This window comes from Apium graveolens, chromosome 10, assembly GCF_009905375.1.
Source record: "Apium graveolens cultivar Ventura chromosome 10, ASM990537v1, whole genome shotgun sequence".
Taxonomy (NCBI): domain Eukaryota; kingdom Viridiplantae; phylum Streptophyta; class Magnoliopsida; order Apiales; family Apiaceae; genus Apium; species Apium graveolens.
Window position 1 is genome coordinate 119,983,068 of NC_133656.1, and position 72,089 is coordinate 120,055,156.

At 36.5% G+C, this 72,089-nt stretch overlaps 3 protein-coding genes across 3 annotated transcripts; 2 read left to right on the plus strand and 1 right to left on the minus strand.

Annotated features, from left to right (window-relative positions):
- Window positions 1–25,045: 25,045 nt before the first annotated feature.
- LOC141692910 (xyloglucan endotransglucosylase/hydrolase protein 31-like) lies at window positions 25,046–27,150 on the plus strand. Its single transcript, XM_074497868.1, has 4 exons — window positions 25,046–25,316; window positions 25,524–25,624; window positions 25,771–25,991; window positions 26,487–27,150. Exons 1-4 carry the CDS (start codon window positions 25,112–25,114, stop codon window positions 26,845–26,847), a joined length of 888 nt encoding a protein of 295 aa, XP_074353969.1. The 5' UTR covers window positions 25,046–25,111; the 3' UTR covers window positions 26,848–27,150.
- A 4,151-nt stretch (window positions 27,151–31,301) lies between these two features.
- LOC141690897 (protein FAR1-RELATED SEQUENCE 5-like) lies at window positions 31,302–32,967 on the minus strand. The gene is made up of 2 exons (XM_074495655.1): window positions 32,757–32,967; window positions 31,302–32,587 (listed from the first exon to the last, which is right to left on the minus strand). Exons 1-2 carry the CDS (start codon window positions 32,965–32,967, stop codon window positions 31,302–31,304), a joined length of 1,497 nt encoding a protein of 498 aa, XP_074351756.1.
- Window positions 32,968–44,696: 11,729 nt separating this feature from the next.
- On the plus strand, window positions 44,697–59,424 carry LOC141690898 (uncharacterized). Its single transcript, XM_074495656.1, has 4 exons — window positions 44,697–45,434; window positions 58,271–58,533; window positions 58,689–58,886; window positions 59,076–59,424. Exons 1-4 carry the CDS (start codon window positions 44,697–44,699, stop codon window positions 59,422–59,424), a joined length of 1,548 nt encoding a protein of 515 aa, XP_074351757.1.
- The last annotated feature ends 12,665 nt before the right edge of the window (window positions 59,425–72,089 follow it).

Here is a 72,089-nt window from a genome sequence, read left to right on the forward strand (position 1 = left end):
TGGTACTTCAATAGAGTTCTTAACACAAAAATTCTTAACATCTTCTAAAAATTTATCCCATTTATCTTCTTATAATGACTGTAGTTCCATTTTCATAACTCAAACCATAGTCATAGAATTTATAATATTTTGAGTGTTTTGTTTTAAAGTTTAACTAATTAAATTTTGAATCATTTGATATAATACATAAAAATAAAATGTAAATATTTAATTTCATTAATTTCATTAATGTCAATAATATATAATTACCGTCTTTTATAAGTTATATTTAGAAAATTATAAAATTATAAATATATAATTAGTTTCTGTATCGTCCGGATTATAGGCTAGTACAATTGACACAAATTATACATTATAATTTAACTCCACCCCGTCTCAAGCTACAAAACTTAATTCTCACGTTGCCCCGTCACCCTATCCCTAATGTTTTCCTTTTAAAAATAATTAAAAGATTATCCTTTATTATATATTGTATAGAGTTAAAATAAGTGATTAATAAGTTAAACACAATATGCAATATTATATATTTCTATGTAGAATTATATAAAAATATTGTATAGCAATTGGTGATTGAATATTAGTAAAACAATTTAATTATTTTTTATTTATGGTTGTATTAAAAATATACTTATTCTATTAAGATATAATCTTAATTGCCTATTTTTTATTATATCAAATCAATATTTGAGATTGTTTTGAAAGTACAGGATCAAAATTTTGGATAATAAATCATTTACGCTTATTATATATTAAGATATAATTTGTGTAATTGAAATTGAATAATAACTTTAATAGTCAATCAAATTTTTTATTTATATTATTATGCACAATTTTAGTTCAAGTAATGATAACACTCTTTCCTTTGTTTGGGGGTATTTAACAAAAGAAAGGAAATTGATTGAACTCATTCCCTTTGTTATCGTTTGTTTTATTAAAAATTTCAATCTCTTTCTCTCTTTTTTTAGTTTAAGGTTTACCCAATATCCCTTTAATCTCATTTCTCACCCCCACCCATGTATTTCTTTTCCCTTTTCTTATACCTTTTCGTCTACAATTATAATTTAAATTTACGTATTAAAAAATTAAGTCAATTATATTTTAAAAACTAAAAATAATTTATAAATAAATTTCATATAATAAAAATAACTTTAATATATATATATATTAATTTATCTAAAAAATCTATGATATTGTTATGGATTAAAACTAGTATATATAATTGCTGTATTTATTACTGAGATTCGGGAGCTCAAGGCCTTTAATGGCTGCTCTCGTGTTTCGTAGCTTAACTCTGCCTTTACGAGATGCCTACGTATCTCTGTGAATTAGAGAATCAAGCCAAAAAACGTAGTTCTGATTTATGGGGTGAGACCCCTTATATAGATGTTGGGAGTCCTTGAATTGGACTTGGTATAGGAGACTTGGTGGGCAAGTCTCATAGTTAGAATGGACTTTGGAGTCCTAGATAGTAGGAAATTGATTCCTTATCCTTTTAGGTCCCCTTGAGGCTAATCTCCAAGGATTTATATTCTTATCGGGACTCTTTTCAACATCTGTTTTGTCCCTTATTAATTAATTTCGTAATTAATTAATAATCAGGGCTTTTGGGCCTTTTTTATTCCATCAGGCCTGATCTGGTCCATCAGGCTTAACCTTTCTGGTCTGAGTATCATATATCTTTTATTGGGTCTAGCAGCCCACAGCTTGTATAATTAATGCAGTATTTAATTATACAATCATAATTTATTTATCCCTATCATTTGCCCCCCAACTTTTGGGAAACATTGATTAGGTTTCGCAGAAGTTAAGTCTATCTCTTCCCTTACAGGGTTTCATTTTTCTGTAAAGTGTGGGGCGACCTACACATTTACAATGAATTTTCCTTTGATTCAGGAATTATCTTTAATTTCCAGGAATTTTTCCCTTACTTCTGGGATTTTTCCCTAATTTTCTGGATTTTTCCCTAATTTACTGGGATTTATCCTTAATTTTCTGGATTTATTCCTTATTTCTGAAAATATTAATATTTTTCAGAAAATATTTAAGGAATTTCCTTATTTTTCTGGATTTTTTCCCTTATTTCTGGGATTTATCCTTTAATTTTCTGGATTTATTCCTTATTTCTGAAAATATTAACATTTTTCAGAAAATATTTAAGGAATTTCCTTATTTTTCTGGATTTTTTCCCTTATTTCTGGGATTTATCCTTTAATTTTCTGGATTTATTCCTTATTTCTGAAAATATTAACATTTTTCAGAAAATATTTAAGGAATTTCCTTATTTTTCTGGATTTTTTCAGCAATTTTCTTACTTTTAGCCCATTTTCTGATTAATTAAATAATCAGAAAATTGGCTTTTATTGCATAATGCATCCTAGGCGTTGTTGACCCCCGCCTAGGAGACGACCTTCCAACAGCGCCTAGGAATATTGTCTCCTGGGCGTTGTTGGAGGCCCCATACTTCCTAGGCGTTGTTGACCCCCGCCTAGGAGACATCCTTCCAACAGCGCCTAGGAATATTGTCTCCTGGGCGTTGTTGGAGGTCCCATACTTCCTAGGCGTTGTTGACCCCCGCCTAGGAGACGACCTTCCAACAGCGCCTAGGAATATTGTCTCCTGGGCGTTGTTGGAGGCCCCATACTTCCTAGGCGTTGTTGACCCCCGCCTAGGAGACATCCTTCCAACAGCGCCTAGGAATATTGTCTCCTGGGCGTTGTTGGAGGTCCCATACTTCCTAGGCGTTGTTGACCCCCGCCTAGGAGACATCCTTCCAACAGCGCCTAGGAATATTGTCTCCTGGGCGTTGTTGGAGGTCCCATACTTCCTAGGCGTTGTTGACCCCCGCCTAGGAGACATCCTTCCAACAGCGCCTAGGAATATTGTCTCCTGGGCGTTGTTGGAGGCCCCATACTTCCTAGGCGTTGTTGACCCCCGCCTAGGAGACATCCTTCCAACAGCGCCTAGGAATATTGTCTCCTGGGCGTTGTTGGAGGTTGTTCGAGCTTTGATTCATTCAATGAACTTTGATTTTAAATCTTTTCAAAATTCAAATCTTATGGGCTTCCCGCCTTTTTCTTAGGCCCAGGCCCATTTGTGCATCCTTAAGCTCCTCTATATAAGAGGTGGAGTGTGAGTTCATTTCTCACACTTCACCTTCACAAAAATTTCTAAACTTCAACTCTGCAATTAGTCTCTTAAGAATCGCCACCTCCAAGCTATTTCCGGCTTTATACTCCACCGCTTTCTGGGCTGATTTTGAAGATTCCGTTTGAATCTTCATCTTCTTCACTTACTTTCAAGAGCTTCCTGGGTTTTTGTCTTCATTCATGGCGGATTCCGATTCATCTCACTCCCATGTCCCCCAAGCTGTCGCCCGTCCCTCTAGGGCCAGCCGAGGTAAAAAATCTCTTGTACATTCCTCAGTTATTTCTCTTAGGGATCTTTTAACCGAATTCGGGCAAGCCTTTCCTAACATGTTACACTTAGATGCATATAATTATCCTTCTAGATTTGGTCTAGATCAAGTAGGCACCATAGCCCGCCTTTTTGGCATTTCTCACCCTTATAGGGCCGAGGCTCCAGGCCCAAATGATAGGGCCTGCTACCCAAAACCTGGGGCCATTCGGGTCTATAAGGAAACCTTCTATGCTGGTTTTCGCCTACCTCCTCATCCTTTTGTTTTTCGCCTCTTGGCTGAGGCCCGAGTCTGTCCGACCCAACTCACACCCAACTCTTGGCGTTTTATTCACTGTTATATGGCCCAATCTCGTAAACACGGTTTTGAGCCAAATGTTTGTGTCTTTCGTTACTTATTTAAATTTGTAAATGCTTCTGAGGACCAAGGATGGGTCAAAATAGTTCATAGATCCTTGGCCCGTTCCTGCTTTATTTCTGGCACCAACCCCGACTCGTATCCAACATGGAAGAGTGAGTGGTTTTTTGTATTTCTGGATTCCGAGGAGGGTTGGGATCATTTTTTCAGGCCCAACTTCTCAAAAAGTATAGACGGGTCTTTAAGAGACCTAAAATTGGGGATAGATGAGGATGCGTCCATCAAGGCTATTACTGCTGATAACTTGCACCATTGCGCTCTCATCCTTTCAGAGGGTAATTTGCAAAGTTTAGGTCTAAGTGACCTCGGTCCCGAGGGTATTTCTTTCCCCTTTTTGTTCCATTTTCTCCTTTCTCTATTTGTCCTTTTTCTTACGTGTTCGTATTTGCCTGCAGCTAAGGCCGCTTTGGACACGATCTTCAAGAAGCGGGAGGCCCGTGCCGCCCAGGGCTCTGCTGTTGAGACCCACCGCGACAAGCGGGTTAGGATTGGTGACGGCCCTTCAGTCACGGTTCAGGAGGCCGTCCCTACCTTTTTATCCCAGAGGCCTCCTAGCCTTGATGAAGATACCTCTCCCTTCACCGTCACTTGGGGCCTTCAGAGGAGGGACACGGTAGTAGGGAGTTCCGAGGCTGCCGCCGTTTGGTCTCAGAGTGTGATCACGCCTCGTGACAGGGCTGAGATCGTAGAGTCTTCTGATGACCTACAGATTGAGCGTCTGGGTGCTCAGGCCGTGGCTTCTGTAAGCCTCTTCCTTTTTTAACTATTTTTTTTTTTTAATTACTTACTGTACTTTGATATGTTCATGCAGATGAATACCTATCTCCAGGCTGCCCTTCACAATTTGAAGGATGTGAGGACCAGCCTAACTATTGCTGAGAGGGACAGGGATAGGTACCTCAAGGCTTCTGAGGCCAACTTCACTCGTTTCCGTGAGGTAGAGAAGGAGCTGGCGGATGAGAAGGAGAAAGTTCGTAAGCTGGAGCTGGATGCTCAAAGGGCCCGAGCTGAGGTGATAGCTGAGTATAAGGCATCTCAGGACTTTCAGGATGTCCTAAATGCTGAGTACGATGCTAACTTCCCGGAGACCTTTTCTAGCTGTTGGGAGCAGATAGTAGAGGAGATTGGGAAGAAGATTCCGGAGGTGACTCTCACTGCCTATCCAGTCCCTGACATTCCTGGGAGAGAGCCTCTTCTTGATGACATCCCTCTTTCTCCTATTCTTGCTTCTTCTGCTGAGGCCGAAGCTGTTTCTCCTCGAGGTGCTGATCATGTTCCAGTTCCTTCTTCTGCTGCCAATGAAGGAAACATCGATGATGACTTCTTCAAGGATCTTTGAGTATTTTGTTTTTCTTGTTTGGCCCATTGTGGCTTTCTATGTATTGACTTAATCGCATTCAGAACTTATTACCCTTCGGGGCTTGTATTCTATATGTTGCTTTTCTGGCCTTTTTCTGTTTTATCTTTACAATCTTAATATGCATTTGAACCTTAAACATCCTTAGATAGAAATAATTTCAAACTCTTTAATATGAAGTCTGGTTTTCCAAAACCTTACATAGCATGGGTTCGACCCTAATCAACAATAACTAGACAATGTGAATTCTACTGGAATATAAAATCCTATGCAAGCAAAGCTTCAAGGTGCTTTTAAACCTACTTGTCAATGACAAGTGAGAATCATACTTCGACCATCTCACACGTAGTAAACCTTCAGGTTTTGTGCGTGCCAGGTTCTCGGGACTTCAAAACCATCCATAGTCTCCAGCTTGTAGGTTCCTCTACCCTGAACGCTCTTGACTCTATACGGCCCTTCCCAATTTGGGGCAAGCTTTCCTTTCTGTCCGACACCAGAAGCCTCTATTTTTCTCAAGACTAGGTCACCTTGTTTGAAAAACCTCTCTTTAACCCTTAGGTTGTAGTAGAATGAAGCCTTTTTCTGATATTCTACTATCTTTGCGTGTGCTTTATCTCGCACTTCATCGATTAAATCCAGGGCTAACTTCTGCCCTTCCTCATTTTCTTTTTCATCAAAAGCCTGAATCCTCGGAGAGGAATGTGATATTTCCACGGGAACTACCGCTTCTGCCCCATATGCCAACAAGAAGGGAGTTGCTCCTGTCGTGACTCTACAGGTAGTCCTATAGGCCCATAATATGGGAAGTATCTCGTCCACCCAATTATTTCTCGACTTCTCGATTCTTTTCTTTAATCCATCCAGGATTATCCGATTTGCTACCTCCGCTTGCCCATTGGCTTGCGGGTGAGCCACAGAGGTGAATCGTAACTCAATTTCATTTTCTTCACAATACTTCTTGAATTCCTCGTTGTTGAATTGTGTTCCATTGTCAGTGACGAGGATACGGGGAATTCCATATCGGCACATAATGTTTTCCCACAGGAATTGTGCAACCTGCTTAGTTGTGATTTTGTCCAAAGGTTTGGCTTCGATCCACTTGGTGAAATAATCAATGGCTACAATCAGAAACTTCCTTTGTGCTGTGGCCATAGGAAAAGGCCCTAGAATATCCATCCCCCACATAGCAAAGGGAATAGGTGAGTTGATAGAGGTCAGCATCTCGGGGGGTTGTCTGGCGACTGGTGCATGCTTCTGACAACGATCACACTTCTTTACATATTCTTTGGCATCAGCCATCATTTCTGGCCAATAAAAGCCTAAACGGGTTAACTTATGAGCCAAGGCCCTGCCCCCAAGTGCTGCCCGCAAACGCCTTCATGCACTTCCTCAAGAGCCAAGCGTGCCTCATCGGGCCTGAGACACCTCAAGTAAGGAACCACGAAAGATCTCTTATATAGAATCCCATCTATCAAAGAGTACCTTAGTGCTCGAACAGTTAACTTCCGTGCCTCAATTGCATCGCTTGGTAACCAACCGGTCTGAATGTGAGCCTTGATGGGATCAATCCATGACGTCCCCAAGTCTACGGGAGCCACAAGCTTAACATCTATGCTTCGTGTCTTCAAAACACGGAAGTACACACTTCCTGAACTTTCTTCAATCTCAGATGAAGCAAACTTTGATAGCGCATCTGCTTTAGCATTTTCTTCCCTTGGAATGTGTTCAACATGGCATTCATTAAATTGGGTCATCACAGCCCTTACTAGGCGAACATATTTAGCCATCGTACCATCCCTTGCTTCAAATTCTCCCTTTACCTGGGATATGATCAACTTTGAGTCTCCACGGACCTTTAGGTTTTTGACTCTAAGTGTCCCAGCTAGACCAAGGCCAGCAATCAGGGCTTCATACTCTGCCTCATTGTTTGTGGTTGGGAAGTCTAGCTTCATAGCATACTCAATTAGGAATCCATCAGGGCTTTGCAAAACCAACCCTGCTCCACTGGAATTTGTTTTTGATGCTCCATCAAAATAGAGAACCCAATATTCTTTCTCCTTGTCCTCCTTGTCGACTCCCTTGTCTTGAGGTATGGTATCTTCCTGCCCCCCGACTTCTTGGTTGGGTATGGTACATTCCACCACGAAGTCAGCTAGTGCCTGGGCTTTTATGGCCGTACGTGGCTTATACTTGAGATCGAACTCTCCCAACTCTATTGCCCACTTAATCAGTCTCCCACTCGCCTTGGGACTGTGAATGATGTTTCTCAGCGGCTGATTTGTTAGCACTTCAATCTGGTGAGCTTGAAAATAAGGACGCAGCTTTCTTGAAGCCATCACCAAGGCTAAAGCGAATTTCTCAATAGTTGAATAATTCAACTCTGCACCATGCAAGATTTTGCTGACATAGTATACGGGTTTCTGGACTTTCAGTTCCTCCTTAACCAAAACCGCGCTCAAAGCGCTTTCTGAAACAGCCAAGTACAAGAATAAAACTTCGCTCAGAACTGGCTTAGCCAACAACGGGGCCTGGCCCATATACTTCTTTAACTCTTCAAATGCCTTCTGATTTTCCTCATTCCATACAAAGTCTTTGATGTTCTTCAGTGACTTGAAAAATGACAAGCACTTGTCTCCTGACTTGGAGATGAATCGTCCTAACGCAGCAACCCTTCCTGTGAGCTTCTGAACATCCTTGACAGTTTTGGGGGGTTCCATGTCCAGGATCGCCTTTATTTTATCGGGGTTAGCCTCAATTCCCCTCTTTGAGACCATCAATCCCAAGAATTTTCCAGATCCTACTCCGAAAGCACACTTCGTCAGATTCAACATCATCTTGTGGTACCTCAGGACCTCAAAAGCTTCCCTTAAATGGGCTATATGATCAGTCTTTACTAGACTCTTGACTAACATGTCATCAACATAGACTTCCATAGTCTTACCAATAAGATCCTTAAAAATTCTATTCACCAACCTTTGATAGGTGGCTCCTGCATTCTTGAGACCAAACGCCATAACAAGATAACAATAAACACCAAAGTCAGTGATAAATGATACCTTTGGAATTTCATCCTTATGCATTTTGATCTGGTTGTATCCGCTAAACCCATCCATGAAACTCAGCATCTCATGTCCAGCGGTGGCATCAATCAAAGTATCAATTCTAGGCAGCGGAAAACAGTCTTTGGGGCATGCATCATTCAGATCGGTGAAGTCTATACACATCCTCCACTTTCCATTAGCCTTCTTCACCATTACAGGGTTTGCTAACCACTCCGGAAATTGAATCTCCTCAATGAAACCAGCCTCTAAGAGCTTTTCCACTTCCTGCTTTATAGCCTCTTGTCTTTCCGGGGCAAAATTTCTTTTCATTTGTTTCACTGTCTTCCGACTTGGATCCACGTTTAGCTTGTGAGTAATTAACTCCGGGTCTATGCCTGGCATATCAGCTGCTGACCATGCAAACACATCACTATTTTCTTGCAAAAATTTCACTAACTTCCCTCTAAGGGGCTCCTCTAATGTGGCTCCAATGAAAGTCATCCTCTCAGGATTCTTGGGATCTAAAGGAACCGAAACCAATTCTTCTGCTGGCCTTCCTCTATTCTCATCATTTTCTCGAACATCCATATCTTCAATAGGAAGAACCTGCCCCCCGACTCCATCTGCCCTCAAAGAGGCCACATAACAGCTTCTAGCCATTTTTTGATCTCCTCTCTCTTCTCCAATCCCGTTTCGGGTGGGAAACTTCATAACTGAATGGTATGAAGAGGGGACTGCCTTGAAGGCATGTATCCCTGTTCTCCCCATGATAGCATTATAAGTTGAATTAGCCTTTACCACCACGAAATCCAGCATCTGCGTTGCTTGCCTTGGCTCCGTACCTATGGTGGTTGGCAACTTGATTATCCCTTCCACAGGACATTCTACCCCAGCAAATCCATATATCGGCATGTCGGTTGGTGTTAACTGGGAGTCGTTATACCCCATCCTTAGAAAGGTGTCGTGGAGCAAGATATCCACAGAAGCACCATTATCCACAAGGACCCTCTTAACCGGGCTATTTCCTATTATTGGTGTTATGACCAGCGGGTCATCATGGGGAAACTTCACACCCTCTAGGTCGGAATCATCAAAAGCCAATGTTACTTCTGTCCTGGCCCTCTTCGGGGCTTCTCCAACAATATGCATAACCTCTCTAGTATATGCCTTTCTGGAATTTTTGGACAATCCAGCAGCAGTTGGACCTCCAAAGATCCTGTTTATCACAGGCCCTTGAGGTCTCGGCCCTCCATAAATGGTGTTTATAACTGGTCCTCTAGGTTGGGGATTCCGCCCCTGATCATCTTGGTCCCTCCTACGATCTTCAAAGTTCTTCCTTCCATTATTATTTCTGTCCCCTCCATCTCCAGTATACTTATTCAATCTTCCTTTTCGAATCAAAAACTCAATTTCATCTTTCAATTGCCTACACTCATCGGTGTCATGGCCAACATCTTTGTGAAACCTGCAATACTTGCCCCTATCTAGCTTGGCGGGATCAGCCTTCAAGGGCTTAGGCCAGCGAATATCTCTGTCTTTCTCAATCTCCATCAAAATCTGACTTCTGGGAGCATTCAGCTTAGCGTATTCAGTGAACTTTTGCCCAGGTCCTCCCTTCTTGGGGGTTGAATCAGGGTTTTGTTCGGTTCTAGGATATTTGTCCTTAGCGATATACTCCAAATCAGTTTTTCATTTCTTGCCTCCAGTGGGCTCATTACTTACTACGGTCTTCCTCATACTTTCTTCAACCTTGATATACTTCCCTGCCCTCTCTTGGAGCTGCAACATGCTCTCAGGGGGTCGTTTGGCCAAAGACATCTTAAAAAACTCATCCCTAGTTCCTTGTTGCAATGCTATCATGGCTACCTTATCATCAAGATCTGGGACTTTTAAAGCCTCCTTTGTAAAACGATTCAGGTAATCTCTTAAGGATTCCTTAGCTCCTTGCACAAGACTCATAAGAGATGCTGAACTTTTCTCATGGACTCTTCCACTGATGAATTGCTTAATAAAAGCCTGACTTAGTTCTCTGAATGATCCAATAGAATTTGGGGGTAGGCGACTGTACCATCGTTGAGCCATACCCGACAGGGTTTGAGGGAAGGCCCGACATTTTATAGCATCATTCACGGGTTGCAGCAGCAGTGCATTAGAGAATGTCCTAACATGATTAGCGGGGTCTCCCGTGCCATCATAGGCTTTGATAGTGGGCATCTTGAATTTTCTCGAGATATGGGCCTTCATTATCTCTTCTATGAAGGGTGGAGTTGGATCATCAGGATCTCCAAGGGGAAGAAGATTGCTTGGATCAGTTCTTGGGACAGCAGCCCTTCTTCGTACCGGACCATCCAGGTCTATGATAGGAGGAGGGTTTCTCCCCCTAGGAGGCATATGGGGTTTGGTGGCCTGGTGAGCTTCCAAATCACGCCTCAGCCTTTGGATTTCAGCCTCATGAGCCCTGATCCTTTCCTGCACTTCTTGGGGATTCGCCCCTGGGGTGCTTTGGGGGCATTGCCTTCCATCGGCCATCGGCTCTTTTCCAGGACGCCTCCTTCTCGGGGCCACTTCATCGTCCGAAGATTCGGAGTCTCTCTCAGTGTAAGGACCAGAAAATTCCCGATCTTCAGGGATAGGATCCAATCCTCGTATATAGGGGGGCGACTGCCCTCGTGCTATGCTTCGCCCAGCATATCCGCTTCCTCCAACCTCGGGGTAAAGGGGCATCCCATAAGGGGGGTTAGTGGTAACAATAGTTGAATATTCATACCCGACGGGTCGAGAATTCAGAGGTATATGTACTTGTTGAACTTGAGGATTCGTACCTTGAATAGTCGGGGGAGTCGTCCTTTGTGGCTGAGATTGAGTTGCCCCTATCTGGGCCTCCCCCTGAGTAGATGCATAAGTTGAATGTGGAGGAACCTCCACGGTTGATGAAATCACCTGGGTTGTCTCTGATGGTGTTCCTTCCTCCAGAGCACTAGTTGTTCTCCGTGTTCTCGCCATGGTTGTTGTTTTCCCACAGACGGCGCCAAATGTTATGGATTAAAACTAGTATATATAATTGCTGTATTTATTACTGAGATTCGGGAGCTCAAGGCCTTTAATGGCTGCTCTCGTGTTTCGTAGCTTAACTCTGCCTTTACGAGATGCCTACGTATCTCTGTGAATTAGAGAATCAAGCCAAAAAATGTAGTTCTGATTTATGGGGTGAGACCCCTTATATAGATGTTGGGAGTCCTTGAATTGGACTTGGTATAGGAGACTTGGTGGGCAAGTCTCATAGTTAGAATGGACTTTGGAGTCCTAGATAGTAGGAAATTGATTCCTTATCCTTTTAGGTCCCCTTGAGGCTAATCTCCAAGGATTTATATTCTTATCGGGACTCTTTTCAACATCTGTTTTGTCCCTTATTAATTAATTTCGTAATTAATTAATAATCAGGGCTTTTGGGCCTTTTTTATTCCATCAGGCCTGATCTGGTCCATCAGGCTTAACCTTTCTGGTCTGAGTATCATATATCTTTTATTGGGTCTAGCAGCCCACAGCTTGTATAATTAATGCAGTATTTAATTATACAATCATAATTTATTTATCCCTATCAGATATTATTAAATAATAACCTTATTAAAATTATTAAAATGTAAATAAAAAATATTTTTAAAACATGACTATATATATTTGAGATTTGATAAATTGAGAAAAGAAATAAATTCAAAAATAATAATGTAACTATCATTTCATTTTCGTTCCCGAATACTAATCAAACAGATAATACAATTCAGGGTCATTAATTTCCTTTCCACTCTTTTCTCATTCCTAAATCAATTTCGTTTCTCCTAAACAAATCAAACGCCAAACACCGCGTAAGAACTTCTTATATTTTAGTTGGCTATGGTTAGTCGAGTTTAAATAGTTAAGAATTACATTGATAAATATTCAAATAAAGTTGTAACATCCCACGTTCTTGCTAGGCAAGCATGAGATGCCACGGATTCTCCAAAATAAAAACTTGTATACGACTGATCTCACAAAATCTTATAGATAAAACTTGCAAAATCATACAAAAATAACTCGGATTCAAGAGTTTTAACTAACAAATAAAATATTAACATACATACTCCAGAAAATGCTACTAGAATATAACTTCCGGTGTTCTCCATAGAACCAATCCTAGTAATACATTATATAGTAATAACCTCTCTGTTATAATAAAAAATTACGGCCCAAATTTGGGTTAGTTATAATAAAAATAACCTCTATATTATAGTGTTCTATAATTTTTTCATGTCCATTGTTTAAAAATTTTCCTATGTATAAGAATAAAAATGCTTAAATTATATATATATATATATTTATATATAGATAGATATATATACAAATATATATATGAGTATGTATGATATATATATATATATGTATATAAGCCATTAGATCAATCTAATCTAATGGTCCCCTAAAAGTACCACATCCAACTAATCTGCCACACACAATCTCAGTTTTTCCCCTTCGTTTTTTATTTGATTTTTCCTGTAAAACGATAATTTTTTTTTAAAATCCGGCTTCAATGTATTTTTCTTCATCTGCCAACGATCAATTTGCATATCATGTGTGTTATATTTCGAAGTAATTTTAAAAATAAATTATTTGGTTCATATTTCTATTTCGAAATGGATTTTCAAACTTCTTACCCGATTGATTGCAACTTGCTGGCGACCAAGCAACAATCAACAAATAATTAGATAAATTCCATGTGAATTATACCATGGGTTAAGATAACAAATAATTAGGTAAGTCCTGACTTCACACTTGTCTAACCACAAAGGTAATAAAGATAAAAACTTCTAAATACATAAGAGCGCAACATATTAGTTTATTTTTGAAGTCTTGTCAAAGGAATCAATCTAATCAATTCAAGTAAATTAGTCAAATTTTTATAAAACTCAAAGCTAAACCATTAATCAGATAATCAGTTTTGGTCGATACAATTTAAAAGAAAAAACCAAGTAGGTAGATTTAACAATGCAGCAAAAACGACCAGCTGACAAACTAATAAAACAAGGAGCCTTAATTATTTATTTGGATATTTAATTAACTGTTGGGCTAGACTAGACATTATGGCTAATTATATCTTTCCTGAGATTTTCTATACCCGGGCTGGTGATACTTGGACCTTGCATGTAGAATGGGTTAGGAAATTTTCACCTGGGCTGGAGCCAACCCCAGCCCAGCTTTGAGTCCGCCACTGGATTTAACACTATTTGATTGAGTATATACCACAATGTGCTCAATATAGCATACTAAAAAGGTAAAATTATTATAAACCAAAGAACACGATTGATAAATAAAAAAATTCAATTTAAATAAATCAACAATATATTCGGTGAAAGAAAGGTTAATCAAACACCAACAAAGAACATAGAGACAGGGTTAGTAATTTTCCTTAATCAAACTCTTTCCTTGTCACGACTTCTAATGACGACATTTAGTTATTTGATACTTCGGGTTAAGCTACATTAACCTGCCCCGAGAGAAGGTACATGCAACTATACTTCCTTTTTCACTCGTGAGTTTTGTCCCCGGCTTGTCTTGTTTTTTCCTTTCCTCCATCCTTAAATCATCTACTCACTCATCTATATATATATATATATATATATATATATATATATAATAGACTTTAGGTATACTATAATATAGAAGATTAAATGAGTCGTCACTGAGAATATGTCATAAACTAGTTTGATACTATGTTCAAGGTTTGCGTTATGAAAACATCTGAGATATGGAAGTTGAAAAGAATTCCTGAAAGTAGGGTGGAATAGACTTTGCAAGCTTAATAGATTCCGGGACAACTTTTTGAGAAGGGGATAATGTAATAGTGCGATAAAATCTATAAGTTTTACGATTTTTTAAACATATAAAAAAATACTTATATAAATAAATTCAGTACTAATGTTATTAGTAATAATTAAATAGGAGAGAATTATTTAAATGAATCTTTTTAAGTTATTACATTTTGTTTTGTCTTAAAAATCCGTATTCCTTGGAGTCTTGGACACATGATATCAAAGTAAGAGTGTTTAAGTGTTGTATCGATTTACGATAATTGGTTTAATGGGTGTTTGTTTAATTGCGTATTAATATATTTAAGTGTTTAAAATTTCAAAAATATTTTTTTTGAAATTATAGCTCGATGTTTGAATAACTGATCGATATTGTGCTTAAAATCATGGAATAGTATTGTACGTTGAATACTGTATAACTTTCGGAGAATTTTTAGATTATATCTTGTATCATCATTTTATTTTTGAATTTGTGCATTAGTGACAAGTTAAATATACTCGTGGCATAATTATTGAGTTATAAAGCCGTGATGATTGTTTGCTTGTGTATAAAAAGGGTAGCGTGTAAATACGAACATTTCATGTCGAATTTTTATAAAAACATAATGTTAATAAATTGTCTAATAGTTAAAAGCAGAGTTCTAAAAGTCGGAAATCAATATTATTTGGTGGAGATACCTTTTAGTGATTAATCAGAGCATTAATCGGAAATAATTTAATTAACCAAATAATAATATAATTTTATTTAAATTTCATTAACATTTCATAAATTTTACAATAATAATATCACGTAACTTTAGTTCATATTTGGTATTTAAGTGTTTTACACATTTTTTATAGTTGATTTATGTATAATAATGAAAACTAACTATTTAATAGTTCGAAAGTTACTAACTACTATATATAAATAAGATATAACTTCGTAATCTGCTAAAATTAATTAAATAGAAAATCAACTACTTGAGATTGTGAAGGATGAATAAGAGTAATTTAATTGAAGAAACTTGTTCAACTATTAAAGATTAGGATTTAGGGGCATATGATAGTCAATATAAGTCAATATATTAATTATTATTTTGAATTTCAATTTTTCTTAAAAAACTTATTTTTTTTATTTATTTTCACCATTTGACCGAACTGACCGATTTTTGACCGGATCGACCGACTTTTTAAAAAAAATGCACTTTGACTCGATTTTTGATTAATCGAGACGGGATCTGTCCGAACTCCGATTAATCGGCCGATTTTTAGAACACTGGTTAAAAGACGTAAGAGTCTATGATTAATAATAATGATTGTTTAGAGAATGGTATGATATGTATAAAAATATGAGTATGTTATTGATACATGTTATGTGTAATCGAGGTGTACCTATATGGTTACTTGGTATATAGAAAATTAAAATCGATGGAGGTTTAAGTATAAAAAAGTAATGGATATGATTACGTGTAAATGTGACAATGTGATTGTAAAGTAAATATATATGCTTATAAGTATGTTAATTAACGTGAAAGGGTGGAAAGTTTAGACGTTCAAGGGAACACCGTTTTATTATGAGATTCATAATTAAGGTTTATTTTAATGTGTAAATTTGAAAAGCGAGGGCGCTCAAGGTAAAAAAGGAAAGGCAGTTCTGGGTGATAGTAACTCTATTCGGATCAAGAAGAAAAGCTTTTGAGGCAAGTAACTTTGTCCTCTCTTGTAAAGTGAATTGTGATATGAAATGTTAAAGGAAAGATAAAGATGATACAATATTGTTATCCCTGGAACTTGAATACCCTTATTGCTAGCATGTTCTTTATATACGTGCATGATTGTTTTAATACCATGTTAACATTAATAATACCTATGTGTTGTGCAAAATATGCATGTACTATAACAAGACTAAGTCAAATTGACAAACCTAAGTAAGTTGTATGATAATCTAAGTTTGCATTATGTATTGTAACACTTAAGTCTGTAAAAATGTTAATAGACTAGACTGAAGTTACTAAGGATGAACAATTTCTAAATGTCAAAGCTGGCGGATTCTCAAGATTTAGAATTGATTTATTGAGTGGTTATTCATTACATGACAAACTCAAAATTGTAGAAACTTTAAGAGGGACGCCAATCATAGAGGAACTGAAAATTCTTGTACACTCGAAGGACCTCATTAGAGAAGAAACAGGAGATGAGACATTTGTCTGATGTATGTATCTGTCAAACTCAAGAAATCACCTAATGTATAAATGTTGTATTCTATCAACTTTCATATAAAGTTTTATTGTTCATTGTAACTTGGGATTAGTCTTATTAACAGGCATGAATTTCTGATAAGAAATATTCTCACAAATTGAGGGAGATTGTTGTGCAAGAGATGCCTGTACTATAAGAAGACTGAGTCAAATTGACAGCCCTAAGTAAGTTGTATGATAATCTAAGTTTGAATTTTGTATTGTATCACTTAAGTCTGTAAAAGTGTAAATAGATTAGACTGGAGTATTTTTCTGTAAACAGTCTCAAGCCTAAGAATAAACTCTGGAAGAAGATCATGCCTCAGAGAAAGCGTGAAGAAGTTTGGAGTTGAATAAATCTGTTTTGTGAAAAATCATTCTAAGTCAAGAAGTCTACAAGTCACAGATTAAGTGTTATAGAGAAGTCATTCGAGAACTCCAGAATGACTTATTGAGAAGTCAAGAAAAGCTACTAGTGAACTCAGAGATATCGACAAGCCAAATTGAAGACATGAAGATTGGAGATATCGTCAAGTCATTTCTTCACTAGAGATCTCTGAGATATCGATAAGTCAAAATATCACTAGAGATCTCTGAGATATCGATAAATCAAAATATCACTATAGATCTCTGAGATATCGATAAGTCTATTTGTCACTAGTGAACTAAGAGATATCGATAAGCCAAAATGAAGACATGAAGATGAGAGATCTCGACAAGCCAAATTCTCTTATAGAGAACTCAAAGACTTCGATAAGTCAAACAACTAAAGAGTAATCAGAGATCTCGATAAGTCATTATACTTATCGAGATGTTGAGCTTTCTATATAACAAACTGGAGATCTTGAGGTAAAACTCAAAGTATAAAGTGCAGACCAGTTGAATATCCAAGATTATCAATCAACAAATAAATGAATCACTGATTTGAAAAGTCTACAAAAGCAGTTTGAGGAGTACAAGATCAAAGGCTAAGATTAACTAGCAAAATAAAGTCACGGTAAGGCAAGATTAACAAAGATACACTAAGCCAGAAATAGAAAGATTTGGTAAATTAAAAGTAGGATTTAGTACATGCTATGTAAAAACCAGTATTTACTGTTTTATAAAGAAAATACTAGATGTTTTGTTTTAGTTGTAACAAAATAGATATGAAAATCTTGTAACTCTCAAGAGAGAAGCTGAGTTCTTAACATACTAAGAACCCAACAATTTGTAGCAAACACTAGTTTGATTTTAATATAAAATTAAGTGAGTTTTGAAAGATAATTGTGTTCATGTGCATGTTTTAATTAATTTGATAAAACACATTATCTCAATAATATAGATTACTTTGTTCACCATTCTTAAAAGTTTAAAAAGCCACTAAAATTGTTTAAAACACATGCATTCACCCCCATGTGTTGTATTCATTACCCAACAAGTGGTATCAGAGTAAAATCTGAAAGCAAACAAATTAAAGATCTTGGAAGAATGAATACAAGCAGACGGGAGCAGAACAGCAACAGGACCAAGTCTGCAACAACCCTGAAATTTAGGAGGGAGGATAACTAGATAACCCATTCTACAACAACTATTGAGAATCATGGCAAGAAACATGATCTTATATTGGCTTATTTGAAGATATATAGCTAGAAAAATCACAAACATAAGGGGAATATACATCTACACAATACATAATACATATATTATCTTTTCCACCCAAAAAACTCTCTCGACACTCATCCAATACTACGTTTAAACGCAGGAATATTAGCAACTGAAAACTGACTTCATTTAGCTATAAATACATGTTAAAATGAGGAAAAACACACATTTTAAGTCTTAATTGATCTACAATGTACCCACCAATATACCATTTTATTCATTTCTATAACACCTCGGTCCCACATCGAGGAGATTGGGGACTTCCATATAGTTTATAAGATAGAGTACTACTACTACTTGCACAAATAAATCATGATCTTTTGGGGGCATGTAGTGGGCTAGTCGTTACCCAGGTTGCTTGCATTTGGGATTGTGAACTTTGGCTTATTTCAGACTCGAAATCGGGACTTAACTCGATTTTCGAAAAAGACTTGGGATTTTACCCGGGTTGTCATATATGATATCAAAGCCGGCTCTCGAAAGCTTGATTCGTCAAGTTACCTGAGGTGTGGACACGAAGGATGATGGTATTATCTCGCAATGGATAGAGATCCGGAGGCGGGGACATGAAGCCAGACAGTATTATCCCCCAATGGCTAGAGAGGTGCGATTTTGGTTCTATGGGCTGTCTGTTCGGGCCTGACGAGTTTATAACACCCCAGTCCCACATCGAGGAGATTTCAGACTTATGTTTAGTTTAAGATAAAGTAATATTACTACTAGCACCAACAAATCAAGATCTTTTGGGGGCCTATGGTGGGCTAGTCGTTAGCCAAGTTGCCTGCATTTAAGACAATAGACTTGGCTTATTTCAGACTCGAATCGGGATTTGACCCGATTTTCGAAAAAGACTTGTGATTTTACCCCGGTTATCACAATTTCTTTAGTATATAGGGACCCACTTCATCAAGAACATTTTCTAATAAACTCTAAGATATAAGCTTTACTATGCAATTTTGTACCAATTTTTATATCTTAATCCCGGTAATAGTCTCAAGAATATTATAGTGAAATTATTTCGGTTGGTTATCGTCTTATCCGTGATTTTTCACCTTTTATGGAATTTTTCGTGTCACCATTTGCTTGTCAATTCCTTTTATCTTTATTGTTCTTTATTTTATTGTCTCAATTACATATACACTAGATCGTTTAAACTTATCATTTAACCTGCAAATTTTGACAAATAAATTGAAAACTTATTAAAGAAAAATGAAAATTTAATTAAGAAAAACAAATAAAAAAGACACCGATAAAAATCGATAGCCCCACCAAGAAAATTTTTGAGACGGCTGTCGAGAGAGAATGTATTAGGATTTCACCCGATCCTGTACAAAAAATTGTCTCTCCTTTTTTTAATACCGTGGTACAAATTTTAATGTAATCAACGAATTCTGCATTTTTAATTTTCCTGGCGATGATTCGAACGGTTTTGTTTCAAAATATGAATGGCCACCTTTTTTTCAACATAACTAATTTATTTATGAAAAATGTTATGGGTACCAAATTAGTTCGCAAAAAAGTTACAAAATGTCACGTGTAAGGGTTTTATTGACTATATGAAAATAGAACCCCTGCATTTATATCAAAAACACCAATAAAATTATTTCATTCTACCACATCAGCCATGACACGTCATTTTGTAACAATTTTTTTTACCTCTAATATTACTCCACCACCTTACAATCTCTTAAACTTCATGATCCTCACTTTTAATATTATAAATATAAATACAAATGTAATGTATAGTTTAAAGTGAAAAAAGCTATGGTTGACAAAATAACCAAAATGATAACGTGAAATCGAAACAGATCTAGGATTGATTCGATGATGAAAAGCCTATACTATTTTCTTGATAACAACATTTTTGTCATGTAATTACCTGTTGCAATGAATGTCCAACAATATTATGAACAAGAATTTCTTATTTAAATGCGAGTGCCAATTTGAAATAATAGCTGATCATAATAAACATTTTGTCAATTAATGATGGTATGTGCATCTAATTTTTAATGTTTAAATCAATTAGTTTTGGTCATCCCATGAATAAACAAAGTAGTAGTTTCCAATAATAGAAATATTTAACGATAATTAAGAAAGTAATAGTTGAGTCTTATGTCATGAAAGAGTTTATTACAAATTAAGATAATCTTTTCCCTAAAAAAAAGACAATCTTACGTTAAGAAGACATTAGTTTCCAATAATTGAAGCATTAGTTTCTTTTAAAAGTTAGCTAATTAGTAGAGTAGAGTCTACAATCATGGAGAGGTTTAATTAAAATTAAGGCACCCATATATTAAACATAAATATATATTAATTACTTGATAATAGAATAATATATTAAATTTATCAAGCAGATATATAATGGCGACGTGATCTTAATCCAGTGATGAGGAAAGATTTTACCGCAAAAAGTTGATGTAAGTTCTTAAATTATTTGATTTTCATTCACTTTCGAAAATTTGAAACATTGCAAAACAAGAAACGATTTGCGAACTAGATGTAAAATTAACCTCTTTTGGATCGATATTAGTAATCTAGATATATAAGCATATTGTTCTGCTGGATTTTTCCTTTCCGTGAAAAGTTATATCAAATTGATAAAAAAAAATGTTTCAATACGAGCCTTTAAAATATATATCCGATATTCCTAAAATAATGTATTTATATAAACAGTTCCTGACACTTGTCAGGCAGAATCCTGGTCCAAAACTCTCATAATAAAAATTATTCGAATATTAATATAAGATTGTGAAAACTATATTTTTTAACAGCTTAAAATTTTATATGGACTGTTTTCTTAACATGCTTTTAGAGTTATGGTGGAAAATTCAGGTTCGGCTCTATGTCACCCCAATTTTCTCACAATTTATCATAACATAAATAACAAATGAACGATCCACTTTTCGACCCATAAATGGACTTTCGAGCGAGGGAAATAATAATATAAAATCCTGTAAATGACATTCTTTTATCACTCTGAAGTTTTAGAGCGACATGTTCCTTGACTACGTATTAAAACTCAATTTGACAGAGAACTGAACTCATGTTCGGTCTCTGCCACCACTAATATTTCTCACAATTGATCTTGGACACAAAAGAAAAAATTAATAATCCAAATATAGACGCCCATGATCAACTATTCGACCCACAAATGCGCTCTTGAGTGCGAGGAAATATTAAAACATTATTATAAAAACTCAGGATCTTCCTCGAACAAGTTTAGATTCTAGATGGACCGATTTCTTAACAAAAACTCTCATAAATTATGGGTTTTTTTGGCAAACCACTTATGAGCGGCTTATTAACTTATAAGCCCGTACTTATTTATGAATGTTTGTCGATCTAACTTATAAGTCAAATTTATAACTTATAAATTGACAAGTTAAATTTTAATAACGAAGTACTTTTATCTCAATTTATTTTGATTTTTCATTTTTTATTAACTTTTGTTTTAAAAAATATGTTTGTGAATATTTTTCTAATTTAAAATTCACGAGCTGAGATAATTATATTTAATATTTATTTATTTTAATTTATTTAAATAAAGAGATTTGACCTATAAGTAAAATTATTTTAACAATTATAAAATTTATAAGTATTTATGCATTTATTAATTATAATTCATTTATTTATTTTAAGTTAAAGGGGGTTATTTTAATATTTTCAAAACGAGTGCAGTTCTAACTTGAGACTTTTCACTGCTGCATGTCTGCAGTTCATATCAAATTATCAATCGGTCTTGTCGGCTTAATCAAAGTCCCTCATGCATTGATAAGGTAGGCCATAAGGTTACGACCGGCCAAAATATATAATAATAATCTATTTGGAGTTTTTGTCATGTATTTTGTTATAATAACTTGGAGCTCTATCTAGCCTGTGGTAGTATAGTAGTCTATGAAAGAGGCTCTATATTAATTTCTTGCAAATAAAATCATGGACTATATATGAATGCAATAGCTTACCATACAAATGATTTGAGTGGCATATATTTATTTAGTGGGCATTTCCGTACGATACAACTACTTTTATTTTCTTTATTCGTGAATTTTGTTAGTTTCAACTCAAGGTAGGGTAATGTGGAGATTATAAATTTTTATAGAAATCTTGATGCAATTAGGGAGGCCCATGAGACTCGATCCCTATTAATATAATTGCATAAAATTATATAGAATAAGAGTTTAGATAAAGATAAAATAAGTTGCAGTATTAGGGGTTAAAGATTGGTCACTAAAATAAAAAAAAAATCATATATTAGTTTTAGTCACCAATCATTTTAATCGATCAAGTAATAATAAATATCAAATATATAACAATAGTATCGATATATTGTTATGAATTTTGTGTAACTGATGTTTGGAGGAATTTGATAGCAACATATTTGAACTTTGTTTTGATTATCCTAAATCATAATTATGGGCGTGTTCCTTTGTGGTAGCCATTAACCCATGTACAAATATAGCTAGCTAGACGTTGCCGTGCAAGTTATATAATGCTTCCCATGCAGTACTCAAATTTCCAATTAAGAATTCGAATTCTATAATTGTTTAAGTTTATATCAGAAAAACTATTAAGTTAGATAGTTTTTTTGAGTAGACGAGCATAGGTCGTCCGATTAAATAATAGAAATTTATTCAACGAAGTATCATCATGCATTTGCAGCCAATAATCATGTATTGAAATTTCTCCATGGATGACTTTGGAGACATATTCAAGTTTTATTCACCAATGACTATATAAGTAAGTATTATACTTACCACGAGAACTTCTTTTTTCTATAAATATTTGCCGCATTTCAATGAATAAAGGATGCAGTTTGTTTGTAATTAGTCTCCTCATCTGATTTTATTATATGTAAAAGGTTCTAGATTTGAAAGTCTAATAAATCTGTTTGAGTCTACATTTCCATTTGAAACCACTTCATATATTTCATCATGAATTGAGAAAAGGTGTACTTCCAATAATCAATAAACAAATAAGGGTCTACTATGACATTGTTACAGAAGCATGGCACAATAAAAAAAAGTTGAAAATTTTATGTGTTTAAAGTATATTATAGTAATAGTTACTACTATACATGTGATGCGAACTCTTGCATATATCATAATGCATGCATGATGCTCCACAACTAGACTGTAGACTGTAGTAGCATATCAGTGAAATATATGTGTAATGATCACGAGGCTTCTGAGCCTGACATTCTGGTAGCTGATGATATGAAGAAGATGATGAGCATTAAAATTGACCAGTCCAAGAAAAGATCAGTTTTTAATATGCTGCTTATTTTGAATTTTTGCCAAGTTCAACTTAGAAACATAAATTCACAAGATCGATCAAAAGTAGAAAAAGTCATATCTAAAACATGCATATGTTGTATGTTATAATGCAATTGTCGACAAAAGGCCGGTTGTGACTTGTGACTCCTACATATTTCGGGGATCGGGTACAATAGCTTCAAACTGCGACCTACTCCAAATTTATGAGACTGAAAACATGAATTAGACGAGACTTTGTTCATTGTCGGAGCGTTGTTGAACAAGTTAAAGGTTAAATAAATCAACAAGAATGCTAAAATACAAATTGTTGGATATCCACACCCATATCGAAATTTTAAAAATTTATCACTTCAAGGTCGTAATAACTAGGATACCTTGACTTGAAGTTGTAATCAGATATATAATAAAATAAATAAAGTATATATATAACTACAACAACATAAGCCACTTCGGATGATAACTTTGCACACTTCATATTAATATCTTCGTAAAAGAGAAGGAGTAGTATGACCATTGAAAAATGTAAAATTGGCTCATTTCTGAGAGATTTAGCTTTTAAACATACTTTATTATGAGTGACCGCATGTCTAAATAGAACTATATATAGAAGTTTGACAAGTGTTAGGTTAAAAAACCTTTAGAAGTACAAGAAAATAGCTATTTTTTTACTATGTTGCCATGATCACAAATTAATAATTCAAGTTAAATTTTAATTGACTATACATTTTTATTATAATAATAGACAATTATATACACAAAAATCTACCTATATTAAAATAAATCAAACCTGTGATAAAGTAATTGTTTGAGCATGTTCATATGAACACACATAAATTAGCCAAAATCGATGCATAATATTGAAAAAATGAATTGATTATTCATAAAGCTATTGCACTGAGAACAGTGTTGCATGAGTAACTGATAATAGGCAATGTAATTAAAGGTCAATAATTGCATTATAATAAAAATATCAGCTTAATAATCTTCCAAGTGAACCGGGCCTTGCCATCTTTTTCTCTTTTTAGTGCCCTCATTCCTGATCAGCAAAACTAACCCTGCATCTTTAATGACAAGTCTATACTTGTATCAATTATAATTTTTTTTTTTTTTTTTGCCAAGTGTATCAATTATAATTAAGATAATGATAAAGATGACAAGCCGGATATAATGATATACTCTAATTTAAGTTGTTAAACTATTAGGTAGCTTGGCAAGGTGATCATTTACCGGGTTTTAAGCTATCACTTTTTTGTTTGAATAAACTCATTTCTGATCATATTTGTTGGTAAGATACGCGTTTTTTTTAATGTAAATTATGTGATTGATTTTAGCCCTATTTCGACCAACTCCCCTAAATTTATTACTCATAATTTTGCCCCTTTTTAGTGTGAATTCCAGATCTATGTAAACAGAAATATAAACTTAACGAATATGTTAGTAATACCAACATGGGACTTTTTTTGTTCATGTTTATATCAATATGGTAAGGCTTTAGCTTGAAAATGCTTGGTAATATGTATGAAGTATATTTTGAGAGTAGCTAGGTCATCACTGTTCAACTTTTGTCTCACATATTTCCCTCTGTATACGTAATCTCAACTGCATGTTACATATATTAACCACCAACAAGTTGTCTCATACAATAGTTTATGTCAATTGAACTTGCTTAATATTTTGTCAACGTCAAAAAAAAAAAACTTGCAAATATTTTGTCCATTTGCGTAACTTCCATTAACTTCCTCATCATATTGTATTTCCAATTGTAGGTCCATTTCCCATGCATTATTATCCCTATTTATACCACTTCTGTACTTCCATACTTTCCCACAATTAAAACATATCTTCTGGCTTTATTCGTAACACATTGTGTCTACTTAGTATTCCTTTTGCTCTTTCATCTTCTTCTACATGGCTCTACTAATTATTTGTTTTCTTCTTGTTATTTTCTTGTACCCATTTTCAAGTTTTGCTCAGGGTCCACCTTCACCTGGCTATTACCCCAGCTCTAGGGTTCCTTCTATAGGCTTTAATCAAGCCTTTAGGACTCTCTGGGGCTCTCAGCATCAAACACTCGACCAGAACTCTTTAACTATTTGGCTCGACAGAAGCTCAGGTCTCGTACAATATATCTAATCTACCTCTCTTTCTCTCTTCCACACACACACACATTGAATGCTGCATTTGCATGTGTCTACTTCCCCGTCAGAAGAACGTTCACTTCTGACCAAGGATGGGCTTAAAAATCTTTCAAAAAAGGCTACAATATCATTGTACATGTAAACTTAATAATTGTGCTAAATTTTTCTTATCTCTAATGTAGGAAGCGGTTTCAAATCCATTAATTCATACAAATCCGGTTACTTTGGTGCTGCTATGAAGCTCCAGCCAGGATATACAGCAGGAACTATAACATGTTTCTACGTGAGAACTGATTCGAGACTTATACTACTATTTCTGTCTGCTGCTAAATAATTACGAAAGCAATTGATTGCAAATATTTGATAAACAATTAATTAAATTATTTGATTTGATTGATATTATATTGAAAAGTATTTATGTATGGTCAGCTGTCTAACAATGAAGCGTACCCGGGGGATCATGATGAAATTGATCTTGAGTTCTTAGGAACTACACCAGGCAAGCCTTATACACTTCAAACAAATGTTTGGATGAAAGGAAGTGGAGATGGAAGTGTTATTACAGGGAGGGAGATGAAGTTTCATCTTTGGTTCGATCCCACTAAAGATTTTCATCATTATGCTATCCTTTGGAACCCTACTGAGATCATGTAAAGTTTAATTCCGAGCTATTCTTAAGTTTTATCTTATTCATATTTATGCACCAGGTGCATCACTACTAGCATAGCTATACTATGCATGCAAAATGAGGTGTACATAAATATATAGTCTAAATTTTATCATTAATTATTAAACAAAAGATTTATCAGGTAAAAGTAGGTGTTGAATTTTTGTTTATATGATATAAATATCATGTGATATGATGATTTACATAGTCTACAATATTATTTTTGTTTTCATGTGGACCATTGTTTTTGTTCTTGCTCCAAAAAATAAACACAAGAGGAAGAAAGTCACTAAACCCCAAAAAAAAAATACTGTTTTAGATTCTGCAGTAAGTCGAATCTTGACCTAATATAATGTCAAACTATGCATATGCTTCATTAGTCTTGCTCTCATTTATGATTATCATTATCTTGATAATGATTTTGAAAAATGATCATGCTACGCCTTCAATCTTTGACAATGTAAATTGTGAAATGCAGATTTTTTGTGGATGATGTGCCCATAAGAAGATATGCAAGAAAATCTGATGAAACATTTCCATTAAAGCCAATGTGGGCTTATGGCTCGATATGGGATGCTTCCTCATGGGCCACAGAGGGAGGAAAATACAAAGCAGATTACAGTTACCAACCATTTGTAGGGAAGTACAACAACTTCAAGATTGCTGGATGTGGAGCCAATGCCCCGGCATCGTGCCGGCCGGCAACAGGCTCTCCGGCAAGAAGTGGCGGCCTGAGCCGCCAGCAATACGCTGCCATGGCATGGGTTCATAACAATTACAAGGTTTATGATTATTGTCAAGATTCTAGCAAAGACCATAAACATACACCTGAATGTTAAGGAAGGGGACTCTGTGTTGTTGTGTCAAATGTGTGAAATTTGTGACACACAAAAAGGGACAATTGGATTGGAGTGGTTTGAGATGGGCCTACTTGCAAAGTATAGATGCGAGTTAGTTGATCGTCCAAGCCTCCAAGTTTGTGGAAATTGATGTTCGTTTGTCTGTTTCATATTTAGTACTATTGAAGCATGTTGAAATAAGTTGGTAAATTGGAATTTAATTACCCTTGTATACAAGTACTACATTTCGTATATAATTGTTTTTGCTTTGACATTCCTGCATTTGTTTGCTGATAGATTTTGTATCAGATACTTGTATATTAGATATACTTGTATATTATCATAATTTCATCCCATTCTTGTTTTTAGTGTTTTGTTTAACTTTAAATTGGAGGATGTCGCATTCATATCTTAGAAAAAGAATCTCTTATGTTTGACATTTTGGTACTTTTTGTTAAAATCATTACGAACAAGATCTACACTGATCATTCACTTGATTTCAGTAAGTAAATTTCTTATCCTTTGCGTGAAGCAACTAATCATAAGCGCTGTTGATTATTACATTTATGATATTAATAACACTGAGGTTTTATTTCATTTCAATTAAAGTTATATTTTCATATTAATGTATATTCGTAATCCTAATTCTCTAATGGGGCCGGTCTACAACAAACGTTTGTTGTAGACCGGTATACAACAAACAGGTTTTCCACCATTGGATGGTGGATCTAACGGCTGATAATTAAAACAACACCCAATGGACCGCGGAAATTTTCAGCGGTCCGGAGTAATTACCAAAATACCCCTCTGCACGGACCGCGGAAATTTTCAACGGTTGGTGGTGTTTTTTGTTTACCTAATTCTTGGCAAACGCATACTCTCAGAATAGATATACACAAACACACACCCGCAGCAGACACAAACACAAACGCAGCAGCAGCCAGCAGCAGGAGCAACACCCACAACAAAGAATATTTTGAGCAAAATCAGCCTTCTTTTTCACTAATCAAGGTATGTAATCGATATCTTAATTGTTATTTACAGTTTTATTCATATAAACTAGTGTTTTTTCCTTGTTATAAATCTGAATTTGTGTATGTAATATCGATTTTAGGATAAATTTGTGTTAATTTAGAATTAATTTAGTGTATAAAATTGAAATTTACAATTTTAATTCGAATTTACAATTTTAATTCGAAATTTTAATAATCGAATTTATAATTTGAATTCGAAATTACAATTCTAATTAGAATTTTTAATAATCGAATTTATAATTATAATTCAAATTTTTAATAATTGCGTATAAAATTAGATTTTTATATTATAATTCGAATTTGAATGTAATGAAAAATCTGTAAATTCGAATATTAGTGCTAAATTTAGTGTTAAATTTAGTGACAATTTAGTGATAATTCGAATATTTAGGAATAAATTTAGGATTATTCGTGATAATTTTAGTGTTAAATTCGAATTATAAATAAATTTAGTAATAATTTAATTTATTTATAATTCGAATTTGTAATGATAAATTTAGTGTTAAATTCGAGTTATGTTAGTGTAAAAGTATGGATGCAATTAACATATAATTTTGTTGCAAATAATGGGTAGTTATTTCGAATGTATTGTGAACTTGGTGTTTATATATGTGGTGATTGTTTTTATTGTGTACGTTGTGGTGTTTTTATTGTGGTGATTGATGAATTTTGTTGGCAATATTTTCAGGTATGGATAATTTTGATAATTTTGGGAATATGTTGCCGGGTCCTAACGCGCATAATATTATTTGGGATAATCGGTATCACGTCAGTGAGGATGTTTGGGATGGTACAGGGAGAGATGAGTTGCAGAGCTATTCGGGGAACAAGTCATTGCACTTGTGGAAGTTAAGGAGACCACAGCGGGAATTGCTACACATGCTTGGGTTTGGGATTTTTGCAGACCCTGCTGTTGTCTTGGCTACTGACACTCGGTTGATATCTGCTTTGGTGGAGCGTTGGAGACCTGAGACCAACACTTTTTTCACGAGGCAGGGCGAGATGACTGTTACATTGGAGGATGTGGGGTTTATTTTAGGGGTGCCAGTTCAGGGGGATGCGCTGACTTGTGGGGTGATAGAGAACAAGGAGGCGTATTTTGCTAATAATTGGTTTGAGCCTTTGACCGAGGAGGAGGTGAAGGAGGCTTTGTATCGGAATAACATCAAGCTGGGGTGGTTGTTCGAGAGATATGGTGCACAGAAGCCTGAGAAGAACAATATGAGGGCCACGGTTGTACATACCAAGGCATATATGCTATTCATTATGGGTTGTATCCTCTTCCCCAGCATCAACCGCTCTTTTGTTCATGTTCGGTATATGCACCCGTTGATTAATATGCGGGAGATTCCTTATTATGCTTGGGGTGCAGCTGTGTTAGCTCATATATACCGGGGTTTGGAGATTGCTGCAAGGAAGGGTAGCAAGAGCATTGCTTGTTGTGTCTGGGTGTTACAGGTTTGGTCTTACGAGAGATTTCCTCGTATTGGCATGCCTTTACGATCTCCCGGTCAGGAGGATTATCCGGTTGCTGAGAGATGGGCCTATGCTAGTGATACTCATGTCGGGGTTTCGAAGAAGCGCAGGATGTCAGACCCTCACCACAGCTTACCGTTCTATAGAGGTGAGTTTGATGGTGTTGCTGGTGATGAGGTGGTCTGGAGGCCGTATGCTAGGTTCGAGGATGTTATGGACAACGAGATGATACAGGCACAGTTAGCTGGGTGCGGTCGAGTTCCCCTTGTATGTTACAACGTGGTCGAGTGGCAGCATCCGGACAGGGTGTCGAGACAGTTTGGTTCTAGTCCCCAGATTCCACGGGCACCGGTGAACATGGTTGGTTACAGGGGGGCTAAGGATGCCACGTTTGCAGGGGAGGATTGGCTGGTGCGGTGGTTTATTGATATTGGCAAATGGGCCAGGTTCTGTTCAGATTTGGATGGCCTTGTTGATGACTAGGTAGACATAGCTTCGGAGGCTGATTACATGGCGTGATATGCTGATATATCTCGTATGCGCATAGGGAAACCCGATCCACAGCCTCAGCAGCAGTACAAGACGAGGGAGTTGTATGATAGCCTCGAGGGCTATGAAGTTGTAAGTGTTTTACAAATATGTATATTTCATATTACACACCCACACACTACAAAATTTGCATTCACACGTATTTCATCTAGATGATATGATATTCTTGTGGAATTAATGAAAAAATGTTTGCTTGTTTTTGTTTGTAGATGGTTGCCGGGCTTAATATGTTGAAGTAGCTGGACGCTAGGGTTCCTCCTGAGTTTGTGGAGGAGTTTGGGAGGATTTCTGCTACCTTCCTCACACCATTCTCTCGGTTGATGAAGAAGATCAAAGGACCCGCCTACAGACCTCCCACATTTCAGAACATAAAACCAGATTTCATTGCACCTTTGGCTGACGACTTTGACATTCCAGCCATTCCTGGCCAGGATGTCGTTGACATGACACAGCCATCCCAGCATGTGTCTCAGCCACCCCAGGCTATTGCCTCATCTAGTAGGCCCGCGAAGCTTGCATCCCGCAGGATGAAAGAGGAGAAGTGGAGTATCACTAAGAGTCTCAGCATGACAAAGAAGAATGCTATATATTCAGATTGGGGATGGGGCTTTGGGATGGCGCCGAGGAATCCCGGTGGTCTTAGTGTTCAGGACTATCACGTCCATGCATCAGCTATGCAGAGTCTGGCTCCAGGAACATGGGTTGATGACAGGATCATATACACTTATATGGTATTGTTCGTTGTCTAATATATTTTAGTTTTTGCATTTATTTTACTTGTTGCATTAATTTTACTTGTTGCATTTATTTTACTTGTTGCATTCATATATACTTGCAAGGATTGCTAAGGACTCGGGAGGAGGAGATTCACACTGGAGGTATATGGGTGAGGAAACCCGTCTATTATTTCATGGATCCCTACTTCATGGTTCTTGGGAAAGGACATGTGAAGAAAATCAGAAAAGCATCGAGGGTCGGTGGAGATACATTGCAGAGGGCATGGAATAAAGCATTACGTAGCTTTACCGGGTTTTCCAGTGCTACTGTTGGTCCTTCCGTTCTCGAGGCGGACTACATATTCATCCCATGTTGTGTCGGAGATGTGCATTGGGTTTTGTTCATGTTCGGTACTAGACGATTTGAAGGTCTTATCATAGATTCAATGAATGACGAGCCGGATTATCGTGAGGATATACGAGTGGTGGTATGTTCCTCTACTATTACTGTCTTCTATATAGTTCTTACCAATTGTATATTATATTCATTCTCGGATCATAATTTCATTGCAGTCATGGTTGTTGCCGAGGCTATTGCATATGGTACACCCAGTCGAGGGGCTTGACCCTACTTCAGCCGAAGTCCTAGCTCTACCGTCCAGGTCAAAGCAACGAAACTCTAATGATCTTGCAAGTGATACTTTTCCACAAATGACCCCCATCTAGCTTCAAAAACACATTCGGTGAGAGATTTATAAATGCAATTGTTGAAGTCCGTCTTGAATTCCGGAAAAGCCGAATAATAATGAGCTAATTTCTCCGGGAATTTTTGACTAATGTGCCAAGAACACAATAAATGGGTAGTATTCGGGAGTACAACCGCAATAGCACTTGCCATGGCTTGATCTTGATCCGTGATTATAGTCAATGGAGGATTATTCCCAACACCTTCAAGCCAAGTACGAAGAATCCACTCAAAAGTCGACGCGTGTTCATCCCGCATCAATGCAAACCCGAAAATTACCGATTGATAGTGATGATTGACTCCGATAAATGGGACAAATGGCATTGCATACCTATTTGTCCGATAAGTGGTATCAAAAGCCATAACATCGCCAAAATTTTGGTAAGCCATTATACATCTTGGATCAATCCTTACTAGACACTTCAAGCGATTCTCTTCATCGACTTCGGTCCTAATAAAATATTTAGAACCACTTTCTTCATTCAACCTATGCAACAAGTCCAACCCCGCTTGGGCGTCACTAATCTCAAACCTTTTCATCCTCTCGTCTCTTAACACATTCCTAACATGTTGAACATTGAAACCAACTTTGTCATTACCTCCATGAATGTTACCAATCACATTCATCACTTGACAATTACGAACCCCCGAACCATAAAGCGTTTTTATTAAACTACGGGTCGCGGTGTTGACATGTCTTTCTCGTTGTACCAAATTCATCTTACTAGGGGAAACAAGACCGTGGTTGTGTACCAATTCAAGGCTAGTTACCTCCCAGTGACGTTTTTTCTTTTGATAATTGACATACATCCTCACCTTGCACTCGCTTTTAGGAAGAACCTCTCTACGCCGTTTATTTTGACTACTCTCGGCGACGACACTTTTTCCATAAAGCCTACAAACATATAAACGACCATATATCTCGTTGTCTTTATTACGATGGCTAGCTTGAATTTTAATCGCAAATCCATTTCGTAAAGCATAAGCCCTAAAAAAATGACCGGCCTCATCCATACTTTGAAAAATTTGATTCAAATATGGAACTCCCTCCCCCCCATCAACATTTTCATACAAATTTGCATCCTCTACATTATCAATTTCATCCTCACCCTCAACATTATCACTATCATTTTCGACCTCATTTTCAACCTCATTTCCATCACTTTCATCTTCAACATCAACCAAATCGTCATCTAAATTAATAAATTGCTCATTTCTATCTACAAAATCATCATCTTCAACATATACGGTTCTTCACTACTATTTAAACTATCAAGATGTAAACTACAATTAATAGCCTCTTTTTTTTCATTTTGACGTTTATGACGAAACATGCGAGCAAATAATTTATCCGCCATGAAAATGAGAAATTTAAGACAAGAAATATACCTTGAATTGACAAAACAACTTGAAGTTCTTGATGAAAATCGCCTAAAATGTAAACTTGGAGAGAGTAGAATTTTTCTACAAAATTTTGGTGTTTTGTGGTGAAATGAGGTGCTGTTGGGATGCTGGGGATAAGGGGACAGCACCCAACCGCGGAAATTTTCCGCGGTCCGTCCAGACCAACCGCTGAAACTTTCCGCGGTCCGGGTACCATCTCACCCGTTAATCCCCCATCCAACGGCCCTTAAAGTGTTTGTTAACAATTTAATAATAGCAAACAGTTGCTACAGATTGGTCCCCTTCTCTAATAATTTACCATATGGATCATTTCTAAGATTTTGCAATTAGCTTGAAGTGTAATTTTAGATTGTTTGAAGACTTGTGACCAGAATATATAATGTTAACTTTTGTTTATTTTTACAATATTGTATATTCTAATTGAATGGAAATCTATACTATACTATAATGGGTATAATTTGTAACTTGGTTGACCCTCATTTTGGTTATCCTTTTACATCACGACCGTCGGATCTTCTTTATCAAAAAATCAGAGCCTCTATACTATACTATACAATATCAATACTATACTATTACAAGTATAACACCCTCTATTTGGTAGTCGGTTGTTCGGTATAGTTTTTTAGTACGAAAAATAAGAACCGTCAGATCTAAAGTCACATAGATGGGAACTGTTGGATGCAATAATAAAATATTATTATATTAATATTTAAACTGCTCTTATGGATTCAGGGTTCGAACCCCGTCAATAACTTATCATATTTAAATTATACTCTTTATTTTAACAATTTCTACAGGTTCAGGGTTCAAGTCCCGTGAACAACATATTATATTATATTATTTATTTTCAATCAAGTCTCAAATTATCACAAAACATCCTCTATTTGGTAGTATGTTATTCGGTACAGTTGTTTGGTATGACAAATAACAACCGTCAGATCTAAAGTCAGATAGATGAGAACTGTTGAATGTAATAATTAAATAATATTATATTAATATTTAAACTACTCTCATGGATCGAGTTCGAACCTCGTCAACCACTTATTATATTTAAACTTTTATATTCTTTATTTTAACAATTTCTATAGGTTTAGGGCTCGAGTCCCTTGAACAATATATTATATTATATTATTTATTTTTAGTCAAGTCTCAAATTATCACAAAACATTTATTATTATAACTTATTATGTTCTTCAATTTATTTTTCAACTATTGAATATATATATAATATAATAATTTTAAGATACAATTATATTATTAAAAATCATTCAAGTGTTAAAAGTAATCCGTGCATCGCACAACTCATAGACTTGTATACTATAATAACCGGAATGAGGTATAATTTTTAGTTTGGTTGACCCCTCGTTTTGGTTATCCCTTTACATCACGATCGTCAGATCTTCTTCATCAAATAATCAGTGTCGTTAGATCCACATAATAAAAAAATACACTACACAAGTTCTCAGCTTCAAATCCCGTCAACAACAAACATTTATATAATTATTTATAAAAATACATATAAGTTCTCAGGTTCGAATCCCGTTAATAACAAATATTTACATTATTTATAAAAATACATATAAGTTTTTCAGATTCGAATCTCACTCACCAACAACAAACATTTACATTATTATTTATGAATAAGATCTCATTAATCATATACTATTTATATTATTTGAACCTAACTTGAAATTATAATTATATAAATATTATTTAGTATTTAATTATTTATATAAAATTTTAATAAAATTTTATAAAATAAAATTAAAAATATATAAATATTAACTAAGACTCGTGCATTGCATGGAAGTCGGTATAAATAAGTTGATGGCGTGCAATTAAAATGGTCCCAATTGTAGGTCGCTGAAGTTTTGAGTTTGGATTAGCCTTAGGGCATTACAATGCTAACCTGGTTAAATAAAAAGAAAAACAATACAAATTGTCTTTTAAGCTGGGCTTGTTTGAGCCCACAAATGGATCTCTAAATTTGACATATAAGTAATAATGTTTTCTGAAAAATTGACGTCGTATTACTGGGCTTTTTCCATATTAACGCATTAATTGAGATCGTTTGGTTCTTGTTCGGACCTTTCCAGCAAATTCGTTCTGCAAGATATCACAATATATGCATATGATCTCCGCATACTTTCTATTATTATCAATAGTCCGTTACAAGTGGGAAATCATAGTAAGACTTTTGTAATACAGTATTAATCTCCACTCCGCTCAACAAATACATATGTTAACGTTGTGTAATAAAAATTAGGGTGCGTTAGTAATTAATGTTAGGTTTTGTGAGTTTCGAAATTTAATGTTTGTTCTCGCGGTTGGGACTATCGATTCTCGTAAAATGCCTACGTATCCCTGTGTGGTAGAGAATCAAGCCAAAAACGTAATTTTAGGTTGAGGGGTAGAGCCCTTTATATAGAGATAAGTCTAGGGTTAGACTTGTGTTGGAAGACTTGATGGACTCCCATTTAGATGGTAATTAGGAGTCCTGTAAGAGAACGAATACCAGAACCTTCTTTGTAGGACTTTGAGTCCATTTTGGACACATGTCTCTGCTCTTCCAGCCGTATTGGGCCTATTCCGTGAACAGCTCATGTTCGTTGACCTTGACGACCTCTGTCGGTGGGTTTCGACCACATAGGCCGGCTTGAATCTGCAATGAGCTTGGACCAGACAAGTCCGTGTTGGGCTTAGGACAAGAAACCCAAATGTAATTAATACGACATTTAATGTGTCTTTAGGATGTGAATTCTATCCATATCATTTCCCCCCAACTTCCGTGAATACTACTCAAGTTTTCGTGGAAGTTATAATGGTCTTTTACGCGACTCGGGGTACTCTCGTCCCTTCTTGGGTATCGGCCCTTCATGGGTATCATCGTTTTATCGTAAAGTGTGGAGCGACCTACATGTTTACAACGACTTATATAGTGCAAGTATTCACACTTAAGGCATTTGCATAGGCTAATTGAATGGTGTTCGACACTAAACGGTCCTAAGCGGGATTAAAAAACGAGCATTTATCACCCTTTAACCTTCATCAAGGTTAATTACAAGGTAAAAACTGCTAATCGGCCCTAATCGGGGCTAATCGGCCCTAATCGGGGCTAATTTCCATGTATAAGTTGTTAACTATGCTCAAAAGAGCCTAATTTTAAGCTAGAATGCGCCAATTGGCCTTAATCGAGGCTAATATGCCCTAATCGAGGCTAATTTGTCTTAATTGAGACTAATTACTATGCATAAGACACTAATTATCCCTAATTCATACTAATTACGTGAGTGAATAGGTTAAACGGCCCTAATCGGGGCTAATTTCATCACACGAGTCACTAATTCCCCCAAATTCAGATTAATTATGTGTAATATACACTAATCGTCCCTAATCGGGGCTAAATCTCACTAATCGGCCATAATCCGGGCTAAGTTTAAAATCCTGAAAATTTTAAAAAAATAATCGGTTTTTTTTCCATTTTTCCATATTTTTGCAAAAAAAATTGCAGGGGGTCTCCGGAATTTTGCAGGACCCCCAGAACCAGCCTGTAGGAGGCCCGCAGAAGGTCCTGCTCGGCCATTTTGGCACCATTTCATCCTAGTCGGCCTAGGGGCGGGACCCTCTACTGGCCATGTGTGATTTTCCTGGATATTTTTTTTGCAGAACCATCTATCCAACTTCAAACTTCTCATGCAACTTTCTAGGCTTTGTCTGCTCTGGGTTGGCCATGGGGTTCATCCCATGGTAGACATAAAACCCCTTGTGACTCTTCTGTCCTCGTTTCAGTGAACGTTCTGTACTCATTCTACTGAACATTCTGTACTCGTTCTACTGAACGTTTTGTACTCCATTGAACTTGTTCTACAGGATGTTCTGTACTTCATTGAATGTTCTATACTCCATCGAATTTGTCCTCGTAGACGTTCTAGTCTTTACGAAACTTATTTTTGCTAAGAGTTATCCTTACAAGAAATTTTCAATAAATTTCATAGAGGGGCCTCTGGAACACCTTCAAGAGACCCTGGGGCTATTCTACAGGAGGTCCTGGTCGGCCAAAATGGCACCATTTGTAGCCTGGTCAGGCAAGCCTGCTCTTGGTAGGCCTTAGGGTCACCCTCGGGGTGGTTTGGTCGGCCGGGAAGAAAAGTTCTTCGAACTTGCTACGGTGAATGCCCTACACTTCGCGAAACTTATTTTTGTGAGCGTTCTATTCTTCAAGGAACTTGTTCTCACTGATGTTCCAATCTCAATGGACTTTGTTCCTGTGGACGTCTTAGTCTTCAGGAAGCTTATTTCTGCTGAAAGCCAACCCTTTCAAGAAATTTCAAAAAAATTCACAGGAGGGCATTGGGAACACCTTCTGAAGGGTTTGAATGAAGCCTACATAGGTTCCTAGTTGGCCAAAAGGCCCCTATTATTCTGGTCGGCCCAGACTGCTCTTGCTCGGCCATAGGGCCTCAAGCAGGGTAGTCTGGTCGGCCATAAGGAGAACGTTCTGTTCTTGTACTCGTGAACACTCTGTTCTTCATGAAACTTGTTTAGCTAAGAACCTAATCTTGCTCTAATCTTCATAAGCATCTGGCCATGGGTGGTTTTCCTGGATTTTTTTTGCAGAACCATCTATCCAACTTCAAACTTCTCATGCAACTTTCTAAGCTTTGTCTGCTCTAGGTTGGCCATGGGGTTCACCCCATGGTAGACATAGAACCCCTTGTGACTCTTCTGTCCTCATTTCAGTGAACGTTCTATACTCATTCTACTGAATGTTCTGTACTCATTTTACTGAACGTGTTGTACTCCATTGAACTTATTCTACATGATGTTCTGTACTCCATTGAACTTGTTCTACCAGATGTTCTATACTCTATCGAATTTGTCCTAGTAGACGTTCTAGTCTTTACAAAACTTGTTTTCGCTGAGAGTTATTCTTTACAAGAAATTTTCAATAAATTTTACAGAGGGGCCTCTGGAACACCTTCAAGAGACCCTGGGGCTATCCTACAAGAGGTCCTGGTCGTCCAAAATGGCACCATTTTTAGCCTGGTCGGGAAGCCTGCTCGTGGTAGGCCTTAGGGCCACCCTCGGGGTGGTTTGGTCGGCCGGGAAGAAAAGTTCTTCGAACTTGCTATGATATATGCCTTACACTTCGCGGAACTTATTTTTGTCAGCATTCTATTCTTCAACGAACTTGTTCTCGCTGATGTTCCAATCTCAATGGACTTTGTTCCTGTGGACGTCTTAGTCTTCAGGAAGCTTATTTCTGCTGAAAGCCAACCTTTTCAAGAAATTTCAAAAAATTTCACAGGAGGGCATCGGGAATACCTTCTGAAGGGTCTGGTCCAAGCCTATAGAGGTTCCTAGTTGGCCAAAAGTCCCCTATTTTTCTGGTCAGCCCAGACTGCTCTTGCTCGGCCATAGGGCCTCCAACAGGGTAGTCTGGTTGGCCATAAGGAGAACGTTCTGTTCTTGTACTCGTGAACACTTTGTTCTTCACGAAACTTGTTTAGCTAAGAACCAAATCTTGCTCTAATCTTCATAAGCATCTGGCCATGGGTGGTTTTCCTGGATTTTTTTTGTAGAACCATCTATCCAACTTCAAACTTCTCATGTAACTTTCTAAGCTTTGTCTGCTCTGGGTTGGCCGTGGGGTTCACCCCATGGTAGACATAGAACCCCTTGTGACTCTTTTGTCCTCGTTTCAGTGAACGTTCTGTACTCATTCTACTGAATATTCTGTACTCGTTCTACTGAATGTGTTGTACTCCATTGAACTTGTTCTACATGATGTTCTGTACTCCATTGAACTTGTTCTACGGGATGTTCTATACTCCATTGAACTTGTCTTCGTTGACGTTCTAGTCTTTACAAAACTTATTTTCGCTGAGAGTTATCCTTTACAAGAAATTTTCAATAAATTTCACAGAGGGGCCTCTGGAACAACTTCAAGAGACCCTGGGGCTATCCTACAGGAGGTCTTGGTCCGCCAAAATGGCACCATTTGTAGCCTGGTCGGCCAAGACTGCTCTTGGTAGGCCTTAGGGCCACCCTCGGGGTGGTCTGGTCGGCCGGGAAGAAAAGTTCTTCGAACTTGCTACGGTGAATGCCCTAAACTTTGCGAAACTTATTTCCGTGAGCGTTCTAGTCTTCAAGGAACTTGTTCTCACTGATGTTCCAATCTTAATAGACTTTGTTCCTGTGGACGTCCTAGTCTTCAGGAAGCTTATTTATATTGAAAGCCAACCCTTTCCAAAATTTTCAAGAAATTTCACAGGAGGGCATCGGGAAAACCTTTTGAAGGGTCTAGACCAAGCCTACAGAGGTTCCTAGTTGGCTAAAAGCCCCTATTTTTTCTGGTCATCCTAAACTGCTCTTGCTCGGCCATAGGGCCTCTTGTAGGGTAGTCAGGTCGGCCATAAGGAGAACGTTCTGTTCTTGTACTCGTGAACACTCTGTTCTTCATGAAACTTGTTCAGCTAAGAACCTAATCTTGCTCTAATCTTCATAAGCATTACTAATCATGGTGATTAGCATAATTAGTTTTCAGTTAAGTCTAACGATTTGTGTCTGGCCTCATCCAGGCTATAGTTAGGACGAAAACACGCGCTAAGATTACACGCAAGTATACGCGTTCACAAGTAATATAGAAATATTTCTAGTTCGTTCCCACAGAGAATGGTTTAGGTTAAGCTAAATTTATGCACTTATGCAACAATGGTATGGCTATCGTTTAATGTTAAGACAAATAACAAGTTGGGTTTTGATTAACTAGGAGATTATACTAAATAACATTAACTAAGAGAATTGAGGTTGAAATACTTATATGAGACAAACATGGGATTCTAACATCATTACTTCTTCATTCAAAGTCATTGTTCTTAACCTTAGCATGAAATGGTGATGATAACTAATCAGATAACATAAAACTAGTAAATGCCAAATTTCGTTGTACGAATACCATACTACCAAACATCCACAAAAGAGATAGAAGCTGAAGACATCAATTATATTGAAACCCTATATATCTATAGAATTTGACAACATAAAGGTTTAATAATGCGCAAGTTATCTATCGTGATTACATAGGGCAAGTAAGATGGTTAAAATTATCTACAAATCATGCATAATAAAATACATGAACCTATGCTAGCATGGCAAGTTCTAAACCTCTAAATTCACTGTCGCTTCAATAGAGATTAACACGCTATCTTATAAGTTCGCGACGCTCATAAGACGAATAAGCACAACCAATACTAGGATATCATACAATCACCACACACTAAGATATTAAAACAAATTAACTATTGAAATCCATAAGTAAATCAGTTAAAACCCCGCGATAACGATTAGTTCATAACCAAACTCATCATCACCGTGGGTTCTGATAAAAGTATGATATAATAAACTAAGTCTTTATAAATTGAATAAATTATTAAAGTACATTAACAAGAGTATTAGGTTCTACAAACAAGAAAACAAGCATCCTAGATTACAACTCAAGCAAAGAATCACAAGTAAAAACTAGATCTTCTTCTCCTTCGTTGAATTTGTGCTCCTAGGTCTTCTCGCCGTTATCTCCTTGCTCTCCGTTATGAAAAACGTCTTTAAAAGGTCTTTATATTGCAACCCAAATCAACCAGAAGTCCAGCAAATCAATATTCTATTAGAAACAGGATTCTGTAAAACGACCTAGCGCGGCCGCCTAGGGATCCGGCGCGGCTGCTCTGAGTATGGCGCTGCAACTCCCCAATATAGCGCGGCTGCGCTGAGCCTCTGGAAAAACTTCATTTTTCTTCTTTAATGGCCTTCATTTGCTGGTTTCTACACACACTCAACCAAGACTTCATCCTAACACTCTTCTAAGCATCATTCATGCAATATCCAGTTCTTCTTCCTATTATGCCCTGAAATGCGAAACACTACAAAAAACACATCAAATACACAAACAACTTGAGTACAAAACACCAATTCGAGCCTTTATGAATTGTTCTAAGTGGATATAAATGCCACTTAACACACCCCCAAACTTGAATCGATGCTTGTCCTTAAGCATAACAGACACAAAAAGAAGAAATAAAAATGCATGAATGCAACTAACATGAATGCAATGATCCCCATAGAATAACTAAACCAACCGATGAGCAACATCTGAATGAATGCAATTATTCGCACAAAGTTCAATCAAATCCTACAAATCAACTCACAAGCCAGTAACGTGTGTGTGTGCAATTGTTTAACAGATATACTCTCGCAACTAGATCAGTAATCGTAACTCACCATTCATCAAGGCAATCACAAGGTTATAAACGGAATAAACGATAAACTCAAAATGACTGACAATACTTCAATTTTAGCGGAGTTATACAAGGATTCATGCTTTTATTGTAAACACATAACAAACACAAATATGCTTATTTGATCGCATAATGAGTGAGGTCCACAAAAGACTTATGCAATAATACTCATGTAGCGAGTGTTAGGTTAGCGGATCCCACACTATAAAAGCCTTAGGTCACTAGGCACAAAGTCCCCTAGAACTTAATAACTCGAGTATTAAAGAGCTCACGCATGATCAATTATGCATAAACACACATTTTTTTCTTTCTTTTCTTTTTTTTTCTTTTTTTTTCACAATCTCTGAACGAGTGTGTTTCTCTCCATCTCGCTCAACCCTAGACTACTCATATAAATATGAGTCGGCTACTAGCCACTTGACACCTAGCCACAACTAGCATTGAAATCCATGTTTTTTTTAATTTTTAAATATCCATGTTATTTCATCACTAAGAAAATATCATAAATTCTAGACATAAACAAGTGATTAAACCTCGACAAACAAACAAACCATGATCATGATCTAGCACTCAAGCAACCTATAAGACTTAGTGAAAAATATCTTGTTCTAGCATAACTCGTTAGGACTTAAAAATCCTCTATACAACATCACTACACTCGAATCAATATCATAAATTAATCGGAAAAGCAAACTTAAGGGATCATGATATAATACAAATGCAACTATATGCAACATACTAACATGATAACAAATACGCAAAACAAAAACAAAAACAAATAACTACATGACAAATATACAAACTATATGAACTAAACTAACATGAATATGCAACTATATGGACTCACACACAAATATTCCTTAACTACCACCCCTAACCTTAAAATTTTCACTATCCTTAGTGAAGGTAATAGTAAGGAATCAAGGCATACCTACTCGAAATCAGGATGATCATCACCCTCCGCGGGTGGAGTGTCAGGAGGCGGGTACACATAATCCTCTCCAAAAACTAGCCACTGGATGTCAACTCCCGTGGCTCTGAAAGCTGTTCCCAATGCCAGAGTAAGATCCTGCCTAAACCTGTTATGCGACTCATACATTACATCCATCCGCCTCGTCAAGCGCCTATGCTGTGCTGAGCTCAAACCAACACAGTCCTCTACCTTCTGTTGCTGCTGCTGTGAAGAACCGGCCTCACCCATCTTATGCCTCCACACTACTCGGCGTGCCTGAGTCGAACCACCTGCATAAGTCTGATCGGCTGGATGACCACCCGTCAAGTGATCATTGGTGTACCCCGAGCTCTTCTCGTCAGCCTTCCCACCAAACCACTTATGCACTACACCATATATGACCTCTCCCAACACTTTTTTTGGTGTTACAAGAAAAAATGTTACCTTATATCCCCCAAAATTGATCTAAGCTAACATTTTGATTTTGCGTTGCAGTAGAGATGAGAAAGTGTTACCATAGACAGGAGCAAATCGCTATTTAACATAAAAAAATTGTAACCATTGATATCAAAAAATATGTTACCATAGAACTGAAATTTTAGGTGGTTCTTTTTTTAGTCTTTAGAGAGCATTTAGGCGGTAGTTTTTTGGACCAAAATTTTGGGCGGCCCAAAACTAAATAACACCCCGCTCATTTATTTTATCCTAAAACACATCTGACTCAAATACATCTCAATCAAAAACTCTCACAAACACATTTCACAAACACATCTCACAAACACTCTCGTCAATAACTGGAGCTGAAGATGAATTAGGGTTTGAGGTAATCAGTTGGGTTTGAGCTTTTCAGAGCTAATCAGTTGGGTTCAGAGCTAATCAGTCGGGTTTAGGGTTTCTTTTCTTTTCTCAGTCGAAAATTGGGTTTATTCAATCGGGTTTAGGATTCAAAGCTTTCTTTTCTTTTCAATCGAGCTTTTCAATCGGGTTTATTCAAGTATGCCCTTATTTTCTTCTCTTATTTGCTTGTAATTAGGTATTTAGGGTTTGATTTTCTCTTGTATGCCCTTATTTTCAAAGCTAATTTCTTCTCTTATTTGCTTATTTTTTCTTTTTGTAAGCATGCATCTTTTCCTGGTCGATTTGTGATTTTGCCTGGTCGGTTTGTGATTTTTCCTGGTCGACATAATGCAAAATCCATCTTGTCTTTTTTTTTTAGAATACAAGGGGTGTTGTAGATAATATATATTAGTGAAGTGATGATGTGTTGTGTTTTGCTTATTTCTTCTCTTGTATGTTTGTGTTTTGTTTTAAAACAAATAACCTGTTACTTGTCTTGTTCTTCACTGTAGTTATTATTTTTGCCTGGTTTGTATTTGGGTTTGTTATTTTTGTTCTTCACTGTAATATTCAGATGCATTATCTGAATATTAGTTCTTCGAATCATTAGTTCAAAATAATTTAGAGTTTGCTTATAAGTGCTTGAATTTGCGCTTGTTTGTTTTATTTACGGAATTGATTTAGAGTTTGCTTATAAGTGTAGAATCTTTGAGTTTTTTGCATAGTTGCGAATTGATTTAGAGTTTGCTTATAGGTAGTTTACAACAGGTTGGTTTGTAAATTAAATTAATGTTTCCATATGCTGCGAGTGGAAATTAGGTATGTAATTAGGTATGTAATTAAAATGTTTAACAAACTTTAATATGGTAATCCAAATAAACACAGTGCTTATATAGATTCGGCAGATCAGATTGTTATAAGACAGGGTGAATAATGGTAAAGCGAATGTGTTTTTAATTTATTAAATAAGATTAAAGTTTTAATTTTGGTCCATATATGAACCTGGTAAGAACTTTAATAGATGAAACAAAAAGTAATGACTTATATGTACTAGCTAATTAGAAAATAAGGAGTCATTATTGGTGAACATCGACTAAAGTGGATTGAAGAATAACTGCCCTGACCCTGATGAGAAAATAATAAGGCAGGGGCCGACTAATAATTTTGTAACATGAATAATACTCTGAAGTGTATGCTTGTTTATAAATGTTAGTGGTCAGTTTCAAATAATTACGAATTCACTGTCTAAAATAATTGGTATCATGTAATAGAAATATATGCTAGTTTTAGTATATAAATTAATTAGCTTTTAAGGGGCTGGTTATGTTAATTAAGTTTTTAAGGGACTCATTTAGTGTAACTATAAAAGATGTATGATAATAAATGGATAAAATATAAAACAATAAATGTGGTGCTAATATTATAGAAATTTAGCGGTATTATAAATTTGATAATTGTTTTCTTTTTATGTAGACATGACTGATCAGGATAGTAATTGGTTAAATCATCCTAAGTATAGTGAAGTATATAGGAATGTCAGATTAGGTGTAGCTTCTGATGGCTTTAATCCATATGGCAAGATGAGTTCCACTCGCAGTATATGGCCAATTGTTATCGTTAACTACAACCTCCCACCCTGGTTGAACATGAAACCCGAAAATTTAATCCTCTCAACAATAATACCTGGTCCCAACGATCCCGGAAATAATATCGATGTCTACATGCAGCCGTTGATCGCGGAATTGAAAGAGTTATGGAATGTAGGGGTGGAAACTTATGATTCTTTGACGGATCAGAACTTTATGTTACATGCAAGCGTCTTGTGGACCATTGTGTTATGCAATGTTGTCGGGTTGGAGCACAAAAGGCAAATTAGCATGTCCTATATGTAATTATGAAACGTCGTCGAAGTATTTGAAACATAGCAAGAAGGTCTGCTATATGAATCATCGAAAATTCCTAGACCCCAACCACAAGTGGAGGTCTGATAAGAGACGATTCAATGGCGATGTTGAGACTGGAGAAACTCCTACAATGCTATATGGGAGGGAAATTGAAGTTCTGTTGGATGGTTATGTGAACACATTTGGAAAGGGCAGTAAACGGAAAGTTAGTTGCGAAACTAACCCTTGGAATAAGAGGTCAATATTTTTCGACTTACCTTATTGGAGAGACAACTTAATTCGACATAACTTGGATGTAATGCACATCGAGAAGAACATCTGTGATAGTGTTCTAGGCACATTGTTAGATATGGGAGGCAAGACAAAGGATCATATGAATGCTCGATTAGATTTGCAAAAATCTGGTATAAGGAAGGTCCTTCATCCTATCACCACTGCTGATGGAAAATCTGTAATTAGGGTAGCAAACTTTGACCTGACCAACAAAGAAAAGGATATATTCTGTTCAGTATTCCAAAATGCAAAGCTGCAACACGGGTTTGGTTCTAATATCAGCAGATGCGTGCAAGATAGGAAAATTGTGGGATACAAGAGTCATGACGCACATATTTTTATGCAATATTTATTACAAATTGCAGTCAAAAAAACATTAAAGCCTGAGGTCGCAATATCTTTTGTAATATCCGGGATATATCGTGTAATAATTTTGCTATTAAATAATTATTATATGTGTTCAGTATCCATTCTGTGAATTAAATTGTTAAGTGTTATCTGTATTTGGATATTCAAAAATAATATTAATTGAGTATTTTAATTTTTATATGTCCAAAATAAAATATAGATAATTATCATATCTTCCTAATTATTTTTATGATGATTTATGAATTTATAAGAATCATATGAAATTTCTAAAATATTTTTCCGGGTATTTAAAATCTATTTTATAAAAACGGGAACCAACCGACGTCATCCGTTGTTACGTATTTGGAACCCGAAACTCTTCCGAGAACTCCTTCCTAACCCAATTATAATATTCCGAGCATTTTCTATGTTTTGACTTTTTCGATCCGGCGTACGGTTTGTTTTGCGCGGGTCCCGGCGCCACATTTTCGATACAATATTCGTTTCGGTAAATCAATAAAACCCGTATTTTCGATAAACGGGAGCTTTTTATTAAACTATCCCAATTATCACCTCGTAATACGTGTAACCAGGCGCTGAGACCAAGACCGCAGTACAAATTGTACTGGTTTGGATAATTATCCTGAAAACCGATACCGTTTGGATCAGTTTTTATAAATAAACGTACCGTTTTATATCCGGAATGATCCAACGGGATACTAATTTTCCGTAAATATAAATAGCCTTTTTCCGTAATTTATTTCGTATCAAAATCATTTGTAGACAGATAACTATATAATTTTCCAGAGAAAAACTCTAATTTCATAAACTGTTTTAAGAATCAAACAGCAAAACGAAGGCGTTACCGATCTCTGTTTTCAAAGCTTGAGTAACCAAAACGAAGGATTTGAAGTGTTCTACCAGATTCTGAGCTTCGTTTTACTGCAGAAATCAAGGTTTATTTTCTATATTTTTATTTATTTTCGAATTTATTTTATTAAAAATATGAATTTTTGTTTGGATGATTGTTTGTGAGATTTGATGATTGCATGTTGTAGAGCTTGTTTTCCAATTGATTTTGATATATTATACGTCTGATTTGGAGTTCAATAACATGTTCAAAATTGAGTTTGATTTTCGAATTTTAAAATTAGGGTTTATTACCCGTATGAATGTTCTTAATTGAAATTTGGGGGTTTCTTATTCTGGAATAGATAGATGTTGTGGTATAGTGGGTTGTGTTCTCTGTGAAATTTGCAATCCAGTCGTATAAGTTTCATGAATCAACGAGGTCTGTAGAGAAGGGAGTTGTGTTTTGAATATTTTCGAAGTTCGCCGGAAACTGGCAAACTTCACGGCCAAATTCGGGCCAACTCAGGGATTGTTAGGTTGTTTTGATTGCATGGTTGTGTTCCTGGTAATTTATAGATGTGATCTGGAGCTTGTGGTAAGGTGAGGAGGCCGGAATCGTGTTCTCCGGCCACCCCTGCATTTTCCGGCGACGGGGGTGTAAAATTGCAGTTTGATACCTGAACTTTTGGGGACGATGCAGTTTGGTCCCTGAAGTTTCCAGACTTTGCAAATTTAGGATTCCTGTTTTAAAAATATTCAAAAATCATATTTTCTATTTATTGTTATTATTAAAATTTGTTTTTAATTTCTGAAAATTCTAAAAATTATTATTTTAATTCCAAAAATTATTTTTAATTCAAAAATAAATCTGAATTAATTAGTTAATTAATTTCAGTTAATTTTTAATTGATTAATTGGTCAATTAATTCAAAAATTAATTGATTAATTGATTTAATTAATTATTAATTGATTTTAATTAATTATTTAATTAGATTTAATTATTTAAAAATGATTTAAAAATTCCGAAAAATAGTTTCGAGTTTTAAAATATTATTCTAAATTATTTCCAAGGCTCGATAATTATTATAAAATTATTTCGAAGCCAGAATTGGCCAACTGAACCCAGTGTATTACCCCAAAATTGATCCAACGACCCGTTATAATTCCGAAAAATATTTTAAAAATCATTTTAAATACCAGAAAGCCTATTTATGACCCAAAATTTCTTTAAAAATGATATATCATTGATTATGTGACGTATTATGTGTTATATATGACTTGTCGGTTGACTGTCGGTCTGTATATTCGATATTTACTTGATCATTGCATAACTTTCAATCCGTTAATCGGATTTGGGTAAAATGAAGGGTAGATATAAGTATGTGTTGAATAGAATCATATGAGTTGAATATTGATAGATGCTTATGATATGCGAGCAGAAGAGGAAAGATGTAGGAAAGGGAAACAGGTAGTTGAGGAGTAAGGCGGTTGAGATTGGAAGCCAATACAGTATAGTAAGCTAATACCAGGCAAGTGTTCTGAACTTTCTCGAGATATTGTAGTACTTGGTAGTCCTGTTGATATTGCAAGTGCTTTGAAGCACTGAAACCCAAACCCTGATTCTAGTTATTGTTCTTGAGCCGTAAGCCCTATTCTTTCTAAGCCATTGATTATTGCATACCCAAAGACGAACCTCAAGTATACGATACTACTCCACAAATACATACAAACTAAATACCGAACACTGAATCGAATTACCCACACACTCAAACCATTATATCCTATGCTTTGAAAGGAAAAATCCTTGAAACTTTGAAACACTGATTCCTTTGTTATCCAATCCTTTCATTACCCAACAGCTAAGCTTTGAAAATGCCATATTGATCCTCATGAACTCTGAAACCATTTCATTATGAAACATCCAATGCTGTTAATGAATCTGTGTATTGTTTATTGTTGCTTATTCTGTTATTATGCTAGAATTGGATTGTTTTTATAAAATTGTGGACCAGATTCGTGGTCAGACCATATAATGGTCAAGTTAGGCCAATGTGTGCCTTGGATCCAGTAGTTAGAGCAATGCTGTGTGCTTTGCTCGGGGTTAGTGCGTGACTGATCAGCAGCCTAACCTTGGTTTTTAAAATAAAAGTATAATATCCAATTCTAAATCATAATTCATTATTCACTTGATATCATAACCATATTTACCTGATGATCATTATTCTCAGTTTTGTCATTGTGACTTGCTGAGCTAGTTAGCTCATTTGTGCGATGTTGTTTATATTCATTCCAGTTAAAAAGGAACAAGTTAGTAGCGAGGATCCCCAGTCCAGCGCGAGAGCTAGGGGTTCAGGTTGATCGAGTTAAGCTAGCAGGCTTCTTTTGGAATAATTTAAGTTTGTAAAAGTTTGTAATAATGTTTAATACTCAGTTTGAGTTTGAATGGTTGGGATTTGAACGGTTTGTAATATAAGTAGATGTGTTTGGCTTGTGTGCATACTTTAACCTGTTGCGATCCATGGTAGTTGGTAAGTAGGGTCACTGCATATTATTATCTTTATTATTGTTATAAGCAGGTTATAAGTAAGGTGTGTGTGTGGACCCCAAACTTCTGACCCGGGTTTGGAGGGCGCCACAGGTTTGGTATCAGAGCTACATGTTATAAGTCACTGACACAAGCCTAGGTTGACGAGAATGGGTAGAGGGTTAGGATTAGAAGTAAGGAATAGAAAGATAGAACGTCGAGAGGTTGAGTGATTCGGTATAACCGGTATTAGTATAATTCGCGTCGTGGTTCGAGATTCTTATATTGCGATATGATTTCAGATAGCAGCTATGACCGACTCTTTTATTCCCGTATCAGCTGATCACTCAGAGTCTTCAGTTGGAGCGCCATCATCGGATCCACGTCCTGTTCTTCCACCAGCATTGGCTATTCTACCTCCACCTGTGTTGCAGCCCGTACCACTGCAGGCTATTCCACCCCCAGGCATGAGGCCACCTATTAGAGGACCCCCACCAGCTGATTCAGATTCCACTGGGCATTCAGTTGCGAGTGCCCCATTTCAGTCCACATTGCCCCCAGTTCCTTATTACCGGTATGAGGCTCTTCTATTGGAGCGTGATTCCTTGTTGGCTCAGATCAGAGAGTTACAGCATATCATCAGGACTACAGATGTTGATCATGGTGTGAGGGAGCTTCGAGAGGATATTCATGTGACACGGAGGGTTCTTGAGGCTAGGCTACATGGAGCTACACTACTTGGCAGAGGTCCTGATACACTGATAAGCTGGGCAACTGAGGTGATGGAGGACTTTGAGAGGATGGCAGGACCAGAGTTTCCTTGGAGCTGAGTCAGAGATCCAGAAATAGAGATGCGGAGCAGTGTTGTTGTGGTTATAGAGTATGTACAGTAGTGTGTAGTATGTATCAGTAAGCTTTTGAGTTGTATTTATAGACTAGCTATGTTGACTAGTGAGTAGGTTGTTGTACCCTTTTGCTTTTACTTTTGAAGCGTCTTTACGCTTGTACTACCCAAAACTTTTGATCTATATATAACAGTACCTTTTCCTTTCCATTACTGTCATTTACTTTATTGCACCTGTTTTACTTTACCTTATTTATTGCACCAGTTATACCCCTGTGATACCATGTACCCTGTTTTTCATAACTGTTTATATTCTGTAAAGAAGCATGCAATTTACTTAGTTATAACTATTTTCATTAAGGAGATATTTTTATTTTACAAAACTTTTCTTTTCTGCAAAGAATTTGGTTTAAAATCTAAATAAGTTTGATTCTTTACAGAAAAATGCCTCCTAGAAGAAATACCCGCACCAACACCCAGAATGAAGAAACCAACAACAATAACAACCAAGATGATATAAATCCAAATGTGAACCCAGGACCCATGGACCCAGCACTAGCCCAGATTCTTCAAATCTTGGCTCAACAAACAGTTCACCTGGCACAACAACAACAAAGACAGACCAATTCCCAGGTAACCTTCAAAACTTTTCAGGCGATAAACTCACCAGAATTCAAGGGTTCCTTAGAGCCGATTGAAGCAAATGTTTGATTAAAGGAAATAGAGAAGGCATTTGCCTTAGTGAAAGTAAAGGAAAAACAGAAAATTGAGTTTACAAGTTACTATCTGAAGAATGAGGCCACCTATTGGTGGAAGATGGTGAAGACATTAGAAGGTACAGATGTTATTACTTGGGAGAGGTTTAAGGAATTATTTTTAGAAAAGTATTTTCCTCAGTTTGTCCAGGATCAGATGGAGCTGAAGTTTTTAGAATTAAAGCAAGGGAACATGTCAGTGGCAGATTATGAAAGTAAGTTTGAGGAATTGTCAAGGTATGTGCCGTCGTATGTAGATACCGACAGGAAGAAAGCTAAGAGATTCCAACAAGGCTTGAAACCATGGATCAGAGGGAAGGTAGCTATTTTTGAATTGGAGACTTATGCAGGAGTTGTACAAAAGGCCATGATCACGGAAACAGAAAGTGAGATATCACAGAAGGAGAAGGAAAGTAAGAAAAGGAAATTTGAAGGGAATGAAGGCCAGTCACAACCAGGGAAGTTTCCAAATTTTAAGAAGGGCAAGTTTCAGCCAGGAAGGAATTTTAATTTTAAGAGACAGAATGCAGGCGACGGAGGCCAGGGCAACCGTCCAGGTAATGCGAATTAGCAGAATCAGTTGAGATTAACTTTTCCAGATTGTCAAGTATGTGGAAAGAAGCATGGAGGAGTTTGTAATAAGTTAAATGTGGTATGTTTCAAATGCAACCAGAAAGGGTACTATTCGAGGGAGTGCCGAAATCAGCCAGCAAGAGAGCCAGCAAATAAGGATCAGCCTATTCGGAATCCCGTAATAAAGGTTCCAGCCATTGGATTTACGTGCTTCAAATGTGGAAAGCCAGGACATATGGCCAAGGATTGCAAGACACCAGCCCCAGTCAGTAATGCATTGAGGATTATGGGATATACCCCAGCAGTGAATGAGACCCCAAGGGCTAGAGTTTTTGACATGTCTGTGAAGGATGCTATCCAGGATACAGATGTCGTGGCAGGTACACTTAATGTGAATTCTTTATGTGCCAAAATGTTAATAGATTCGGGAGCAACTCGATCATTTGTTTCACAAGATTTTGTTAGTAAGTTAAATTGTCCAGTTGAGTATTTAAATGAAATAATGACTGTGGAATTAGCAAATCAAGAACGTATATCTGTTAATCAAGTTTGTGGGAATTGTGAGATTGAGATCTCTGGTAGTAAGTTTTGTGTAGATTTGATACCATTTAAGTTAGGAGAATTTGACGTTATATTAGGGATGGATTGGTTATCTAAGTATGATGCCCAGATAGATTGTCGAAGTAAGAAGGTAATGGTGAAAACGCCAGACGAAAGGATAGTAATGTTCAAGGGCCAGAAGCAAGTAAAGAAGTTCTTAATAATGATTCAAGCTAAGAATTTATTACGGCAAGGATGCGAGCATTTTGTAGCATATGTGATCGACAGAAGTCAAGAGCCAGCTAAACCTGAAGATATTCCAGTAGTGAATGAATTTCCAAACGTGTTTCCCGACGAGTTACCAGGACTTCCTCCAGATAGAGAAATTGAATTTGCAATCGACTTAGCACCTGGAATAGAACCAATATCCAAGGCCCCATATAGAATGGCGCCCGTTGAGATTAAAAAGCTAGCGAATCAATTGCAAGAGCTGTTAGAGAAAGGAGTAATCAGTCCCAGTGTGTCCCCGTGGGGTGCACCGGTATTATTTGTCAAGAACAAAGATGGAAGCATGAGACTGTGCATCGACTATAGAGAACTCAATAAGCTTACAATCAAGAACAAGTATCCGTTACCTAGAATTGACAATTTGTTTGACCAATTGAAAGGAGCCAAGTATTTCTCCAAAATTGATTTAAGATCGGGATATCATCAACTGAAGATCAAACAAGAAGATATACCAAAGATAGCTTTCCGAACAGGGTATGGACCTTATGAATTTTTAGTAATGTCTTTTGGGTTGACCAACGCCCCGACAGCATTTTTGGACCTGATGAACAGAATTTTTAAGGAATATTTGGACAAGTTCGTTATTGTGTTTATAGACGATATTTTAATTTATTCAAAGACAGAAGAGGATCAAGCGGAACATTTGAGAATAGTTTTGGAGATTTTAAGGAAAAAGAAGTTATATGCTAAATTCTCGAAGTGTAAGTTTTGGCTACAGGAAGTTCAGTTCTTAGGACACATAGTCAGTAATGGAGGGATCAAAGTGGACCCGGAAAAGATTGAGGCAATTACGAATTGGGAGAGACCAAGAACACCCACCGAGGTAAGAAGTTTCTTAGGATTGGCGGGATATTATCGTCGGTTCGTTCAGAATTTCTCAAGGATTGCAATACCATTAACAAAGCTTACACGAAAGAATGAAAAGTTTATATGGAATGACAAGTGCGAAGAGAGTTTTCAGGAGTTAAAGCGAAGATTAATCACGACACCTGTTTTGTCACTTCCAGACGATCAAGGGAATTTCGTAATTTATTGCGATGCTTCTCACAAAGGATTAGGATGTGTTCTAATGCAGCACGACAAGGTGATTGCGTATGCGTCAAGGCAATTGAAACCACATGAACAGAAGTATCCTACTCATGATTTGGAACTAGCAGCCATAGTGTTTGCTTTGAAGATTTGGAGACATTACCTTTATGGAGAAAAGTGTGAGATTTATACAGATCACAAAAGTTTGAAGTATATATTCACCCAGAAGGAAACTTAATATGAGGCAAAGGAGATGGTTAAAATTGATCAAAGATTATGATTGCTCGATTAATTATCATCCCGGTAAAGCGAACGTTGTAGCAGACGCGTTAAGTCGAAAGGAAAGGTTGAATGTGCTATCAGTACCTGAAGAGATATATAAGGAATTTCAGAAATTAGAATTGGGGATTAGAGTTTACAAGCCTGAGGAAGCAAAAGTGTACAGTATGACTTTCCAGCCGGAGTTGTTGGAGAAAATAAAGAAAGGACAAGAAGATGTAATGGATCAGGATATAAATCGTTTGGTAGGTGAAGAATTATGCACACAAAAGGATGATCAAGGTATTATGAGGTTTTCATCTAGAATTTGGATTCCACCGGTGACGGAGTTAAAGAATGAAATTTTACAAGAGGCACATAGTTCAAGATATTCCATCCATCCAGGGAGTACCAAAATGTACAGGGATTTAAAGAAAATTATTGGTGGCCAGATATGAAGAGGGAAATTGCGGAATGGGTTAACAAATGTTATACCTGTCAGAGAGTTAAAGTAGAGCATCAGAGACCAAGTGGATTGTTACAACCATTGGAAATTCCAGAGTGGAAGTGGGAACATATTGCCATAGATTTCATAGTTGGATTACCAAAGACAAGGGCTAATCATGATGCCATTTGGGTTATAGTGGATAGACTTACAAAGTCAGCTCATTTTCTACCTATAAATAAAAGATTTTTGCATGACAAGTTGGTCCTTATGTACCTAAAGGAAATCATAGTTCGTCATGGAGTTCCTGTGTCTATCGTATCTGATCGAGTTCCAAGATTTAATTCAAGATTTTGGAAAAGTTTTCAAGAATGTTTGGGAACAAGACTGAATATGAGTACGGCCTATCACCTCCAGACGGATGGCCAAAGTGAAAGGATGATCCAGACAATCGAGGACATGTTACGTGTTTGTGTAATTGATTTCAAAGGAAGTTGGGATGAGCATTTACCTCTGGTAGAGTTTGCTTATAACAACAGTTATCACGCCAGCATTGGGATGCCACCCTATGAAGCCCTTTATGGACGTAAATGTAGATCTCCAGTATATTGGGACGAAGTAGGAGAACGCAAGATACTTGGACCTGAATTGGTACAGCAGATAAAGGAAATTGTTGAAATTATCCAGAAGAGATTGTTAACCGCACAAAATCGTCAGTGGAAATATGCAGACCAGCAAAGGAAAGACATGGAGTTTGAAGAGGGAAGCTTGGTATTACTGATGAAAGGACTAACGAGGTTTGGGAAGAAAGGAAAGCTAAGTCCAAGATATGTCGGACCTTTTGAGATCCTAAAGCGCGTTGACAAAGTAGCTTACGAGTTGGCGTTACCACCGCACATGGAGCATATTCATAATGTTTTTCACGTATCAATGCTTAAGAAGTACAATCCAGACTCCAAACATGTAATAGAATATGAGCCAATAGAGCTTCAGGCAGATTTGTCATATGTATAGAGTCCGATAAAGATTCTTGAGGAGAGAGAGAAAGTATTGAGAAATAAAGTGGTAAAGTTAGTAAGAGTATTGTGCAGAAACCCAAAGGTTGAAGAGTCAACCTGGGAGTTAGAAAGTGATATGAGAGAAAAGTACCCTCATTTGTTTTCTTAGGAGATTCTGAGGACAGAACCCTTTTAAGGAGGGAAGGATGTAATATCCGGGATATATTATATGTGTTCAGTATCTATTCTGTGAATTAAATTGTTAAGTGTTATATGTATTTGGATATTCAAAAATAATATTAATTGAGTATTTTAATTTTTATATGTCCACAATAAAATATAGATAATTATCATATCTTCCTAATTATTTTTATGATGATTTATGAATTTATAAGAATCATATGAAATTTCTAAAATCTTTTTCCGGGTATTTAAAATCTATTTTATAAAAACGGGAACCAACCGACGTCATCCGTTATTACGTTTTTGGAACCCGAAACTCTTCCGAGAACTCCTTCCTAACCTAATTGTAATATTCCGAGCATTTTCCATATTTTGACTTTTTCGATCCGGCGACGGTTTGTTCTGCGCGGGTCTCGACGCCATATTTTCGATACAATATTCATTTCGGTAAATCAATAAAACCTGTATTTTCGATAAACGGGAGCTTTTTATTAAACTATCCCAATTATCACCTCGTAATACGTGTAACCAGGCGCTGAGACCAAGACCGCAGTACAAATTGTACTGGTTTGGATAATTATCCCGAAAACCGATACCGTTTGGATCAGTTTTTATAAATAAACGTACCATTTTATATCCGGAATGATCCAACGGGATACTAATTTTCCGTAAATATAAATAGCCTTTTTCCGTATTTTATTTCGTATCAAAATCATTTGCAGACAGATAACTATATAATTTTCCAGAGAAAAACTCTAATTTCATAAACTGTTCTAAGAATCGAACAGCAAAACGAAGGCGTTACCGATCTCTGTTTTCAAAGCTTGAGTAACCAAAACGAAGGATTTGAAGTGTTCTACCAGATTCTGAGCTTCGTTTTACTGCAGAAATCAAGGTTTATTTTCTATATTTTTATTTATTTTCGAATTTATTTTATTAAAAATATGAATTTTTGTTCGGATGATTGTTTGTGTGATTTGATGATTGCATGTTGTAGAGCTTGTTTTCCTGATGATTTTGATATATTATACGTCTGATTTGGAGTTCAATAACATGTTCAAAATTGAGTTTAATTTTCGAATTTTAAAATTAGGGTTTATAACCCGTATGAATGTTCTTAATTGAAATTTGGGGGTTTCTTATTCTGGAATAGATAGATGTTGTGGTATAGTGGGTTGTGTTCTCTGTGAAATTTGCAATTCAGTCGTATAAGTTTCATGAATCAACGAGGTCTGTAGAGAAGGGAGTTGTGTTTTGAATATTTTCGAAGTTCGCCGGAAACTGGCAAACTTCACGGCCAAATTCCGGCCAACTCAGGGATTGTTAGGTTGTTTTGATTGCATGGTTGTGTTCCTGGTAATTTGTAGATTTGATCTGGAGCTTGTGGTAAGGTGAGGAGGCCGGAATCGTGTTCTCCGGCCACCCCTGCATTTTCCGGCGACGGGGGTGTAAAATTGCAGTTTGATACCTGAACCTTTGGGGACGATGCAGTTTGGTCCCTGAAGTTTCCAGACTTTGCAAATTTAGGATTCCTGTTTTAAAAATATTCAAAAATCATATTTCCTATTTATTGTTATTATAAAAATTCGTTTTTAATTTCTGAAAATTCTAAAAATTATTCTTTTAATTCCGAAAATTATTTTTAATTCAAAAATAAATCTGAATTAATTAGTTAATTAATTTCAGTTAATTTTTAATTAATTAATTGGTCAATTAATTCGAAAATTAATTGATTAATTGATTTAATTAATTATTAATTGATTTTAATTAATTATTTAATTAGATTTAATAATTTAAAAATGATTTAAAAATTCCGAAAAATAGTTTCGAGTTTTAAAATATTATTCTAAATTATTTCCAACGCTCGATAATTATTATAAAATTGTTTCGAAGCCAGAATTGGCCAACCGAACACTGTTTATTACCCTGAAATTGATCCAAGGACCCGTTTTAATTCCGAAAAATGTTTTAAAAATCATTTTAAATACTAGAAAGCCTATTTATGACCCGAAATTTCTTTATAAATGATATATCATTGATTATGTGACGTATTATGTGTTATATATGACTTGTTGGTTGACTGTCGGTCTGTATATTCGATATTTACTTGATCATTGCATAACTTTCAATCCGTTAATCGGATTTGGGTAAAACGAAGGGTAGATAGAATTATGTGTTGAATAGAATCATATGAGTTGAATATTGATAGATGCTTATGATATGTGAGCAGAAGAGGCAAGACGTAGGAAAGGGAAACAGGTAGTTGAGGAGTAAGGCGGTTGAGATTGTAAGCCAGTACAGTATAGTAAGCTAATACCAGGCAAGTGTTCTGAACTTTCTCGAGATATTGTAGTACTTGGTAGTCCTGTTGATATTGTAAGTGCTTTGAAGCACTGAAACCCAAACCCTGATTCTAGTTATTGTTCTTGAGCCGTAAACCCTATTCTTTCTAAGCCATTGATTATTGCATACCCAAAGACGAACCTCAAGTATACGATACCACTCCACAAATACATACAAACTAAATACCGAACACTGAATTGAATTACCCACACACTCAAACCATTATATCCTATGCTTTGAAAGGCAAAATCCTTGAAATCTTGAAACACTGATTCCTTTGTTATCCAATTCTTTCATTACCCAACAGCTAAGCTTTGAAAATGCCATATTGATCCTCATGAACTCTGAAACCATTTCATTATGAAACATCCAATGTTGTTAATGAATCTGTGTATTGTTCATTGTTGCTTATTCTGTTATTATGCTAGCATTGGATTGTTTTTATAAAATTGTGGACCAGATTCATGGTCAGACCTTATAATGGTCAAGTTAGGCCAATGTGTGCCTTGGATCCAGTAGTTAGAGCAATGCTGTGTGCTTTGCTCGGGGTTAGTGCGTCACTGATCAGCAGCCTAACCTTGGTTTTTAAAATAAAAGTATAATATCCAATTCTAAATCATAATTCATTGTTCACTTGATATCATAACCATATTTACCTAATGATCAGTATTCTCAGTTTTGTCATTGTGACTTGCTGATCTAGTTAGCTCATTTGTGCGATGTTGTTTATATTCTTTCCAGTTAAAAAGGAACAAGCTGGTAGTGAGGATCCCCAGTCCAGCGTGAGAGCTAGGGGTTCAGGTTGATCGAGTTAAGCTAGCAGGCTTCTTTTGGAATTATTTAAGTTTGTAAAAGTTTGTAATAATATTTAATACTCAGTTTGAGTTTGAATGGTTGGGATTTGAACGGTTTATAATATAAGTAGATGTGTTTGGTTTGTGTGCATACTTTAACCTGTTGCGATCCATGGTAGTTGGTAAGTAGGGTCACTACATATTATTATTATCTTTATTATTGTTATAAGCAGGTTATAATTAAGGTGTGTGTGTGGACTCCATAATTCTGACCCGGGTTTGGAGGGCGCCACACCTTTAATCAGACTTGGAAATTTTTTGAGAGATATATGTGCGAAAGTGATTGAGGTAGGTGATTTAAAAAGGTTGCAGCAGGAGATTGTCGAAATACTTTGTCAGCTTGAAATGATTTTTCCGGATCCGTTCTTTGACATAATGGTTCACCTACCTGTACAATTATGCAAGGAAATCGAATATGGTGGACCAGTCCATCAAAGATGGATGTATTCGATTGAGAGATACCTAGGAGTATTAATACGATACATTCGCAATAAGAGTAAACCAGAGAGATCGATTGCAGAGCGGTACTTGGCAGATGAGTGTTTGACGTTCTGCTCAAGATTTCTAAATGATGGTCAAACTACATCATCGAATCAATTTGAAATTCCTGGTGCAGAGACTGAAGGGTACTCTATCGGCTCAAGGAAGAACAAAGAAGGGAAAGATACGTAAATCACAGCTCACCGATATGTATTATTTAACTATAATGACAAGGAGGTTGAGGACCTAATTGAGTAAGTCCTAGTTTAATATTCTACAGTCAAGTAAATAAAAATTAATGCCTTTATGTATATTAACTTAGCATACTTGTCTATAATTGTAGGAAGCACCATGAATTAATGGCCAACAATGAAAATTCTAAACGGTATAAAAAGGAAATAATACACGCTGATGAAATTTGTGACTGGTTCAAGGATGAAGTTGGTAAAAAAGTCAAAGTTTCGAGGGAAGTGGCATCATTAGCAAAGGGTCCAAGACGATCAGCTAAGCAGTTTAGTGGTTATGCCGTAAATGGATTTAGGTTCCATACAAGAGAAAGAGATCATAAATGTATAATGCAAAATAGTGGAGTGTATTTGACAGCCTTGACAACTAGCTTCGCAAGTTCGAAGGATTAAAATCCAATAGTTGGGGATGTAGGTTACTATGGATCGATTGAAGAGATATTTGAAGTTGACTACTGGGGTTCATTTAATGTTGTCCTGTTTAGGTGCACCTGGTACCAAGATGATAAAGATTCATTTGGTTTTACTCGAGTTAACTTTAACCGAGTTTGTCAAAAGCATGATTCTTTCGTTATGTCAACTCAAGTGCAACAGGTTTTTTATATTGAAGATCCTGTTGAAAAGAATTTTTATTATCCTATTAAGAGGATATCATTAGAGTTTTCGGAAATAGGCGTTGGAAATACAATTGAAGATGACATGTTTGGGAAGTTTTCACATGACACTAGCTTTCGTACCATAATAGAAAATCATGAAAATGAAGTTACATGGTTCAGAAATGATGTCCCTGCGAAGGAAATTACAAAGGAAGTTCCAGATGGAGCGAATGATTAAGTCAGATGTTCTTTGTTATTGCTTAAGGCCTAAGTGTTTGAATTAATTATTTAAAAGGAAAGGGTAGATAAATTATATAAAAATAAAAAACTATAATTAAACTTTAACAACAATTTAATTTGGCTTGAATTACAGACGGTGAGTATATGATAAATATTCATTTTATGCCTTGAATTCTAGAGTCTGTTTAATTTGGTTTAGTTTATTAAATGTAAGTGTTAAAGATAATATTTAGATTAAAATTAGAAATGTAAGATGAAGTAGCTGCTATACTTGGTTTGAGTTGAAATTATTGCATTTGTAGCCGGCTTTGAATAATCTGTATATTGTGTGGCTTTATTTTCTATGCATGTAGTTGGTTAACCTGTTTTATATATGTAACATGGTAGTTTTAGATCATTTTTTAAATTTACATTATTGTAGTTTTTATTTCTCTCCACCTTGTTACCTGGTAGTTTCAGATTATTGTAGTTTTTTAATATCTCTAACATGTCTTTATATTTTTATAGAATGACTGATTCAAGATATACCATCCACTTGCACCATACCGGAGATTTCAAAAGGACTAAATACAACGGTGGCTCACATGTCACATATGACACGGATGCTGACAGATTTTCATATTCTGTACTCATGGATTGGATTAAAGAAGATCTCAAGTATGATGAAATTGGGGGAGTATATGTCAAAAAAGGGAAGGGAGGTGGCTAGACATTGATAAGAGATGATAGCAGCATGTTTCGGTATATTCATGAAAGTAATAGTTCAGAAGTGAATTTTTTTGTTGACTGCATTGTTGACAAAAGAATAGCCCCAATGGCGCAGATGTAGCCGTTTATGATTGTAAGGCCAAGAGCATGTATTGTAGAGAATAATGCAGAACAACGTAAATTTGTGACCTTGAAAGACATCACTGATGAAAAGGAACGAAGGTTAACTTCAAGAAAGAAACTATAATTTAGTTCTACTATTCCGAGTGTTGTTCCAAGTGCTACAAAAAGGGGGAACAAGGTCAAAAGCTCTGCTGGAGGATGTAGAAACAGGGAAGGTGGTAGAAACAGAGATGTTGGTAGAAACAGAGAAGGTGGTGGAAATAGAGAAGGAGGTGGAGACAAAGGACAATAGTGAGCTGATAGGGTTGGGAGAATATTTGAGGAGATGGGAAATACCTGCAGAAGATACAATAGACAATGTTGCGGAACTTCAGAAAAAGGATGATGAACTCAGACTAAAGCAGATGGCAACTGACATGTTTAAAAAGAACCCTCAGCAGAAAAATAAAAAGCTACTGAGTGCTCGAAGTGGAAGTGAATCATGTTTTCCAAATCCAGAGGTCGGACCAGAAAATGATGAAGCTGACATTGTCACATCAAAGGTAGAAATTCTTGCTTTATTTCTAATTCTTCTAGCATCGTATAATTTATTATAGTCACCTGCTCATTAGCTGACTTCTACATTTTTAGAGATAAAAAAAGGTGCATATACCTAAGGTCGGAGCTGGCCCAAGAACTCGTTCCCGCGCTAATAAAATTGCAAATGTTCCTGAGAAGAACGTAGTTGGTGGTTCAGTTGCTGCTGAGGTATTATTATTTTTTTGTCTTTAGTTTTTTAAAAACATTGTATTAAATCTTGATTCCAAGACTACAATATTGTAGGTTAATTATTTTAGGAAAATAATTGGGAAAAATAAAAAAAATAGAAAAATATTGCTAAGTAGTTGAAATATTTATATACACGTGGTAATTTCTCTTTTAGAAAATGAAGAATCACCAGTTCCTCTTGGAGAAAAGTCGAGGCAGCTGAAAACTGCAACTCCTGGTTCAATGGAAGCATACAACGTTCTCAGAAAATGTCAAAAAGCTCAAGAGGAAATTAAGACTATCCAGTCACAATCCCAGCCGGAGAATTTGCAAACACAAACTACTGGTTTTCTTGTTTTCTTCTTACATATCAATTTCTATTTTAATTTTACACCAAGTACATTAGATTTATGTATCGTTTGGTTGGACAGATGCGCCTCAAGAGTTGACTGAGAAAAAAAGGAAGAGGGGAAAGACAAGAATGGATCATGTCCATACAAGAAAGGAGAAAAAAGTGATTACAGTGAACAACAAGTTCCAACCTATATCAACTGATGACAAGTTATTATCTGAGTTCAGCCACTTTCTAGGGACAATGGTAAGGGATTATGTCTCACTAACTTGTGTTAGTTGGACTAAAGTTTCTAACAAAGAACTCATGTGGGAGTATATCAAGGTAATTTATATAATCATTTGTTGTATTTTTGAAGTAGTTCATAAATATTAATTTGTAAGAATTTAATTTAAGAATTGTATATTTTCCTTAGGATAAATACGTTGTTCCTGAACATTGTAAGAAGTGGGTATTTAGAGGAATGGCTGACCAGTTTAGGACGTACAAAAGTCGCGTCAAGGCTACCCATTACACTGCTTATGCATCAGATGAAGAGAGATTGAAAAATAGGCCTAGAGAAATTCCTCTTGCTGACTTCAAGATACTTTTAAATTATTGGGCTGATGAGAAAGTGCAGGTAATAATATTGTTGTTAATAATGTTGGTTAAATTATTTGACTGATCAACCAACAGTCATTGTTAATGCAATATGTTTTTAATCATTTTTTGTAGGAAAAGGCTGAAAAAAATAGAAAAGCGCGAAGCAAGGTTGAAGACACACATACTACCGGTCCTAGGAGTTTCGCCCAAATTTGAAACAAAATGGTAATAAAATGCTCTAACATGTATTTTATTTTGTAATTCTGGTATGCTTTTACATTATCTATGTCATTATTTATGCAAGGTACTTGAAAAGGAGGCGGTGGAACCTTCGAATCCGGTTGATTCTGAGAATACTGATGAGGAACCTCCAGCGCCGATATCTGATGCTCACCTTTTTATAGAAACCCGCAAACGGAACCCCAAGCGTGAGTACAAGGTCCCCGCTGAGGCGGTTTTGAAAAAAATTGTAAGTAAAGATTTTAATTTTGGTTAAGCCCTTTGAAATGTGGATATATATTGGTCTGGTGACTAATTAACGTTATTGCAACATAATTGGGACGGGATTATACTACATGTATTTAAAGATAAATAAATAAAAAGGTTATGTAAGTAAAGTGCATGTTTGTGAATTGTTGTGGTAAAAAAATTTATTTAAGCGATTAAGGCACTGAATTGTTGGTTAATATTCGACTGCTTGGCCGTAATATTTTGAACTGACTTGTTGGTTAAGGCACTGAATTGTTGGTTAAGGCACTGAGTTTCACATTTGCTTGGCCGTAATATTTTGCATAAACGTGACTGGGGCAACGATACTTAGATTTAAAAGTTTATGTGCACAGGATGACATTGGCAAGATTCTCAAAACCGGAGGAGATGTTGAAGCTGCGAATAAGCTTGTTTATGGTAGCAAGGAACACGGCCCGTCCTTTCTTGTTGGCAGGGTTTGTAAGAAAAAAGATGTTAAGGGAAAGTCTTCTGCTTCAGCTTTTCAGGATGACCAGTACGAGGCGCAACTTACAGCAAAGATCCGTGCTCAGTTAGAAAGAGAGATGGAAGAGAAATTTGACAGAAAAATTCAAGAGACAATGAGAAAGTTAGCGGAGAAGAATCCAGAACTGAAAGTATTTGACGAGGGCAACTCCAGTGGAAATGGTACTAACACAGGAGATGGCGACTCTGGTGGAAATGATGAATCTGGTGGTGAATCAGGTGGAAATGAAGGCGACTCCAGTGGTAATCATGATTATGGCGACTCCAGTGGAGAAGATGACAATACTGATGTTTGATCAACATGTTTCTTAAACAAACTCTATTTAATTTAAGTAAACGCATAATCTTCTGGGAACTTTATGCATATTAGTAACTAATTGGTGCTTGTGGCGGTTAGACTTTTTATCTGGATTAGTTAAACTAGTACTTGGAATTTGGTTATTTTTGTTTGTTGGGAGCTGGAACTTTAAATTTGTTGGATTGCCGGACTTGTGCTTTTGCCAACAGTTATCAAGTTCAGTTAGTATGCATTTAGGTTTTAATCTTGCAAGTTGTTTTATATTTTGTTTACATCTTGAAAATTAACAAAACCAATTGATATTTTAATGTTGGCTAAAACAGGAAAAAATGTTACAATAAATGTAAAAGTGTAACAACAGAGACCAGGATGTTTATAAAGAAAGTGTTACAATAAGCTCTAAAGATGTTACCAAAAGAATATAATTGTTTTACCATATAGTGTTACAATAGAAAAAATGGTGTTACAAAAGAGTTTAATGCAACATTTTTATTGGTGTTACTAAAGGTTCAGGGGTGTTGCAACAGAACTGTGGTTACACATGAATAGTGTCACCATAGAAACCTAATGTGTAACCATAGGGGGTCTATTGTTACATCTTTACGTGTGTTACCACAGATTCCAAAAGTGTTATCTTAGACCCCTATTGTAGCACGAGCAAATCCAACACCACTAAAATTTCAAAAAGTGTAACCATAGCCCTATTTTTTGCTTTAGGTAACACTTTTTGGCCATTTTTACACTTTTTTTGGGGTGTTGCTAGAGGTCATATATGGTGTAGTGATGTATGCTCAAGATCGTCAAACTGTCAGTGGGGGCACTCAGTAACCGAAGTTGCTCGTGTGCGGGCCAATGAACTCCCACCGCCACACAAAGCTTCGTCACAATCGAAGCATAAGGAATAGACCTCGTAGTGCTCCCACACAAGAACTTCAGAATACCCTGATAAATAATGGAACTAAGATCCACATAATCCCCATATAAAATCCCCCACAACAACTTTGCACGATCCCCTATAAAATCCCCCACAACAACTTTGCACGATCCACAGTAACATCATGTACATGAGAAGAAGGCATGATGTTCGCATAAATGAAAGAATTCCAAGCACGAGCGAACCTGTTCATGTATGAGGCAGGGAAAGTGGCATACTCGTTCAATCCCCTCTTGAACTTCCAGTGAGTGTTCGGGACACACAGAGTAGCAACAATTAAGTCCAAATCAAATTCATCCCCGGTCTTAGTCACCCAATCCTCCTCAGCTGGCTATCTCTCGGGCTGGTTGATCACCCTCCGGATAGCCTCCGGAGTATATTCCACAGTCAAACCACGAACCACCGAGTACCCATTCTTATCCACCTTCGCATTCGTATAGAACTCGCGAACGACACTCATAGGCACAGCCGCGGGTGCCTCACAAAAAGAAACCCAACCCATCTCTAGAATCATCTCCAAAAGCTTACCATCCTTACCCGATGGTAGAAAACCCCTCTCCTTCACTATCGGCTTCGATAACAGCCTTTTGTACTCCACTCCAGCCTCTAGAGCAGCAAACCTAGGTCTCGTACCCCCAACACTCGAAGAATCAGTGGTGGCGAGGTTAATGTTGCTGTTAACTTGGGTGCGAGCTCTCTTGGGTGCCATTGAAATTGATAAAGTGAGAAAAGAGAGATGTGTATAGAGAATTAGGGTTTTTAGAGAATAAAAGTGATGGAGATGGATGTATGTAAGTGGGTGTATATATAGATAATAAGAATTAGAAGTGGGATATGATTGTGGGGTTGGTGGGGGTAATGGGATGTTTCGAATTGATTAAGAGAAGGAATTATGGTAGTGGGAGGAGTTAAAATCAGCTGGGATGTTGTTTTTATTTTGATTTTTCGGCTTCCTATTCTTGTTTTTCATCTCCAGGGGGTCCGCCCAGCCGCCCCGCCAGGCAGCGCGGGCGTGCCGTGTTTCTGTTGATACAGCGCGACCGCCCCAATTCCCAGCACAGGCGCGCCGTGTTTCTGTTGATACAGCGCGACCGCCCCAATTCCCAGCACAGGCGCGCCGTGCTTCTGCAATCTCAGTGCGGCCGCCCCGCCAGACAGCACGGCCGCCCCGCCAGACAGCGAGGGTGCGCCGTGCTTCCATAGAAAATACCCTATTTTTTTTTGTTTTTCTGATTTTTTTTTTGTGTTTTCTTTGGGTTTTTCTTCCTTATATCTTCTACTAATGTACATAAGCTTGGGTTGCCTCCCAAGAAGCGCTTGGTTTACGTCGCTAGCTTAACATAGAATTCAGAGATCAAGTTGACAATAAAACGGCACTAACAACCTCACGGTTTGCCATATTTCTAAAGTAATGCTTCAAACGCTTTACATTCACCTTGAATGCTTGGCCTGGATCATTCTCAAAAATTTCCACCGCTCGATGTGGAAACACAGTTTTGACAACAAACGGCCCTGACCATATCGACTTCAATTTCCCAGGAAAAAGATAGAGACGGGAGTTGAACAAAAGGACTTGTCCTGGCACAAATGTTTTGAGCACTAGACCCCTATCATGCCACCTCTTGTGTAATATCCGGGATATATCATGTAATTATTTTGCTATTAAATAATTATTATATGTGTTCAATATCTATTCTGTGAATTAAATTGTTAAGTGTTATTTGTATTTGGATATTCAAAAATAATATTAATTGAGTATTTTAATTTTTATATGTCCAAAATAAAATATAGATAATTGTCATATCTTCCTAATTACTTTTATGATGATTTATGAATTTATAATAATCATATGAAATTTCTAAAATCTTTAACGGGAACCAACCGACGTCATCCGTTGTTACGTTTTTGGAACCCGAAACTCTTCCGAGAACTCCTTCCTAACCTAATTGTAATATTCCGAGCATTTTCCATGTTTTGACTTTTTCGATCCGGCGTACGGTTTGTTCTGCGCGGGTCTCGGCGCCACATTTTCGATACAATATTCGTTTCGGTAAATCAATAAAACCCGTATTTTTGATAAACGGGAGATTTTTATTAAACTATCCCAATTATCACCTCGTAATATGTGTAACCAGGCGCTGAGACCAAGACCGCAGTACAAATTGTACTGATTTGGATAATTATCCCGAAAACCGATACCGTTTGGATCAGTTTTTTTAAATAAACGTACCGTTTTATGTCCGGAATGATCCAACGGGATACTAATTTTCCGTAAATATAAATATCCTTTTACCGTATTTTATTTCGTATCAAAATCATTTGCAGACAGATAACTATATAATTTTTCAGAGAAAAACCCTAATTTCATAAACTGTTCTAAGAATCAAACAGCAAAACGAAGGCGTTACCGATCTCTGTTTTCAAAGCTTGAATAACCAAAACGAAGGATTTGAAGTGTTCTACCAGATTCTGAGCTTCGTTTTACTGCAGAAATCAAGGTTTATTTTCTATATTTTTATTTATTTTCGAATTTATTTTATTAAAAATATGAATTTTTGGTCGGATGATTGTTTGTGTGATTTGATGATTGAATGTTGTAGAGCTTGTTTTCCTGATGATTTTGATATATTATACGTCTGATTTGGAGTTCAATAACATGTTCAAAATTGAGTTTGATTTTCGAATTTTAAAATTAGGGCTTATAACCCGTATGAGTGTTCTTAATTGAAATTTGAGGGTTTTTATTTTGGAATAGATAGACGTTGTGGTATAGTGGGTTGTGTTCTCTGTGAAATTTGCAATCCAGTCGTATAAGTTTCATGAATGAACGAGGTCTGTAGAGAAGGGATTTGTGTTTTGAAGTTTACGGCGAGCTCGCCGGAAACCCGCGAACTTCTTGGCCAAATTCCGGCCAACTCAGGGATTGTTAGGTTGATTTGATGGTATGGTTAGATTCCTGGTGAATTGTAGATTAAATCTGGAGTTTGTGGCGGTGGAAGGATGCCGGAGTTGAGTTCTCCGGCGAACCCGACTATTTTCCGGCGAAGAGCTGGAAAATTGCAGTTTAGTACCCCAACTTTTGAAAACGATGAAGTTCGGTCCCTGAACTTTCCAGAGTTTGCAAAAGTTGGATTCCTATTTTAAAAATACTTAAAAATCATATTTCCTATTTATTTTTATTATTAAAAATCGTTTTAATTTCTGAAAATTCTAAAAAATTATTATTTTAATTCCGAAAATTATTTGTAATTCAAAAATAAATCTGAATTAATTAGTTAATTAATTTCAGTTAATTTTTAATTGATTAATTGGTCAATTAATTTGAAAATTAATTGATTAATTGATTTAATTAATTATTAATTGATTTTAATTAAGTATTTAATTAGATTTAATTATTTAAAAGTGATTTTAAAATTCCAAAAAATAGTTTCGAGCTTTAAAATATTATTCTAAATTATTTCCAAGGCTTGATAATTATTATAAAATTGTTTTGAAGCCAGAATTGGCCAACCGAACCCTGTTCGTTACTTCAAAATTGATCCAACGACCCGTTTTAATTCCGAAAAATGTTTTAAAAATCATTTTAAATACCAGAAAGCCTATTTATGACCCGAAACTTCTTTATAAATGATATATCATTGATTATGTGACGTATTATGTGTTATACGTGACTTGTTGGCTGACTTTCGATCTGTATATTCGATATTTACTTGTTCATTGCGTAACTTTCAATCCGTTAATCGGATTTGGGTGAAACGACGGGTAAATAGAAGTATGCGTTGAATAGAATCATATGAGTTAAATATTGATAGATGCTTATGATATGTGAGCAGAAGAGGCAAGACGTAGGAAAGGGAAACAGGTAGTTGAGGAATAAGACGATTGTGATTGGAAGCGAGTGCAGTGTAGTAAGCTAATACCAGGCAAGTGTTCTGAACTTTCTCGAGATATTGTAGTACTTGGTAGTCCTGTTGATATTGCAAGTGCTTTGTAGCATTGAAACCCAAACCCTGATTTTAGTTATTGTTCTTGAGCCGTAAACCCTATTCTTTCTAAGCCATTGATTATTGCATACCCAAAGACGAACCTCAAGTATACGATACTACTCCACAAATACATACAAATTAAATACCGAACACTGAATCGAATTACCCACACACTCAAACCATTGTATCCTATGCTTCGAAAGGCAAAATCCTTGAAACCTTGAAACACTGATTCCTTTGTTATCCCATTCTTTCATTACCCAACATCTAAGCTTTGAAAATGCCATATCGATCCTCATGAACTCTGAAACCATTTCATTATGAAACATCCAATGTTGTTAATGAACCTGTGTATTGTTTATTGTTGCTTATTCTGTTATTATGCTAGAATTAGATTGTTTTTATAAAATTGTGGACCAGATTCGTGGTCAGACCATATAATGGTCAAGTTAGGCCAATGTGTGCCTTGGATCCAGTAGTTAGAGCAATGCTGTGTGCTTTGCTCGGGGTTAGTGCGTGACTGAGCAGCAGCCTAACCTTGGTTTTTAAAATAAAAGTATAATATCAAATTCTAAATTATAATTCATTGTTCACTTGATATCATAACCATGTTTACCTGATGATCATTATTCTCAGTTTTGTCATTGTGACTTGCTGAACTAGTTAGCTCATTTGTGCGATGTTGTTTATATTCTTTCCAGTTAAAAAGGAACAAGTTGGTAGCGAGGATCCCCAGTCCAGCGCGAGAGCTAGAGGTTCAGGTTGATTGAGTTAAGCTAGCAGGCTTCTTTTGGAATAAATTAAGTTTGTAAAAGTTTGTAATAATGTTTAATACTCAGTTTGAGTTTGAATGGTTGGGATTTGAACGGTTTGTAATATAAGTAGATGTGTTTGGCTTGTGTGCATACTTTAACCTGTTGCGATCCATGGTAGTTGGTAAGTAGGGTCACTGCATATTATTATTATCTTTATTATTGTTATAAGCAGGTTATAATTAAGGTGTGTGTGTAGAGCCCGAACTTCTGACCCGGGTTTGGAGGGCGCCACATCTTGACTTTCTCCTTGTACGTTTTGTTATTCTCATACACTTGAAGTCGGAAATCGTCGAGTTCATTCAATTGAAGCATTATTTTCTTCCTAGCTGCATCCATAACAAGGTTCAAGTTCCTTAAGACCAAATATGCTTTGTGCTCTAACTTCACAGGAAAATGACATCATTTACCATAAACCAGCTGAAATAGTGACATGCCTAGCGTAGTCTTATATGTTGTTCGATACGCCCAAACAACTTCATACAGCTTCAAAGACCAATCATTTCTTGATGGACATACAACTTTCTCTAGAATACACTTGATCTCTATGTTAGACACCTCAACTTGACCATTAGTCTGAGGATGGTAGGCTGTAGTAATGCGATGATTCACATTATATCTCTGCATCATAGTAGTGAACTTGCGATTGTAGAAATATGATCTCTCGTCACTGATTATGCCTCTTGGAGTTCCAAATCTTGTGAATATGTGCTTGTGAAGAAAGTTAAGCACTACCTTCGCATCATTTGTCGGCAAAGCTTTAACTTCGACCCATTTTGACACATAATAGACCACCAGCAAGATATATTGATTATTGCAAGATGAGACAAATGGCCAAATGAAGTTAATTCCCCAAACATCGAAGACCTCAACCTCAAGAAGCATATTAAGAGGCATCTCATTCTTCTTTGACATATTACCAACACGCTGACAACGATCACACTTCAAAACAAACTGATGTGCATCCTTAAACAGTGTAGGCCAGAAGAATCCCGCTTGAAGGATACGAGCTGTTGTCTTTTCTCCACCATAGTGGCCTCCGTAAATAGTCGAATGACAGTCTCTCAAGATACCCTCCATTTTGTTGTACGGAATATATCTCCTGATGATTTGGTTAGCTCCTTGACGAAACAAAATGGCTCATACCACATGTACCACTTCACTTCATGAAGAAACTTCTTCCTTTAAGAAGAAGATAAGTCCGGAGGCATAATATTGCTCACAAGGTAGTTCACAATGTCTGCGAACCACGGTTCTTCTTCTTGCACCCCAAACAACTGCTCATCAGGAAAAGACTCATTTATCAAGGTCTTGTCATGTGAAGCTGTACTTGGATCTTCTAAATGAGAGATATGATCAACAACTTGATTCTCAGTACCTTTTCTATCCTTGATCTCTAACTCATGCTCCTGAAGTAAAAGAACCCATCGAATCAATCTAGGCTTTGACTCATTCTTCGAGACAAGATAGCGAATTGCAGCGTGATCAGTGAAAGTTTTCACCTTCGTCCCAAGCAAATAAGATCAAAACTTCTCAAAACTGTAGACAATGGATAAGAGTTCCTTATCAATAGTAGTATAGTTCAGTTGAGCACCATTGAGGGTCTTACTGGCATAGTAGACCACATGATATGTATTGTTCTTCCTTTGCCCAAGAACTGCTCCAACTGCATAGTCACTTGCCTCGCACATTATTTCAAAAGGCTCATTCCAGTCAGGTGTAATTATGACAGGTGACGTGATCAAACTCTTTTTTAAGCTCTCAAAAGCAGGTAGACACTCATCATCAAACTTGAAAGGGATATCTTTCTCTAATAGATTGCACAATGGTTTAGAGATTTTAGAGAAGTCCTTGATGAACCGCCTATAGAAGCCCGTATGACAAAGGAAACTGCGGATCCCCTTAACAGAAATTGGTGGAGGAAGATTTCAATGACCCCCACCTTGGCTTTTTCCACTTCAAGACCTTACTAGAGACCTTGTGCCCAAGAATGATACCATGTTGCACCATAAAGTGACATTTCTCCCAGTTGAGAACTATATTGGTCTCAACACACATTTTAAGAACTGCGCCAAGATTTTGCATGCACTCATCGAAAAAATCCCCGAACACAAAAAAATCATCCATGAACACCTCCACATTCTGACCAATCATGTCAGAGAAAATGGCCATCATGCATCTCTGAAATATGGCAGGTGCACTACACAACCCAAAAGAAACTCTTCTGAAGGCAAAAGTACCAAACAGACAGGTGAAGGTAGTCTTTTCCTGATCTTTTGGAGCGATGCAAATCTGATTATAACCCGAATAGCCATCCAAAAGACATTAATATTCATTACCAGCCAACCTGTCAAGCATCTGATTAATAAAAAGAAAAGGAAAGTGATCCTTCCTCGTTGCTTTATTCAGCTTCCTGTAATCCATGCAAACTCTCCATCCCGTGACTGTTCAAGTAGGAATAAGCTCATTCTTCTCATTAGAAACCACTCGAATGTATCCTTTCTTCGGCACACACTAAACTAGGCTCACCCAAGAACTGTCAAAAATAGGATAGATAATCCATGCGTCTAGCCACTTGAGAATTTCCTTCTTCACGACCTCTTTCATGATCGGATTTAGCCTTTTTTTGATGCTTAACAGTCGGCTTACTTCCTTCCTCTAGCAGAATTTTACGCATGCAATAAGAAGGGATGATTCTCTTGATATCTGCTATAGTCCATCCAATTGCCAATTTGAGCTCTCTCAGAATTCTCAATAGCTTTTCCTCATCACTACCTGAAAGGTCAGATGCAATAATAACAGGAAAAGTAGATGCATCACCTAAAAATGCATACCTCAAGTGTTCAGGCAAAGGTTTAAGCTCGAGTGTAGGAGCTTCCTCAATAGATGGATTGAGGCTCCCCTCAGCATTTTTGAGTTCTAATATTCCAAGAGATTCAAAAGGCATATCCAGCCTTCACTTCCAAGGAGAAGCATTCAAATACTGTAACTGCTCATCACCTTCATCATCTTCACTATCTGAATTCCCCATGAAAGCCCTATCTAAGGTATCATACCTTAGCATTTGATCAAGTTCTGAAGTAACCACAGAGTCAACCAATTCCACTTTTAAGCACTCCTCTGTATCA

Coding starts and splice junctions, on each gene's coding strand:
- LOC141690898 (XM_074495656.1), top strand. CDS start 44,697: ATGTTGTCGGGTTGGAGCACAAAAGGCAAATTAGCATGTCCTATATGT. Junction 45,435..58,270: donor CTGAGGTCGCAATATCTTTT/GTAATATCCGGG, acceptor CAATTATGCAAG/GAAATCGAATATGGTGGACC. Junction 58,534..58,688: donor AACAAAGAAGGGAAAGATAC/GTAAATCACAGC, acceptor CTATAATTGTAG/GAAGCACCATGAATTAATGG.
- LOC141690897 (XM_074495655.1), bottom strand. CDS start 32,967: ATGGTACCCGGACCGCGGAAAGTTTCAGCGGTTGGTCTGGACGGACCG. Junction 32,588..32,756: donor AGTTGTTTTGTCAATTCAAG/GTATATTTCTTG, acceptor ATGATTTTGTAG/ATAGAAATGAGCAATTTATT.
- LOC141692910 (XM_074497868.1), top strand. CDS start 25,112: ATGGCTCTACTAATTATTTGTTTTCTTCTTGTTATTTTCTTGTACCCA. Junction 25,625..25,770: donor GAACTATAACATGTTTCTAC/GTGAGAACTGAT, acceptor ATGTATGGTCAG/CTGTCTAACAATGAAGCGTA. Junction 25,992..26,486: donor TGGAACCCTACTGAGATCAT/GTAAAGTTTAAT, acceptor TGTGAAATGCAG/ATTTTTTGTGGATGATGTGC.